A 71,614-nucleotide genomic window follows, 5' to 3' on the forward strand; every position below is an offset into this window, starting at 1 on the left:
TGAGCATGACATCAGTTTGCCATACCCGCGCAGAAGGATGCTTGCAGTCGCAAATGCATTCCTCCCTCTCCCTCCAAGTGTGGACAGCTTGAGGTAGACTTCCAGAAGGTACCAGCTCTTCTCTGGATTCTGTTTCGTTCTTTGCTCATGAAACATCTTAATATTTTTTCAGGTACTCCTTAGGGAGTGTGGCAGGTGCACCTGCCCTGACGAAAGACCGGGGGCATCAGGACCGCAGTGCTCTTACTTTTCGTGCCCTTACGTTCGCACCTTTACGGTGGCAAGTGCCAACCGTCACGTACACACCTTGGGTGTCACATACACACCTCGGGCAAGGAGTAAGAAAGTTAAGGCCCTCAGCCAATTAGAACTGACCACAGATCAGATCTGACTAGAGTATAAATGGAGCCCCGCCAGAGGGCAAGTCGAGTCGGTCCTTCTTGGAGCAGCGGGTCTGCAGTTGGGGACTCTCCGCTTGGGTCGGGACACCGCCTGAGGAAACCCCTCAAGGTTGAGAGCCCCCATCTTATAGGTGAGCAAGTGTGCACATTTTGGATCCTCATTTCTAAAGCCGGCTGTGCAGTATTAATTCCTCGTACACCATCCTGAACTTGTGGTTTACTGATGGTGTCGGAGTGTTGAATGATTTTGATGAGCCTCATTTCTAGTTAGTTTTCTGCTAAACAATTTTGGTTTAAATAAAGTTTATTTTTTGAATCTATCACCTGCCTAATTTGATTTTGTGAGCCTCCGCGACATTAAATTGGCATAGTCGGCAGGATGGTGTCAATAGAGGAATTATTACGGAGGCACGGCTGCAGCCCTTCTTCCCCAGGTATAAAATGGGCAAAGGAGAAGTGGTTCGACCCAGCAGCGGTCGCAGAGAGAGTAGAACAACGCCACGGAAATAATCAAAATGGTAAAGGTAAAGGGACCATGTGTGCCATCCTGGGTGCCTGTTTAATTCAAGCATAAGATCATTATAATTTTTCAGGAATATTAGAAAAGACCAATTTAAAGAAGCAGTTAGAAATTGATTTTTTAAAAGGAGAACTGGAAGGAGAAAGAGAGTGGACGTGTCTTTTAGAACAAAAAATTGAGGTCATGCTAGCACAAGTGAAAAGACCCCCCAGTGTTGTGCAAATCTGAAAACTAATTGCAGGCGCAGATCCCAAGGATTGGGATGGGGATACCTGGGGAGACCCTGATGAAAATAGTTCCGAGGAATCGGAGGAATTGGAGGGAAAAGAAGTGCGACCTCTTATTAAAACAGAGAGGCATACGGGTCTGCAAGGCAGGAACCCCCAAGCCACCGTCCATTCCACCCCCTGGACAGGACCCGAGCTCAGTGAATTACAAGCCAGGTTTTCCCGGAGACTGGGAGAAACGGAAACCGAGTATTTGTGGCATGTCTCTTTGACGGGGGCAATCGGATACTGTTGAGTGATGTCGAGGCTAGGGGATTTTGGGGCCCCGGAGTGTTTCTGAGTGACGCGCCGGCAGGCAACCAGTCAATCACGTCCCAAGTGGCTTATTGGGCTGGGGGTGTGGACCCCAAAGGGCAAGGGGAGCCTATTGCCATCCGAGTAAAAAAATTGTCAGAGTTAGCAGGAGGAGTAAAAAAGGCTGCGTGTATTCAGGTGATGTATGAGAGGGGGCAGCAAGGGGTACCGATGGCTGCACCGGTGGACCCAGCCACCTTAGACCTCTCATTAGAGGGCTACCGGACACCTTAAAAATACATGTTCAGTCTCTCAGAGAAAGGATCCAGAGGGCCATAGAACACAATCAGCAAAACCCTCAGGATCTGCCCACACACGTACTGACTTCGGCGGAGACGTTACGCAATATTGTCACTCATGAGCGCAAAATGGATGGACTGATCCCGGCGGTGGCATGGATGGGAATAGGAGGGTTCGACAAGCCAGCCGAAATACCCACCCCGGATGGCCTCCCTGCAGGGAGCCCGTACCTTCCTGAGATAGACCGGATTGAGCCCATGATCCGGGAAGGAATGACCTTTGGCGAAAAGCGCTAGCGCTTCACAGGCAACCCACCGACCGTATCCAGAAACTGGTGGAATTGCTAGAGGGGAAAACCAAAGATCAAGGGAAAACAACCGGCAACCACCCTTCCTCAAGATAGCACAGACACAATTAACCCTTTTGCGTCTCTGGGAGGGGAACTGAACGACTTGAAAAACTAGAAGCCGTGGTTTGGGATTCAGGCTGCTCATTCCACATGGTGAATTCCTGCCAATGGTCTGCTGATAAGGAACCTTATATACATATCCTTATGGGTCCAAAGCAAATAAGTTTAGAGTTCTTAATTGACACAGAGGCACAAATTAGTGTTCTAAATAAGCAACAAGCCGATCAGTTAGGAATTAAACCATCGAGAAAGACTGTAAACAGAATAGCGGTGGTGGGTGCAGCAGGAAAATGTCCCATAGCTCTGACTCAACTTTGGCTACCTGGAGAAAAGCAGATGACGGCCATGGAGGTGGCTTTAAGCCCTTATAAGAGAAATATCTTGGGATTTGATGTATTAGCGAGCAAGCGGTCTTATTTCCCTAATGGCAAGGTGTGGAGTTTTGGAAATAGAGGAGCAGAGGCCGTTCATGTTAGGACCCTGCAGCTTGCTCCTGTGCTACCACAATCTAAATTAACCTGCGTTTCTCAATATCCACTACCAACCGCAGGTAAACGGGGCATTTCAGAGGTAATTAGCGACCTCGAGAAGAGACAGATCATAAGTCGCACACACTCCCCTTATAATTCTCCAGCCTGGCCAGTTCGTAAGCCAGATGGGCGGTGGCGCCTAACGATTCACTATTGAAGATTAAACAATAACACCCCGCTGCTAACGGCTGCCGTCCCGAGTCTAACCTCAATAGTAACAGCAATACAGGCAGCCACCCACCCGTGGATGGCCGCCAAGGATGTCAAGGATATGTTTTTCATGATCCCATTAAGAGAAGAGGATAAGCCTCAGTTTGCCTTTACTTGGGAAGGGACCCAATACACCTTTAATCGACTCGCACAAGGATACAAACACTCCCCTACTCTTGCCCACAATGCCTTGGCCAGAGTCCTTGGCACAGTGGAGGTGCCATCAGGCGTCCACATATATCAGTACATGGACGACATCCTAGTTGGTGGAGATAATAAAAAACAGGTAGGGCAAGTGGCCGAAACCATCTGGAACCAGTTGACTAAAAACAGGCTAGACATTCCACCTTCCAAATGTCAAGGTCCCGGGCAATAAATTAAAGTCCTAGGAGCCTGGTGGATAGCTGGAGCAGTTGCGGTACCCGATGACACTGTCAGCTATTGAGAAACGGCAAATTCCAGGCAGTAAGACAGAATTACAGCAATTGTTAGGTACAATGGGCTATTGGAGAAAACATACTGGGGTTTTCTTTATATGACTTGCTCCGAAAGACTAAGGAATGGGATTGGACTCCATGACATACAGAGGCTCTTAATGTCCTAAAGGATGGACTTAAGACCTATCAGAGGCTAGGCCCACTACACTTACAAGACCTGTTGAAGGTAGAATTGGGGTTTGCAGAACATGCCTCCTATTGTGCCTAGTTCTTTCTCATTAGTATGGGAGAAGTCTACCTCCATTGACCGGGGAAAAAAAATCTAACCTCAAAGGCAAACTTTCAGACGGCAAAATTTAGGAAAGACAAACCCCACACTGGCTTGCACTCCATTCAGTCCAGAGTTTTCACTGGCAATTAGTGGAGGTCATTGTCTTAAGTCCTGCTATTTTTTGTCACAATATGTCTCCCAAACTTGGTAAGTTCCTGTAAAGGAACTGTTAAATGATGTCAGAAAGCTGCTGCCTCCACCAGATTCGGGCACCCCCGGATTCCTGCTCTGCAGCCCCTGGAGCCCATCCTGGTGCACCCTGAGGACTCTCTGTCCCAGGCCAATGGATGTGGCTGCTGCTTTCCCCTTTGCAGGATCGGCCATAGGACGGCTGAGTGCGTACCCCACAGAGGTGTACACACACACACAGAGGCATACGGGAGACACCAGTATGGCCAGCCCCACAGACTGCCACAACAGAGCATTGCCTTGAACCACACCCATGTGTAAGACTATCAGAACTTGCATAAAAGGTAAGTGGAGAAAGTCAAGTCCCTCCCCTCCTCTCTGGCTAAACAGGACTGAAGCTCACTGGTGAAAACGCACATAGCATCGCACTGGATTCACAAGCCCACCCACCTTCACAGATCCCTCAAATGTCAGCATGGGCCCTCCATTCATCTAACATCCCTGCCCAGATCCTGGGCCCTCTCACTTGCTGTGCACGTCTCCTCCTGCTCGCCAGCTAGTCCAATTTGACGACGTTGCCAGCAAACAGATGCGTGCAGTCACCAGCTCGTCTCACAAGCACCCACACAGTTCTGGATCCGTCGAAGATTAGCCCAGGCTCTCAGCCTGCCTCATACCCATTCCTAGACCCCGGGCTCCCCTACCCACATGGGGCTCAGGCTTTGAGCCTTTCCAGATACAGATTTCCCCCCCTGCTCGCAGGCTAATCCGGTGTGAAATTTGCTAGCGAACTGTGCATACACACACACACACACACACGAGGGTAAATGCACTAGGGAAAAATATAAATGCACCCAGGTTCTTCCCGTGACTGGTCCTTGGACCTGACACACATACACGCACGTGCCAGTCTCTCCAGCTGCTGACACACGGAGCTATGAGCCCTGAGACCTGTGGCCTCTTCTCCGCTTGCTGGTATTTGGACCTAGCAGCACGCACACCTGGGACAGAAAGTACACAGACGGACAGTTAAGAAAGGATATCGTAAGCTAGGATACACTGTGGTGAGCAGACACAGGGCCGTCGGTCAGAAATACTGACTGGCCACTGATGACATGATGACCCTTTCTATTCATCCTCCTTTCCATTTTCCACGCCGTGTTCCTCCCCTCTCCTCTGCTGTCCCCACCTTCAACCCTTCCCCTAACCATGTGTTAATGAATCGTGCATGGTCCCACAGGCCACTCCCAACTGTCCATAGTCCTCATAGAATAGAATAGAATCATTTAGGTTGGAAAATACCTTTAAGATCAGTGAGTCCAACGGTCAACCTAACACTGCCAAGTCCACCACTAAACCATGTCCATAAGTGCCACATCTACACCATGTCTTTTCAATACCTCCAGGGATGGTGACTCAAGCACTTCCCTGGGCAGCCTGTTCCAATGCTTGATAACCCTTTCAGTGCAGAAATTTTTCCAAATATCCAATCCAATATCTCCTCTCGTCCTCTTGTTCCAGCTACAAAGACCAGGCTGACCCTCCTCAAAGGTTAAGAATCTTGAGGTTCTTAACAGCTCATCCGCTAATTAACGGTTGAACAGTTTTGGTCTTTGTTAGTGTTGTGGATTATCCCCAGTCGGCTCAGCCCCACACACTTGCTCACTCCCCTCCCTCCCAGTGGGATGGGGCAGAAAACAGGAAGGGCAAAAGTTGCAAGGTGAGAAAGGTAAAATGCAGAGAGAGGTTGGATTGTTGTAACCCGCATAGTGAGGAACTCAAGACTTCAAGAGGAGAAAATCAACATAAAAAGATGTAAAAATCCTAATGGAAAAAAACAATGAGTTGGCAGACAGTGACTCTGCAAGACTTCAGATCAGCCCAGTGGACGGAGCAGCGGACCCCCATCCTTCACCCCCTGGCTGAAGCCTGCCTGGCCAGCAAAGACTCTGAAGTACCTCCTTCACAGAGCATGCTAACACCTCAGCATCATATCTTGCCACTCGCTCTTGTCTTTTGTGTTTACTGAAAGTGTAAAGCAGTTTGTTTGGTTAAATTGCGTAGATCCTGCTTGCAAAGCCCCTGCATATGGCACAAGATGCAACAAAGGCACCCAGTAAGAGCAAGTGACATCAGGTAGCTAAACTGATTTTTTTCAAGAAGCGAAACTGCCAGTCAGTTTTTTCACACTGAGCCAAACCTCAATGCTCGTGCACAGTTTTTGCTTAGATTCTGTTCAGCCCAAGCTCAGGGAGAGTTCACTCATTCAAGTCTATCATCATTTCTTTGCTAGAATTCTTACTAGTAATAGTACTAGACTGACTACACTGTTTCTCCTCTGCATTTTCTGTATCAAATTGGACTGTTACCTGACACTGTACACTAACAAAGACTAGAAAACCTCCAAAAACCAGCAACAACGACAAAAAAACCATGCCAGTCCCTCTGAAAAACCCAGTGCTCTCCATGGCACTAGATAAAATTGGAGCAGTTTACCTGCTAACAGCTGCCAGTATTTTTGCTTACCCTTTGCTAAGAATTATTTCAAAAGCTTTCCTCATTGCATTTATATTGTAAAAAAAGATCTTCAATCTACAGAGGAAAAGATTACTGGTAAAAAATGATTCTAAGCCCCTGCTCTCACTATATAATTCATCAAAACCCATCTTCTTAATAGACACTATAAGATTTTCTGAGAAGATTTTAGTTTATGAAGGGTCAACGTTCAATATATTCCTTACCTGCTTAGATTCACCTAACAAAATGCAAGCCATTCTTGTCCACCGTTTGTCAACCTTATGCATGGTTTTTTCAATCTTTACTTCCACCAAACAGGATATAAAATATGGTGGCTCGTCTTTGCCAGAGGAAGTACAAAGAGAAGCTACCATGTTGGTAAAAGACGGAGAGACATTGGGACCACTTTAAAAAGCAGTGCCCATAAAGTCTGAGAACACCACTTTAAAGAAAGACCAAGTTAACAAGCAGGTGTGACAGTGTGCTCCCCCTGCCTGCGACTTTTTCCTGTAATCCTGCTCAAGCTATAACCACCCGTGGTGACCGTGATAAATGTGTCTAATGGATGCAGATAACAACACACTCGGCGACGCATTCACCTAACCACAGTGCTGTCACGAATGGGTGGTAATACAGCTCTAGATCTTCTTGCGCGCTTATCTATATAGTTGCTAACAAGTATAACCTGTAGTTAAGTTGTTTTAATCTTTGTAGTATTTGTAGCAACTTGACTAATCCTTGTGCAGCTGTCAAACTGATCAATGTTTAAGCATTGTAAGACTCTCAGTTGCTGCTAAAAAAACCTTAACCCTTTAGTCATAAACCGTTGCCCAGGTCTGAGACTAGGGGTAGATCCAGCCGCACCTAGGCTCCTTTTTGAGAAGGAGTTTAGAAAACAAAGGCGTCTACTCTGAACCTCGTGACCCAACGGGAGGTCCTTCCTATCCCTTTCTGTATTAGACATAAACCATTGTCCAAGTCTGAGACTAAGATTGGGTCCAGTTGGATCTCTTCTGAACCTCGTGACTCAATGGGAGGGCCCCCCTTTTACCATTTAACCCTTTTTACCTTTTTACCTTTATACCCTTTTACCCTTTAACCCTTTTACTCTTAATCTCTGTACAAATCATTCCAACATAATTCTAATACGATTTTCTCCTGTTTAACTTAATCCATGTAATAAGTAATAGAGTGAACCTTGCCATCAAATTCTGTTAAGTCACGTTTCTATAAATTTCTATTAAAATCACCCTTTGCCAATACCTTGCCAGTGATTCTTTACACAGCCTGAAAACCACCCATTCGTGACAAGTGCTGATCAATGTCTCAACCCAGCCAAATTTGGAACAAACTAATGTCTGCAGTCGGTGTGTAAATATGACTATGAGTCAATTATCTTGCCCCCATAAACAGTGGGCAGTCCAAGAGCCCTTTGAGCTCTCCTGCATGGCAATGGGCTGCACGCCAGGATCTCCCCTTGAGTAGGGGTGCCTCTCAAGGTTACTCCTCGAGGTTGAGAGAATCCTTATTGCACAAGATACTCGGTAAGTGACTTGGAAATAAGCATGCTGAAACTTTGAAATCTTAACAAAGTGATATAAAGGATTGATTGCACATATGTAATCCTTTAGACATAAATTATTGACCGAGTTTGGGACCAAGTTTGGATCTAACCACACCTAGACTCCTCTAAGGGAAGGAGTTTAGAAAGCAAGGGAGTCCTTTCTGAACCTCGTGACTCAACAGGAGGGTCTCCTTGACAGTTTTGTCTGACCCTGTCCTCTATGCAGTAAATAATGGAGTGAACCTTGCCATCAGATCTTGTTAACCACTGTCATATTTACCACTGAATTTTGTTAACTCACTGTCTTACATCAATAAGCATATTGCTGCTTCTCTCTTACAAGTGAAGTGCACCTTTCACTCCTTCCTCGACAAGAGGAGAGAGAGCATTTGGAGACAGAGCTTGGGGAAAGGCCGCACAAAAACCTGGAAGAAGTTGTGAGAAAACAGCAGGAATGAGGCCCAGGACGCACAAGAGTTGGAGACCGATGGTGTCCAGGCTGCCCACATCCCCCACCTCCAAAACGAATTGCTGCTGCAGAGGCTACTCTTCCTGAAGTACATCCTGGAGTGGTTCGAGCATCCCCGTTACCCTGCAGTGACCAGAAAGCTGCCATGACCCAGGCAGGGCCATGGGGACCCAGTCCCGGCCAGGCGTTCCACTGGCCCAACCCCAGCTCCTGACGCAGGGCAGCAGCTGGGGCAGGAGAACGTTTTAATGACTGCGGTTTTCTGTCTCTTAGTGACCCAACTCTCTTTCAGTGGAAAGAAATGTGATCCTCTGTGCAGCATGTCGAAATGTATTAAAACGGATGTCTGAAGTCACTGGCATCATACGGAAGAAATCCCATTTCTGCCTACTGGTGAGGAGAGGAAGCAGGTAGTTAACTCAGAGGCAGGTGTTTGCATGGCACCTGTCTAAACAAGGCTTCAGGTCACATCACTCTTTGGTGTAACTGCTCTTCCAAAGAAAAACAATCATCATCTACACATCGCAGATAAGTGCTCACACTAACACAGCCAGCCTCTGCCGGGCTAACTCTTCCTCTCCCCCTCGTGGGGATGTTCCTCCCCTTCCCACGTGCTCCTCCCGTGTCTCCCTGAGCCATCTCTCATCGATGCCAGTGTCCACCCCAGCCATGGCAGGGGCGGTGTGCCCAGGTATGGCCCAGATGGGCGGCTGGACCCACTGCTCTTCCACCCCTCGGCTCACCGGGTCAGGGGTCCTCTCGCCCAGGCCCCCCAGTACTCCCATCACCCCCAACTCCCCCGTTCCGCCTGCCACCCGTGCCCCCATCACCCCTAAGTTTGGTTCCCTCCCATGTCCCTGGTCGGTGCAGGGGTCCTGGCATGGTGGGGGCACTGGGAGAAAGTGCATGGGGGAAAGCACCAGAGGGGTGGTAGGGCTGGAGCTGCCGCGGGCTGGCCCCTGTGCCTGCCCTGGCTGGTCCCCAGAGGGGCCGTGCCGTGGCGGGAGGGGGCAGTAAGGACCCTGTGGGTGGTGGGAGGGCCTGTGGGGATACACTCCCCCCCGTGTCATCCGCATACAAAGACCCTGACCTGGGGCCGCTGGGCCTAACCAATGGGGCTGGGGTCAGCTGGGCCCGGGGCTGAGGCCCACCCCATCACAGCCACCATGTCACGGCCACCAGCACCCCGCGGGCACCGGCACCTGTCCCAGCACCACCGTTCCTGACCCGGGGGCCCCGGGAGGTGACAGGGCCCCAGGGTGATGCAATTTGGCAGTGGACTTTGAGGGTGTGGAGAGGAAAATTGCCAGCTCTTGCAGCTCAGGAGATGTTATTTTCAATTAAAATAACCAAAATGTCTCATGACGTTCAAAGCCAGACTAGTCAAAAGGACACAAAAAGGCTGTCAGAAGAACTGCATATTCACAGGAGACGGCATTAGATGACCCATGATTGTTTTCTTATCCAATTCCTATGTTTAGGAAGGCACTAAACCCCCAACTTTATATTAAAGATGTATTTCATTCATATCCAGCTTCTCATCTGAAGAACTATTGAGGGGTAAAAGGGAAATGAAGCACCATCCAGAAGGAACCTCGTTTTTACAAATGTTTTGTAAATGTGGTCTGCTGAGTGCCAGGACATACCACGTAAGGCCATGTGCCCCCCCTCCTCTGTGTGCTGGGGGCCAGGACACGTGTATAAGGCCACACTCGCCCACCCCCGGCTGACTGCGGGTGCTGTCTCCGCTCCTGCATGGTCAAGGGAGCCAGCAGCTGCTGAGCGGGAGTGACGTGCAACGTTGGTGGCTGTTGGTGGCAGCGTTTGGGTGCCATCCCCGCAGCCCTGAGCCAGCACGTTGCGGGACGGGGGCTCATGGTGCGCAGCCGCCCCTTGCGCTGCCCAGGCCTGGTGCTGAAGGACGAGCACAAGCGGCAGCTGGAGGGAGCGTGGGCTGAGCTGGAGGTCGAGCGGCTCCGCTCCCAAGAGCTGCTCTGCCACCTCACCGCTGAAACTTGCGAGCTGAAGGAGGCGGCAGAGCGGGGCTGCCGGCTCCTGGCCGAACGGCTACGCTCCAAATGGGAGCAGCGGCAGGCATGGGAGCTCCAGCAGCTGCGGGAGCTCAACCAGCGGCAGCGCTCGAAGGAGGCTGAGCTGTGCGAGGTGCAGGGGATGCTGCAGCAGCAGCGCGGCGACGCCATCCGTCAGGCACGGGACCTGCAGCAGCAGCTGGCCAGGGAGCTGGTGAGAGGAGCCTGGAGCAGCAGCAAGACTGGCGGTAAGCTCCAGGACGTCCTCAGCAAGCTGTGTTGGGAGACCAATGGCGAGCAGGCCGCCCACATCCTCCGCCTCCAAGATGAACTGCTGCTGCAGGGGACACTCTTCCTAAAGGACATCTTGGAGCGGTTCGAAGGCGAGCAGCCCGCTTCCTGCAACGAGGCCATGGCCAGGGCCACGGCCTGGCACCGTCTGCAGACCCTCCTGAGTGCTGGGTCCATCGGGCCCTGCTCTTTGGAGAGCCTCATGGCGTCTCACTCCGGCAATGGAGAAGAACAGCAGAAAACCTGTAAGAACTTAAAAGACGCTCGCTTCCAGGAGGAAGGGATCAGTGTGGAGGTTTTGCTAGAGATTGTGGGGCAAGACTTGGTGCTGCACTGCTTGGAACCCCCGCCGCAAGGAAGGACTGGCAGCGGGCGGTCTGTGGCAGAGGTGGGTGTTGCGACCGTAGGGCAGCAGGAGGACTGCCTGCCTGGTAGCACTTACATCAGGCTGCTGGAGCAGAATGCCCACCTCTGGAGTGTCCTGAAGGACCTCGGGAGGCAATGCAGTGTCCTTCAAAAGAACTGTCGTTTGAGGAAGGCAAGCTCTCCTGAAGTGCGGGAGGAAGCGGAGAGGCTCAAGCAGAAGACTGCTAAGCTGGGTCTCATTAGCAAGTAGCTGGGAGAAAGAGCCAGGCGACTGAGAGAGGCCACTTTCCAACCTGAAAACACCATGTTTAAGACAGACCTAGGGACCAGTGTGCCTCCGGAGCTAAGGGATTACTTGCAGGATGCAGATGATGAAATGAGTTCCTGCAGCAGAAATAATAGCACATGGTCTTGACAAAGGACTCTGTGGTCGTGTGTTGGCTGACAGACCCAGGTCAGCTAGAAGCCTTGGCTAGAAGTATTGGAAACAACAAATAAAAGAATAATCTTTAGCTGCTTCATTTCTTCTTTGGGAGAACAAGCCTCTTGGCTTTGGTATGATGCTCATGTCCTGGACGTGCACTTTTTAATCCATTGCAGAGAGAAATGGACCATAGCCCCAGAGCCGCTGGGGGAAGCCTAGCAGGTCTTCTGGGACCTTCTTGGTGACACAGATGTGCTGGCTGGGACCTCTGCTCACCAATATCGTGTGTGTCTTAACCACAGCTGTCAGCACCTTGATGTTGAGGATTGCCTGCTACAGAGCACTTACGCCTCCATCGAGGACCACAAGCCCTGAGGCTGATGATGGCTGTTGGATCAGTTTCCCTCCCCCAGATGGAAACACCTCTCACTACACTGTGCTGAGACCAAGGAAGGAAAAAGCAATACACCCCCGTACATCTAAAGGCATGCCACTCTATTCAAAGGTAAATTTGATTTCTTTAGATAAACTGCCTGGCCAGTTAAAACTGCCTATAGATTATAACTGCCTACAGAGTATACCAACTTCATCCACCCTTACTCACCAAAACTTTTGATGTGCTGAGTAATGTGGGGAGTCAGGTGAACTTAGACACACACTGTGTCCTGGTTCCGGCTGGGACAGAGTTAACTTTCTTCCCAGTAGCTTGGGGCGGGGGGGGCGGGGTGTGTGCGTGCTGTGTTTGGGTTTGGTATGAGAGGAGCGTTGATGGCCCATTGATGCTTCGGTTGTTGCTAAGTGGTACTTGCACTGGGGACTTTTCGGCCTCCCATGCTCTGCCAGATGCAGGGGAAGCTGGGGGCGGGAAGGAGCACAGCCGGGGCGGTTGGGCCGGAAGCTGGCCAATGGGGTATTCTATACCATGTGACGTCATGCTCAGTATAAAAACGAGGGGTGGGGGGGTCTCACCCCACTGTTTGGGACATGCGGTCAGCAGTCAGTGAGCAGCTGCATTGTGCATCACCTGCTTTGTATATTTTGTTATTGTTGTTGCTATCATTGTTATCATTGCTGTTCTACTTTGGTTTATTTCCATTATTAAACTGTTTTTATCTTAACCCACACGTTTTCCTACTTGTGCCCTCCCAATTCTCTCCCCCATCCTACTGGAGGAGGGGGGGTGAGCGAGCAGCTGCGTGGGGTTTAGTTGCTGGCTGGTGTTAAACCACGACACACTGCTACCAGGAGACTGTTTTTTTAACCTATTTACAAGTACCCGTTGCTTTGAAGCTGCCCAAGGGCCAGCATGCTCTCCCTTGCTACTGGAGGTTCTTGCTCTGTGCAGGCACTAAGAAAAACAGTTCTGGCAATAGATTATTTTAAACTGGTAAAGCATAGCAGAACACACCGTTTATGACCTCCCGAGAGTTCTCTCCCAGACAGATCAGGAACAAGGACAAAACTTGTATATTTAACATGCATTTGAGTTACATGACTGTTAAACATACAACACTACCAGACATTTCACTAGACTGAAGGCTGGCAGCAGTGTATCAGGACAGTCCTTTCTGGACACCTCACTCCTGGGTAGAAATTCTAGAGACTTCCTTTATTTTAGTCCATAAAACACTACCTAATTTAATGCCAGAAATCCGAAGAGCCACAGTAAGGGTTTGGTTTTTCATTTGGGGGGGGTTGTTTTTTTTTTAACAGAGCATAGCCGATAAAAAGCAAGCAAACAAACAAAAAACCTGAGGTAAGCCCCTGAGGCTCTAATGAGGAACACAAGGTTGAGCCCAAGCTCAATCCCAGGGGCAAGCAGGCTGGCAGAGGGGAGAGGACGCTGCTGAGTGACCGGGCTGCGGGGCAGGAGGCAGCCAGGGACCAGAGCTCTCCTGACTCTGCGGTGCTGCTCCTGCCTGGCACAGCAGCTCACCCAGCGGGACCTGGCAGCTCTTCTCTCCTGCCGGCAGCACAGCTGCAACTCAAGTTTTCCCTAAAGACCCAGTTCTGCTCCGAACCCAAGCTACAGCTGCGTGTCCACAGCACCCTGCCTCTCAGCAGCACCAGAGGGATGGAAACACCGGCCCGGAGCAGACACCAGACCTGTCCCACCTGCTTCACACAGCATCCCTGCATCACAGGCATCGCCTGAAAAGGCTGGAGCGTGCAAGAACAGTTTTTAAATGTGTTTCCACGATGACCAGGCAATTACAGAAAACAGATTCAATGGAAGAAAACCAGGGCAAAGGAGGAAATCAGTCTGCCTAGCTACGTGAAATTGGTACGAGAAACAAAAAGAGATGCAGGACAAAGCAGAACTGAGCAGGATCTTGAAGGTGAGGTGAAGAAAAAAAATAGGCAAGTTGAACTACATAGGAGTTCTGAAGAGGAGCATTATTTTGTTTAAATCTTGATTAATTCTTCATTATGAATTATTCTGATTATTAATTTTGTTTTCACACAGGCATTTTTTCAACATTTAAGAAGATGCAGCTGTTACAAGTGCACAGCACAGACCAGCCTGTGACAATCCCCATTGTCTCCTTCCGACGAGGAGCAGCCCCAGGAGCTGCCCTTGGGCAGAAAGACGGTGCAGGAGAAGCACGGAGCAGCCGCTGCAAGGAAGGAACCGGGGACTCGCCAAGGCCGCACTGGGGTGTTTGTCACTGGGGCAGGAGGGGTGGGTCAGGGTTTGGACACTGGGAAGGGGCAGCAGCAAGGCTGCCTTAAAAGCCTGGATGCACAGGTGACCCCAGAGAAGCACCACCAAACAGTCATCTAGTAACGAGGTGACAACCTGCAGACTGACAGCAAATCAGGCGGTACAAGTCACACAGAGAAACGATGGCAATTGGTTACATCACATTTATAGCAATCAACAGCCACAATGTTACTGCAGTGAAGAGCAACTATTTCGCGCAGAGCTGTTGAAGAGGAGAGAGGTGGAGATGGAGTATCTGACTTCGGGGGCTACAGCAGTGCCACCCGCGGCATGAGGTCCTCCTGCTATTTTCAGTCTCAGAGCAAGGGCTGCTGCCGTATTTCCCCATCAGGAGCACTCCCGGTTTCCCAGCACTGGGAACAGAAACTTGTACTTCAATTACTTTTCAATTACTTTTTGCACCTTAATTACTTTAGATTTCTGTTCTGCCCGCAGATGTGAGGAGACTATTTGCTGAATGTGGAGCAGGTCATTCAAACCTGAAAAAACAGATTTTCTCTTTTGAAAAATGTGCAAATAAAAAGCTCACCACAGAAACCGAACTCACTTTATCCTTAAAGCCAGAGGAGCAGCAAGGCTCTGCAAAGGCGTTGGGCTCCAGGACAGCTCACCCCCAGCCTCTCCCAGCACCTACGAGCTGCGAAAACCCGCCCAGGGCCAGCTCTCGCCTTCGGGCTTAACACCGGTTTCTGATCGATGCATCTTGGCTCGGGCCACTCAGACCCTCTGAAACACCACTCCGAGACTGCTTAATGACATTAAAACCACCCAACTCAAATCACCACAAATAGCAGAAAACATTAAACGTGTCATTTTTTTCATATTTGAACTAAAAGTAAAGGTCTAAAATTAACTTTCCCTCCGGTGATCTGACAGATAAGCCCTGTGGACACAACGTAGCCTTACGGACAGCAAAAACCCGTCAAATTCACGGTAAAAGGACAAGCACAGTCACACACCAGCGCGTTTGAACAGCCCTAGCTGTGACAATGAACCTTTGTTCTGGAAAAAAAAAAAAAAACAAACAAACCAAACCAAACCAAACCAAAAAACCACCAACCAAACCACAACAATCAGAACCGTGTTAAATTTAGGGTTTCAGATCAAAGTTTTCCCCTTCCCGGGTGCTCCCGCCCCCCGCCAGGGACAGCGGCCCCGGCCCCGCCGCGCTCACCCGCCGCTGGCCCCGGGCCGCTGCCGCCTCCCGGGGTCGGGGCTGGGGCCAGGGCCGCCCCCGCCCCCGCCCTCCACGGACCGCCCACCGCGGCCCCGCCCACGCAGGCCCTGCCCCGCAGTCGTGAATATTCATGAGGCACCGCTCGCGCCGGCTCCCGGCCCCGCCCCCGCCGCGGGGAGCCCCGGCGGGTCGGGTGGGGCCCGGGGAGGAAGAGGGCCGGGGGCTGGGGGCCGGGGCAGAGAGGGGGCGGTGAGCCGCCGTGGCGAGGGTCCCACAGCTGGACACGCTGCACCGGAGCTGCTGCAAACGGCCACGGAGCGAGGCGCCGCCCGGAACGCGTCTGTGCGCTGTTGCCGTAAGTTGGCGAAATAAGAACTCTCTAAGACTCGTCCCTCCTTTCCTTTTGAGGGTATATAGTTAAAGCTATATCCCTCATTAAATTAATTTGTAGCACACATATTGCAATTATGCTTATAACTATTTTTTAATCAAAAATAAATCAAACCCTTTTGAGGCTAAAGAAGGGGAATTCCACTGTAGTTTTTCTTATATTAGTCTCACTCTCTCATAGCTTTGGTTTCCAATTATAGAACAACATTTCCAAAAACACTGTATTATTACATATATACAAACAAAAACCAATATAGCAATCATTAAAATGCCTAATAACTTTTTCACCTATTGACTAAGGTCGGGAATCTAGGAGGTTAACTATTTGAATGTTTACTCAAATCCATACGAAGTGTCATCTTTCTGTATTTCATGGAGCAATTTTGTCTGTTTCCAGATTTTTTCTAAATCAGTAGAAATTTTACCACTGTGATCTACGTATACGCAACAGTTTGTGTTTAACACTGTGCATACTCCTCCTTGAGATGTTAACATCATGTCCAAAGCCATTCTGTCCTGAGGGGTTGTTTCTGCCAATTCAGACACTTCTTCCTGCAAGGCCTTTACAGCGTCATAGGTTTTGTTCCCGATGTTCTCAATTATAGCAGATATGTTTACTACAGCTTTTTCTAGTTCACCAACTCCTAACCATGGGACAAACCATCGTGCAAAAGAATGAAATAGACCTGTGGGTCTATCTATTAATGGATTATTTCTAATTCCCTTGCTTCTTCGAAGGTATGTTCTTAGCCACATTTTAGATTCTAATTTCTCAACCGCAGTAATGTTTGGTACTACTGCTCCCAAGGTACATATTCCTGACCAATTTGGTGGCAAGATCTTACGGGCCGTGTTTCCACAAACCCAATACCAACGTCTTCCTTCGGGTACCGGCCATTCAAAAGGGCTTAGACTTCCGATATTTATAGTCTTATTACAATCCAACAAGGTTGGTTTCTGTTAGGCACCTGATTTTGTCCATTCCTTTCGGGGGGCTACACCGTTGTACACATGTACAATGTTTTTGTCTTGGAGCTGGAGGCTCAATTATCATCCATAAAGTACTAGCTGGTATAGGGCTGCCAATTAAGGGAACTCCCTTTGACTGCTCTGGAAAATGGGTGCAGGCCCAACAATCCGATTTATTAGCAATTTGGACTGTTCTTTGTAACAAGTCTATATGTAAGTTTCTTTCCCATGGATTCCATGATCCCTCATGGAGTAGTCCTATCTGAAAACAACAAAGGAATATCACCCCCCTTAGTTCCTTCATTTCTTATTCTAAAAAAATCAGTATATTTACACAAATATATCAATAAAGGATAAAAGCAGTAGTTGAAACACAATGCAAAAATACTAAGCCTTGCATATAATCTAATTCAATGTCAAAGTTCCAAGTGCAATTCATTAGATTCGAGAGAGCTTCAGCCTCAATGGTCCTGTCTCTTCAGAAGTCCATTCTCCTTGCGGAGCTTTCTTTACACAAGTATAATGTATCCAGGAGTCCATACCCTTCACCTTCTCAGCAGTGTAAGTGTAACACCAAATAGGGTCTTTACCACTTCTCCTTTTAAATGCATTTGGTCTCCTTTTTCTACAACTAAAGTAGTAGGGTATGGTTTCTCATATAATATTTCAAAAGGGCTTACCCCTTCCCTAACTCTAGGAATAATTCGAATTCTCATTAATGCTATGGGCAGCACATCTACCCACCTCATCTGCATTTCTTGACACAGCTTTGAAATCTGTCTCTTTAGAGTCTGGTTCATCCTTTCTACTTTTTCATTTGACCGGGGTCTCCAAGGTGTATGTAAATCCTATTGTATTTGTAAAAATTTAGTTACTCCTTGGACTATTTCTGCTATAAAATGAGGCTTATTATTTGAAGATATCCCTTCCAGTATAGCAAATTTAGGAATTACTTCTTTGAGTAAAACTTTAACCACTTCTCTAGCCTTGTTGGTGCGACATGGGAAAGCTTCAGGCCATCCAGAGAAAGTATCTACCAAAACTAAGAAATACTTAAACTGGTGACATTTTGGCAACTCAGAAAAATCTATTTGCCAGTGTTCCCCGGGGGAATAACCTTCCTTCACTTTTCCAACTGGAGGTTTCTTTTGAAATTTTGGATTGTTCACACAACACCGTTGACATTGTCCTGCAGTTATATCAGCTAATTTTTGCATTTTTGGTCCTATAGCATCTCTTTTAACACTTGCTACTAAAGCATCTGCTCCCATGTGTGACTCATTATGAGTTTTCTTCATTATCTCTTGTACCATTGAAGTGGTAATTAAAACCTGCCCATCACTAGTTACCCACCAACCTTCCTTTGACTTTGTGCTTTCTAAATATTTAGCGAGGAAATATTCCTCCTCAGAATATTTTGGGGGTTCCCACTGAGTTTTTCTTGGAGGGCTTAATGCTCCTAGTAGTTGTCTTCTCATTGCAATCTTTTTAGCTGTTTCATCTGCTTTCCGATTTCTTTTAACTACTTCTGTTTGTCCTTTTTGGTGGGCTTTGCGATGTATAATTCCAACTTCTTTTGGCTTTTGGACAGCTTGTAACAATTTCAAAATTTCTGATCCATATTTAATAGGAGTCCCTTGTGAAGACAATAGTCCATGTTCTTTCCAAATGGCTTCATGCACATGGACTACTCCAAATGCCTATTTAGAATCTGTATATATATGTACTTCCTTGTCTTTAGATAGCTCTAATTGCTTGGGTTAGAGCAATGATTTCTGCTTTCTGGGCAGAAGTATTTGGAGGTAATATTCAGGCTTCAATTTCGTCCCGCAGGGTTACCACAGCGTACCCAGCTTTTCACTCTCCATTAACCATAAAACTACTCCCATTTGTAAAGAATTCAATTTCTGGATCCATTAGTGGCACATCCTTTAAATTAGGTCAGCTAGAATATACTTGTTCCAGTTCTCCTCTTTCATCTATTGGTATTAAAATGGTGGGATTCAAAGTTGAAGACATTTTCAAAGTTACATCATCCTGTTCAATCAGCACCACTCGATATTGAACCAATCGACCAGGAGAAATCAGTGATACCCCTTTTGTTCGAGGACGGCAACCACTGCAGGTGGTACAAAAAGTGTAATAGGTTGTCTCAAAGTTAATTTCCGAGCTTCTTTAAGTAATAGCACCACCACAGCTACTGCTCTCAGGCATGCTGGCTATCCTTTACTTACTTCATCCAGCTGTTCGGAAAAATAGGCTACTGGCCTTTTCCGATTTCCCAAAGTCTGGGTCAGGACTCTCAGTGCCACATGTTGTCTTTCATGGACGTAGAGTTTAAGTCAAGTCCGGTAAACCCAGGGCAGGGGCTCTCATCAACTCAGTTTTAACAGAGTCGAACGCCTTTCTGCATTCTGCTGTCCGCTCCAGAGTTTCTCCAGGTTCTTTAATAGCAGCATATCAATCAAACTGAAATTGGGTGTCCACAGCCTGCACCATCTGGCCATTCCTAAAAACCCTCGCAATTCTTTTTTTTGATCGAGGGGGAGCTATTTGACAAACAGCTGCTTTTCATTCTGCTCCCAATTCTCTTTTTCCTTAAGAATTAAAAACCCCAAGTACGTTCAGTCCTTGCTCCGAGCAAGATGTCATCCACATATTGCAACAAAGTGGTGGAAGGATTCTTACCTTGCCCATCTTCCAGTTCTTTAGCAAGTACATTACAGTGTCGGGCTGTTCTTGAATCCTTGTGGTAACACAGTCCAGCAAAGCTGTATTTTCCTCCTGGTGCTAGGGCTCTCCCATTCAAAGGCAAATATTTTCTGACTTTCTTCTTCTAAGGGAATGCAAAAGAATGCGTCTTTTAAATCCAATACAGTAAAATATACCTTATTCTCAGGAATAGCAGAGAGTAAGGTATATGGATTAGGTACCACAGGATGCATGTCAACCGTAATCTTATTAATTTCTCCCAAATCTTGTACCAGTCGATATTCTTGGGTTCAGGGCTTCTTAACTGGTAAGATGGGAGTATTATCATAGCATATTGTCTTTTCCTTACCATCTGAGCTCCCAGATTCAACTCTATTTTTACCGGAATGGCGTTCTTGGCTCGTCCTGGTTTCTTAGAAGCCCATACCAGGGGTATCAACAGCGTCCAGCGTTTCTTCTGGGATCCCGGTCTTTTTCCCTCCTTAGTCAGCAGACACAATTGGGCCTTCCATGCAGTCTCCTCAGGCACATGTAGCTGAGCAGACTTATCAGAGAACGTTAGTTGAGCCTTTAATTTACACAATAAGTTGCATCCCAATAATGGCAGAGGGCATTCTGGCATTCATGAATAGAAATTCATGAGTCAATGTAGTTTTTCCAATTGTGCATTCCATAGGTTTTAAAAATGGCCTAAGGGCTTGTTTTCCCATGACCCCAACAATTGGCATGTAAGTTTTACTTTAGGGGTCCTTTTACAACTAGTTACTACTGAGTGTGTTGCTCCACTACCTACTAAGAAATCTATAACTTCATTCCCCAGCTTTACTGGAACCAGGGGATCAGCTGGGGAGATCTTAATACTCTCCCCCGGTCCTCTTCATTCAGAGTCAGAGGTTCCCAACACAATCAGGTTAGCAACTTTCTCTTGCCTTCCTTTCTCCGTAGATTCAACAAACAGTTTTTCCCTCCGGGACATTCATTTTTCCAATGTCTCTGCTTTTTACAAAAGGCACACTGGTTAGGGCGCGAAGGGGCACGGTTTGAGGGATTCTGTCCTCGCCCTACCCTGTTCCATCCGCTTCCTCCTCTCTCTGACTGAATTTTCAGTGATTGCAGCTGCTAGCAATGCGGCTTGTAATTTTATTCCTTTCTGTTTTTTTTTAAGTTTTTATCGTTTTTCTTTTTTTTTTAATCATCTCTATTATTGTATACTTTGTACTCTATTTCAATTAATTGTGATGCAGATATTTCCCCAGCTCCTTCTACTCGCTGCAGTTTCTTTCTAATATCAGAGGCCGATTGTCTCATACATCTACTAGCCTCATCCTCCGGATCTAAATCCATCCATCTAAGAGCAGTTTTACAGCATCTTTCATAAAAGGCCGAGGGGTTCTCCTCTGACCCCTGCCTGATTTCATGTTTACACATCTTCAGCCTCCCCACAGTCCTTAACACATTCCTTTCCTTTTTCACATCTCTCACAACAATTCTGTTTCCTTCTTTTCCCATTAGCACTTCCTGCTAACGTACACATTCCATTTGCATCATTCATCATCAGTTTACATTTCTTTTGCCACTCAGGATGTTGCCTCAGAGTAAGGAACATGTCACCATACAATACCTCATCTCATTTTCCTTCCCTCCTTAGAAACAGCATTAATTGCAATAAAGTATTATAGTTCAAAGTTCCATTCATTGGTCACTTCTCTCCGTCTTCTAGTTTATATAATGGCCACCATTGATTACAATACTTAATCAAATCATACCTTTTTGTGGTCTCTCCAGGGGATCCTGCAATTTGTTTCCAATGTGTTAAAATGCAACCCAAAGGTGATTTTCTTAAAATTCCCCCACCCGTAGATGATCTGCCACCCATTTTACATACAGCAAACCACACAAACAAACAAACTTTTTACACAAACCACCACCACAAATATTCAATCACTATGACAACAGACAATACCTTTACACAAAACAATCCAAGGGGACTCGAACCCCTGTGTCACTCTCAGCAAACAGACAAATATTTATAATAGTTACCGCGGGCTTATTCAGATTTTACCTTAAGCGCGGACTCTAACCCCTTCCAAACCAAGTGGGGACTCGAACCCCTTTTGAACCAAGTGGGGACTCGAACCCCTACCAAATGGGGACTCGAACCCCTTCCCAGGTTCCCAACCCAACCCTGCGGAGCTTTCGCTGCGACTTACAGGCAGGTAACCAAATTCCTGAAAGAATGCCGTAATACTCACAATTAGTGGTCTTTGCTCAGGGGCTCTTTGGTCCGGGGATCGGGAGAAATCCTCTCCAAGAATCCCTCTGTGCCGGCTGAGGTTACGCGATCCCAGGATCCATCGAGGCTCAAGAGCGATGTCCTATCTGGGTCGCCAAAACTGTTACCGTAAGTCGGTGAAATAAGAACTCTCCAAGACTCAATTTTGGAGTTTTAGAAAACAGGCATTCTTTAATGCGGCGCCGGGCGCACAGGGTATCACTCCTCTAGTGTGCGCACCAAATCACTCAACCATAGAAGTTACACACAATTAGAATATACATATTCATTACATTTCTGATAAATAATCCAAATATTCATGTTATTTTCCGGAATTCATTAACATATGCAAAAGTCTTTGATGTATGCGCCTTTATATCCATAGGTGGTCTTCCAGGGTCCTCTGGTAGTCATCGATAGTCTTCCTCCTTTAGTTGAACTCAGTCTTCACGCATGCTCAGTTTTAATCCTTGGCTTAATTAGCACAATTCTCATTAGCACAAACTAGCTTAGGCTAGCACAACCCCCTTATCTATTCTACTCAAGATACAAGGTTGGCTTCCTCATCTATTTTACGCAGAATACGAAGTTTCAAGGCCTTTTTATCTACTGAATGTCCGGCCTGTCTATTCATAAAGCATTCCTACCCCATGTACATCGTTTCAACCACGGAATCATATGTCTCTTCGCTGTTCCTTTGCAATTGGTATCAGTGCCACAGCGGGATTTAAACGCCGAGAAACTGCCCCTGCCTGCGGGTTTCTTAGCATTACGCGTTATTAGATAATTATTAAATAACAATTACATTATCAATAATGCTTAGCAAAATACTAATAATGCTTAAATTGTTGAATTATTAAAATCAGCAGGCTTATTTCCAGCGGCTGTGGCAGCGAGCGCAGCTCAGGCGGTCAGTGCCTGGCCCAGCCAGCCTGGACCCTCCAGGGCTGCTCTGGGCACGCGGGTCCCCCCCTTGCTCGGTGGCCACCCCCATGACATGGGACCGATGGAGCTGATCCACGGGGTCAGCTGTGATAAAGCCTCCCCCTCCTGCTGAAGAGAGCTGAGCAATGCGAATCTGCTCTGGGTAGCAATTAGACCCGTTACGTTTCTCCTTCCAGGGTTCATCTGGCTTAATTTTGTAACTCCTCAGTAAAATGAGGAATGTGCTGTTCCCACCACAGTTAGCAGCTCTGCGCCCCCATTAAACCCCAGCACAGATGATCCATCAGCAGAAGACTCTTCATTCTGACAACAGGAGGATGGCAGCAAGCTACAGCACACCCTGCACGTCACTGCTCTTCCCGAGAGCCCACCAGCACGGGAGCCCATGATGCTCAGAAACCGAAAAACAGAAACACAAACTCTCATGTTTCTGTTTTGAAGGAAAATATGGGGAAGGAGGGAGGGGTAGGGCTGCCGCTGTGGATGTGCTTTCTCCTCCTCAGGAGTCCTTCTCCTCCTTAGGATGCCTCCTCCCCTTTCTCCTCCTCCTTAGGAGTTCTCCTCCTCAGGAGTCCTCCTCCTCCTCCTCCTCCTCCTCCTTTATAGGAGTCCTGCTCCTTCTCCTCCTCCTCCTTTATAGGAGTCCTTCTCAGAAGTTTTCTTCCTATTCAGGAGTTCCCCTCCTCCCCGGACAACTCTTTCTACAGAGTTCTCCTCCTCAGGAGTCCTGCTCCTCTTCAGGAGTCCTCCTCCTCTTCCTCTTCAGAAGTCATCCTATTTTTCTTCCTCTTCCTCCTAAGGAGTCCTCTTCTTCCTCCTCCTTCTTCTCCTATTCAGGAGTCTTCCTTCTCCACCTCCTTCTCCTCCTCAGGAGTCCATCTCTTCCTCCTCAGGATTCCTCCTTCACCTCCTCAGGAGTCCTCCTCTGTGGAAGAATTTTTATTAAATAATAGATATTCTATGAACATTCCAAGCACTGAAGATTTGTTGGTAATAGTATAAGGCAAGCTAAAGAGCAATTGTAGTTTCCGAGTCCCTGAAGTGATAGTAGAATAGGGAAAACAGATTGAGGAATGTAATTATCAGCAGATTATGTAACGGAATGCAGGTGCAGGAAGCGTTCGCGTGGACACCTGCTCTTGACCAATCTGCGTATATTGGGATTCGTATGCTTGTTGATGGTAACCAATAGAGGATTTGTAAGTGTGCATGTTAATGTACCTGGCTTATAGAAGTAGTGTAATATTTTGAAATAAACGGGGAATGATCATACCCATATTGGGATTCATCATTACTCCGGGAACGCACTCCCACTCCGACCCGTGGTCACTCCGACATCTGGTAGCAGAGGATGCGGAAACATGCTGGGAAACATGCTCATAGCCTAGGGGTCTGGTAGCAGAGACTACAATTCTTCGAGACTGCGGTAAGCGCGGCGAGAGAAGGGGAGTGGGAAACAAGCGACTGGGAGTTGTACTATTCTATTGCTCAAACGAGATAGAATAGATAACGGTGCGGTCTGGCCAACTGCCTCCCAGAGGGTGCGCTGCTATCATGGAACGTGAGGCAGCTGCTACGTTGCTCACTGGTTTACTCTCTAAGAGAGGGATCGAGACAACGGTGAAACAGCTTATTAAGCTAATTGAGTTAGGACAATGTTTGGGACTTTTTAAGGACACTCACACGTTGTTTTCTGTGCCTGAATGGCGGGAGCTGGGTGAACTAATGTTGCAGAAGCTTATTGAACGTGATGAAAAATTGCAGAAGGAGATTGACTCTCAGAAACTGGAGAAGGAGATTGAGTCTGTGATAGACTTGTGGGGAGACGTACTAGAAACTTTAAAAGCTATGAAAGCTGAACGGGAGGTGGCGTGTGCGGCTGTTCAGATACTGGCTCCGGACCCCATACCGGAAAAGTCTCAGAGCATGAAATCCAAGGAGGGATCGATCGCGCAATTTTTTGGGCTGCCTGCTGTGAAGGGTATGACGGGGTCCACCTGTAAGACTGTCGCCGAATTGCGCGATAGAGTTGAACAGGATTTAAAGGCGCCCGACACTCTATGTTCGCCATCTTGCCCAACAATATCATCTGCGCCACAGCAGCCGGAAGTTGCCGGGGCTAAAGCACAGCAGCAGTGTGAGGCGAAAGCGGAAGAGCAGCCGCTGGGCATGAAGGGGGAGGAGTGGCCAGCTCCACCCACCCCCCCAATTCCAGGCGGGGAAACGTGCCGCCCTGCTCCCACCGCCCCTCCTCTCCACCCCCCCTTGCCACTCTCCGATGATTCCTCCGGTGCTGCCACACCGCCATCCAGCAGAAAAGAGAAAAATTCAACAGAAAGTATTAATCAGCTGTTAAAAGAGGTTGTGCAACAACTAAAGGACTTGACTACACAGACTCAGCAAAAAGGAGAACCTTGGTCAACCGCCGGTTCGAGAGACAACTTGCCACCCTGTTTCTCTGGACCTACTGCAGCTACCCATCCCGACCGATGGAGTGGAGTTGTTCGGGATGCTATTTTGGATGGACAGTGGGGGGTTGTATCCAACATTGGCCCCATGGCTTTTCCGGTGGTACAGTACAACGGTCAAGGAAAATGGGAACCGCATGATTGGAAGATTCTACAACAAGCTAAAAATACTATATCGCAGTATGGTGTTAAATCGGAAGCCTCGCGACAAATCGTTATTTGGATTTTTTCTGCTGATTTGATGTGTCCTTATGATTGTCAAAGTCTGATGAGGCTTCTGTTGACACCTACACAGTTTTGTGTATGGGGATCGTCATGGTCTCAGAGGGCAGTGAATGCTGCTGCCCAACATCAACAGCAAGGAGATCCATTATATGGGGTCACAGCTGAAATGCTCATTGGTGGGGGACATTATGCGGATATAAATGTCCAACTAACTTTTCCTGTCAATATGTTACAGTTATCTTCTAAGCTTGCTTTAGATGCGTTTCTTTCCTTACCAGGATCGGAAGGCCCTTCTTTCAGCTCGGTGACGCAAGATGCAACTGAGAAGTATAGCAACTTTATTGATAGGCTTTGGGATGCAGTAATGAACCACCCGGATTTGGGAGAGGACAATAAACAACAAATGTTTAGAATTTTGGCCTTTGATAACGCCAATAAAACTACCAAGGCCATTCTAGCCAGTCTGCCCAAAGGGGCAGGAGTGGAAGAAATGCTTTCTCGGGTGGAAAGAGCAGGGGCTCAAAAACAAAATGAGTTGATGGCAGCTGTGCTGCAAAGTGCTGTCAAAGAAGTAGTGCAACCATTGGCAGCTGTTGTTAGGCAAAAACATTCTCCAGGAATAGTTCAGCCCTTTAAAGGCATCTGCTTTCGTTGCGGGGAACAGGGGCATAGCAGGCGAAATTGTTGTGCTCCTGTATGGTGTGATAGGTGTCAGAGAAGTACTCGTACTACTAAGGTCTGTTCGGGAAACTTCAAATTGAGCGCAGGGAGAGGCCGCGTGCAGACACAAATGCCCCCTCAAAACGACAGCAGCAATCAGGGTTTTTACAAAAACACTCGGCTGCCACCAAAGGAAGTTTGGGGGTCGACCTGGAAACAACAATAGATTCACTTTAACCAATACAGAAGTGTGCAAAATCCCTAGCAATGCAGTAGGGCCTTTAGTAGCTGATAGTAATAGGATAGGTGGAATCCTTTTAGGTCGATCTTCCGCAGGAATAAAAGGATTGATCGTAATTCCTGAAGTCATTGATGCAGACTATACTGGTCAAATTCATATTATGGCCTATATAATAAGTCCTCCTCTCTTCATCCCAAAAGGCAGTCGGATAGCCCAGATATTAGCTTTTAAAAATCCTTTAAATCGATCAAACCAAGATTGGGAAGAATGTGGGTGTAAAGGATTTGGTTCTACTGGGCCTGCTGTATGTTTCACTACAAAATTAGACCATCTCCCACTCGAAACTGTGTCTTTGAGTCAGGAGAACCTTTCAATAAGAATAAATGCAATGTTAGACACTGGGGCCGACATAACTATTATAAATCGAGCAAATTGGCCGTTGCAGTGGGAAATAGAAACCCCAAAGGCATTAATTGCAGGAGTGGGAGGGAACTCGGCCCCATATATAAGTAGTAAACCGGTTCAAGTGAGTTTCCCAGAAGGCCAGAGGGCAACACTGAAGGTCCATGTTTTGTCACTCCCTGGAAATTTGGAGGCATTAATTGGACGTGATGTTCTCAGTCAGATCGGGGCAATGCTGACTACAAAGCATTTTTAGTCATGGGCACTGGGGAGCAATCGCCCAACCCACCGTTAACATGGATCTCCAATGACCCTGTTTGGGTTGACCAGTGGCCCATGACTAAAGAGCGATTGCAAATAACTAAACAACTGGTATCCGAACAACTTATAGAGGGACATATCAAACCATCTGTCAGTCCATGGAATACTCCTATTTTTGTTATCCCTAAGAAAAGTGGGAAGTGGCGTTTACTACATGATTTGAGGAAAATAAATGACCAAATGTTGCCTATGGGAGCCTTACAACCTGGAATGCCATCACCTAATATGTTACCTGAAAATTGGCACATACTTATAGTTGATTTAAAGGACTGCTTTTTCACAATCCCACTGCACCCTCAGGACACTCAGAGATTTGCCTTTTCCATACCCTCGATAAATAAAGCAGCACCAGCAGAGCGGTATGAGTGGGTGGTACTTCCACAAGGGATGAAAAACTCTCCTACATTGTGTCAATTATATGTCGCCTGGGCACTGCAACCGGTAAGAGAAAAATGGCCTGACACTATCATCTATCATTATATGGATGATATTTTGTGTTGTCAACAAATTCCTTTTGAAGTGCATCATATACAACAATTAACAACCATGCTAGCAGACAAGGGACTTGTAATTGCACCAGAAAAGATCCAGAGGTCTCCACCTTGGAAATACCTAGGGTGGATCATTGAACAGGCAAAAATTCGTCCTCAAAAAATAGCATTAAAAACTCCACTTAAAACATTGGCTGGTGTGCAAACGGTCTTAGGCGACATCCAATGGGTTCGCAATTGCGCTGGCATTACCAATGCAGACATTAAACCACTAACTGAATTACTGCGTGGCACTCAGCCTGCAGCTGAAATTCATATGACGGACAAACATCACGTAGCCTTACAGCACATTATAAACAAACTTACTATAGCCTGGACCGCAAGAAGAATCCTTAAATTGCCACTTTCTTTGCTTATCTGTAACACCGAAGAATCACCTTTTGCCGTTATATGTCAATGGCAAAACAAGAAGGGGGAGATGAAGGGACAACAGGGAATGAACTCTGTGATTGCCATTGACAACAAGGATAACGATAACTTGACAAATTCCTCCTTTTTTCAAATTTTGGAATGGGTTTTCTTACGGGTACAACCACGTTTCAGTATACAAACTCGTCCTGAAGCCGTAGAGGAATTAATCCGAAAAGGGAGAACGCGAATTACAGAGTTGACAGGACAGGAACCAGCAGACATTAGTATTCCTGTTAACGCTGTAGATTTAGAGTGGTGGATACGCCACATGTTGGCTATTCAAGAATCTTTGTTAGGATTTAGCGGAAAGGTGCACTCTCAGCAACCTCAAGGGAAATTGTGGCAGATTCTAAAACGAAATCAGTGGCTAGAAAAACCTAAGGTGGTTGATAGCCCAATACTCGAGGGGTTGACGGTATACACAGATGCGGGAAAACGTTCTAGACAAGCTGCATGCGTATGGTGGGAAACAGATCAATGGTGCAAAAAGATTTTGCAAGGGCAAGCTGGAGATACCTTACAGACTTTAGAATTAATGGTGGTGGTATGGGCATTAGGGAACTGGCTTGATCATCCTTTGAATGTGGTGACTGATTCTCTATATGTAGCTGGGCTTATACCAAGAATTCAAGACGCACTGATTGGGGAAACAAATAATCCTCAGCTAGGGAAATTATTTATTCAATTAAGATCGACCATCTCCCAGCGAGTGGCTCCGTGTTGTGTTATTCATATCCGTAGCCATCAATGGGAGTTGGGTTTAGGACAAGGCAATCAGATAGCGGACAATCTTGTCCAGCGTGTCATGTACCACCTGTAGATAAATTTTTACAAGGCAGGGTCATGAAATATTTCATCAAAACTCAAAGGGTTTAAGAAGGCAATATGGGTTATCAGAAAACGAAGCTCGCTCTATCATACAGGCCTGTCCCAAGTGTGGAAATCATGGACCTGGAATAGGGCTGGGTGTTAATCCAAAAGGTCTCAAGGCTTTAGAGCTCTGGCAGACTGATGTAACTCATATCGCTGAATTTGGGCAGCTCAAATATGTGCATGTCACCATAGATACCTTCTCTAAAGTAATATGGGCCACGGCTTTATCGGGTGAGAAGGCTCATCATGTGTCTAAGCACCTCCTTGCTTGCTTCGCGGTGTTGGGTGTGCCAGAACAACTGAAAACAGACAATGGCCCTGCTTACACCAGTCAGAAGTTGAGAACCTTTCTGATGAGATGGGGGGTCAAGCATATTACAGGCATCCCAAACTCACCGACGGGGCAGAGCCTTGTAGAATGTACGGATCAGGTATTGAAGGACTATCTAGCAAAGCAAAAGGAGGGAGAAAAGGACCCGCAGATGAGACTGCATAAAGTCCTATTTACTCTAAATTATTTGTGTCTGATGGGAGACAGAGAAGAGCCATCGATTATAATACATCACCAAAACCTTAAGTTTAACTCTCATACAACGCTTCCGAAACTAAAAGTAATGTATCGAGACCCAATCACTGGCATGTGGCTGGGCCCAGTTTCGGTAATATTTAATGGGAGGGGATACATGTGTGTTTCCACAGATAAGGGACCAATATGGGTGCCTAGCCGAGCGGTGAAGCCTGTGCTCTCACAAGAAGAGGTAGATGTATCAAAGGCATTGTAGGTGGATTTGGCTTAATCACGCTAATCGATGGTGTGATCACTGTTATCAAAAGAAATTGATTTGACTAAAATATTGTTGATTACTGGGCATGAGATAACTAACACACTTTCATATCAGATCACCTGTAACCAGTGGACTAGATTAACTGCTGAAAGAGCTTGCTTGCCTATTATTTTAGGTGTTGAGTGTAAACGACATAACCTGGCGCCAGAGATCTGGAAAGTACCTTTTAACCAATGGGTTGCAACAATCTATAAAAGAAAATAGGTTTAGAGAAAATAGGTTTAGTAAGTTAAGTTTTATATTAGAAGTGTTAAGTTTGTCTTTATATTAGAAGTGTTAAATTAAGATTAATATTTGTAAGTTTATACATTGTTGAAAAACTGTTGTTTTGAAGATGATTCTATTTAATTTTCTGAATGTTACCAAACTTTCTGTTTCTTTTTTGTGGAAAGTATTCAGGCTTAGATTGTTCAAAAACAAAAAGGGGAATTTGTGGAAGGATTTTTATTAAATAATAGATATTCTATGAACATTCCAAGCACTGAAGATTTGTTGGTAATAGTATAAGGCAAGCTAAAGAGCAATTGTAGTTTCCGAGTCCCTGAAGTGATAGTAGAATAGGGAAAACAGATTGAGGAATGTAATTATCAGCAGATTATGTAACGGAATGCAGGTGCAGGAAGCGTTCGCGTGGACACCTGCTCTTGACCAATCTGCGTATATTGGGATTCGTATGCTTGTTGATGGTAACCAATAGAGGATTTGTAAGTGTGCATGTTAATGTACCTGGCTTATAAAAGTCGTGTAATATTTTGAAATAAACGGGGAATGATCATACCCATATTGGGATTCATCATTACTCCGGGAACGCACTCCCACTCCGACCCATGGTCACTCCGACACTCCTCCTTCTCTTCCTCCTCAGGAGTCCTCCTCTTTCTCCTCCTCCTCCTCTTCCTTCTCAGGAGTCCTCCTCTTTCTCCTCCTCCTTCTCTTCCTCCTCAGGAGTCCTCCTCCTTCTCTTCCTCCTCAGGAGTCCTCCTCTTTCTCCTCCTCCTTCTCTTCCTCCTCAGGAGTCCTCCTCCTCCTCCTTCTCTTCCTTCTCAGGAATCCTCCTCCTCCTCCTTCTCCTCCTCCTCAGGAATCCTCCTTCTCCTGCTCCTCACGATGTCTCCTTCTACAGAGTTTTCCTCCTCAGGACTCCTGCTCCTCCTCAGAAATCCTCCTTTTCTTCCTCCTCCTCAGGAGTCCTTTTCCTCCTTCACCTCCTCCTCAGGAGTCTACCTCTTCCTGCTAAGGAATTCTCCTCCTCCTCAGGAGTCCTCCTCCTCGTTCTCATGAGTGTTCCTTCTACTCTACAGGAATCCTCCTCCTTAGGAGTCTTCCTCTTCCTCCTACTCAGGATTCCTCCTTGTCGAGATTGTCCTCTTCTTCCTCCTCCTTCTCCTAAAGAGTCATCTTCTTCTTCCTCCTCCTCCTCCTCAGGAGTCCTCCTCCTCCTTCTCTTCCTCAGGAATCCTCCTCCTTCTACTCAGGACTCCTTCTTCTACAGACTTCTCCTCCTCAGGAGTCCTCCTCCTCCTCCTCTGTCTCTTCCTACTCAGAGTCCTCTTCCTGCTAAGGAAACCTCCTCCTCGAGAGGAGGACTCCTCCTCTTTGGGAGTCTTTCTCCTCTTCCTCGTACAGAGTTCTCCTCTTCAGGAGTCCTGCTCCTCCTTAGGAGTACTCCTTAGGAGTCCTCCTTCTCTTCCTCCTCCTCAGAAGTCCTTTTCCTCCTCCTTCACCTCCTCCTCAGGAGTCCACCTCCTTTTCCTCCTCAGGAGTCTTGCTCTTGCTCGTGAGTCCTCCTCCTCCTCTTCCCCTTAAGGAGTCCTCCCATCCTCCTCCTCAGCAACCCTCCTCCTCAGCAACCCTCCTCCTCAGCAACCCTCCTCTAGAGTCCTCTTTCTCTTCCTCATGAGTCCCTCTCCTCCTATGGAGTCCTCCTCCTCCTCTTAAGGAGTCTTCCCCATCCTCCTCCTCCTCCTTCTCTATAGGAGTCCCTTTCCTCAGGTGTCCTTCTCCTCCTCTTCAGTGATCCTCCTTCTCAGAAATCCTCCTCTTCCTCCTCAGGAGTTCTCCTCTTCCTCCCCCTCCTCCTTCTCCTCAGGAATCATCATCATCTTTCTCCTCCTCCTTCTCTATAGGAGTCCCTTTCCTCAGGTGTCCTTCTCCTCCTCTTCAGTGATCCTCCTTCTCAGAAATCCTCCTCTTCCTCCTCAGGAGTTCTCCTCTTCCTCCCCCTCCTCCTTCTCCTCAGGAATCATCATCATCTTTCTCCTCCTCCTCCACCTCCTCCTCAGAACTCCTTATCTTCTTACTCTTCAGGAGTCCTCCTCCTCCTCCTCCTCAGGAGTCCTCCACCTTCTCACGTGGTCTCCTCCTCCTCCTCTTTAGGAATATTCCTCCTTCTCTTCCTCCTCTTCAAGAGTCCTCCTCCTCTTCCTCAGGAATCCTCCTCTTCCTCTTCAGGAATCCTCCTCTTCTTCCTCTCAAGAGTCCTCCTCCTCTTCCTCCTCTCCTCAAGAGTCCTCCTCCCCTTCCTCCTCTTCAGGAGTCCTCCTTCTCCTTCTCCTCCTCCTCCTTACCACCAGACAAAAGGACATCTGCGAATGTTCCTTTGCCTTGGGAGACTTTGGTTTAACCACAGAAAAGAGGTATCCATTCTTCAAGATAATGTAGAACCTGAACTGCCAGAATCAGGCACAGTCTCTGACACAGGCTGGGCCATAGCCAGAACTGCATCTGCTCACAACTGCAGTATTAGTACCTTCTCCAGAACTTTGAGAGACCTCTTCCTTCTGACTCCATGTTTCCTTTGTTGTCCATTTGGTCCATTTGCTGCAGTAGCTGCATTGCACCCTCAGCCTGACTGGTTGCTGTTCTTTGTTCAAGGTTATATCCCACAGGTCCCCCTGTAAGAAACAGCAGCAAGAACAGAAACACAAGCTCGCTCTCTCCACACTCCCTGCATACCCAATGGCAGACCCTGAAACGGAGAGATGGGTCCAGACTCTGACTGACATGACACGTGGGAGCTTTCAAAGAATCAGTCCAGACTGATTTGGAGGCTCCCATCTCATAATCTAGCTCTGAAAGAGCTACGCAGCCTAGCTCTGTGGGTGGGAAGTCGTTATGCAGGAAAAGAGTCTCGGACAAAATCATCGGTGACCTAACCTCACATGCTGGGAAATACCAAACACGATTTTTAAAGGAAAACTAATACCAATGTAATCCTTGCAGCTTTTGATTTAATATGACCAATTGGAATGAAACGATCCAGGAATTCCTTCCTTACAGAAACTCACTTGGTTACAGCCCATAGTAAGGGATGCTGGACTAAACTCACACTTACTTTCTTTGGAGGAATTCTGTGTAGGAGACCAGCTGGAAGCTAACACCAAGTTAGCTCACTTGTAACCCCTGGAACAAAGAACTGTTTTCTCAGAGGGTGCAGACAAGGACAGGAGACAAAACCTGATAAGGGAGCAGGGGGTGGAAATTCCCTGAGCCTGTCTGAGGAACTTCTCAGACACTTGCAGGAACGGGGGATGAATCCCAGGAAGGCTCTGGTGAGATAAAAGAATGCAACAAAAGACATTATTCACCCTCTGTAGAGAGTTAACTGGGCCTGGCCTTGGGGGAAGAAACATGCTAAGTAAGATAAGCACCAAGAGAACAAAGACTGCCAGAAAGTACTTGAACTATGGGTGAACTATCCTAATTAGCATGTTAAGAAAACCACCCACCAGCAGGAAAAGCCCCCTACCCAACAAAGCCCCTTCCTCACTGAATATGCGCAGTAAAAAGAAAGGACACTGCAACTTTAAGTGAAGAGGAGGCACACAAGAACCAATGGAAGCAAACTACGAAACTGCCACCACAGCAGAGGGGCGGTTTGTAGTGAACAGCGGACATAAAAGGGGAAGGCAAAGTGCCAGGGGGTGGGGGAACTTCTGGACGAGTGCTCCTACAGACCAGTGACCTCCCGTTGGCTGGACCAACGCTGGAACCTGGACCGGTGATCGATCTCTCTCCGTCTCTCTCTCTCCCCCACCTCTTGCTCTCCTCTTCTCTCCTTCTTTTATTCTTCTACCTTTTCTAGTAAGTAACGCAAGGCATAAACCCCTTCAGCTGTGGCGAGCAATAAGTTTTTCTGCTACCCAATTATTTACCAATGAGCCTAGCTATACGGTGATGTAGTGGATACAGTTTGTTAAGATTTGTTGCTTAAAAGTTAGGTAACTAGCAGGTGTTGTGTCTGTAGGTATGCAGATAAACTGTGTACCTTGGAAGCATTGTTAAGAAAGGAACAGGGAAGAGACATGAGATTCTTTGGTTGAAATGATGTAGATGGGTTAGGAATGCTTTATGAGTAGATAGGCCGCACATTCGGTAAATAAAAGAACCTTGAAACTTGGTACTCTACGTAAATTATACAGAGAAGCTAACCTTGTAGGGTAGATAGGGAAGGTAGACTGGAATAAGCCAGCTTGTTACAAGTGAAAAACACGTAAACCAAGCCAAGGCATAGACGGAGCATGCGTAAAGACTGAGTTCAACCAGAGGGCACTGTGATGAAGACTATCGAGAACCACCAGAGGACCCGAAAGACCACCGAAGGGCGCATGCATCAGAGACTTTTGCATATGTTAATGAATTCCGGGAAATGACATGAATATTTAGATTATTCCTCGGAAATGTAATGAATATGTATATTCTAACTGTATTTAACCCCTATGGTTACGTGATTTGGCACACACGCTAGGTGGAGCGACCCCCTGTGCGTCCAGCGCTGCAATAAAGAATACTGCTTTCTAAAACTCCAAATTGAGTCTTAGAGAGTTTGTTAGGAACGTCTTCGTTTCAATGGAATAAAAGTCTTTGTTTATGTATAGACCTGGAGTGTCGTTTCACCTTAATCCACACCGAGGGAATTTACGAATCTGAGTCACCTCTCCCTCCGCACAGGCGGGACGTGACATTCTGAAAGGAAAAGTTTTGGGCTTACAAGATGAGGGCCGTTTCACTACAGCAGTTTATCTGTGCAGGCTGAAGGTAACCATGCAGCTAGGAGCACCTGAAATTGCAGGCCATTGTATATGCAGGGAATCCCTGCAGAGCAAATATGCTGGGATTGGCCCTTTGAAACCAGTTCTACAGGAGCAAGAAGTATGCCCTGGCCATCTGAGATTGCAAGCAAGCCCACAGACCACATTTGTGTAAAGGCTCAGCCAGTTGCGGAGAGGTCCAAAAGGTTCCTGAAATGGGGGCAGCATGTCATCATGCAGAAACAGGCAGAAATCCAGGTATGATGCAACTGTTCACCTCCCAAGGAACAGGGGGAGAAGAAGCTGTTCCTTTTATACTACCAGGCAACTTCTTCTGTGGACAATCCCAAGAGGAATGAGTTTGCCTCCTTGGAAAATACTCTCTCCTAAGAGTTGGAGAGGGAAAAAGGCCAGGAAGGCGCTAGGGTGGCAGGGATTTGAACTAAACTTAGAACGGGTATCAGTATCCAGAAAATGGATGAAATGCACTGGGACATTTGGGAGGATGGGCAACAGCTGGGAGGAGGAGAACAGGGGCGTTAGGGAAGAACCTGTGAGCTAAAAGGTCTGCCGAACAGCAGCTCTGTCAGAGCAGCCTTTTAGCCTGTGGGCTAAAAGAGAAAGAATCTTCCACTCCTGCAAGGTCTTTGGAGAACAGTGGGTTTAGAAAGCAACTGCCAATCCCTCTGGAATGATCCTGTCATAAATCTGCCTCCCGATGCCATAGTGAGAAAAGTCATGACGCTGTTCAAAGAAGAGAGAGGTGCCTGCAAGGCCATCTGCACAGAGGAAGGACACTGGTGGGGGGTGGCAGGTACTCACACCGAAGCCAGTGTCAAGGTGTCAGCACCCACTGTTGGCCCTCCATGGAGTTCTGCACGAAGGGGCATCTGAGGTAAAAGAGGACTGGAGTCTTGAAGACAAGGCAGGGCATCCTTCAGGCTCATCTCTGAGAGGCCACGCTCACCCCTAGAGTTTGTAGCTTGACAGTCAGAAAAGCTTGTGTCGTCTCCCTCTAAAGCTCATCCCTTGGCTAAGTTTGATGAGCAGGAATCAAAAATGTCTCCATGCAGGTGATGCAGGTGAAAAGGGAAAAAAAATACCTGAAGGCATTTTTATGCTTGCCACTTTAAGAATCCAGGACTAAACAGATGCTCTCGTCTCCTTCTGAATATTCTGTAGCTTACCGTTTCAAATCCATGCTTTGCTTTACTCATATGGTGAACACATTCAGCTCCAGTTCTAAAAATAAGTGAAATAAGCAAGAACTGAGCTTACAAAAAGTCACAAAAAGGAAGCAACCTCGTAAATGGCTACTCCAAGTATTTCATTAGAAATCAGGATTTTAGTACCTCTAGCCAACAAGATCTATACCCTTAATCTATATTCAGACTCATGTTTCAAAGTATCACTTAAAAAACAAAAATATGCACTCATTCCAGTATTAGGCTTTCTGCTTTTCTAGAAAAATCAACAAGCAGTTAAAGAGAAAAAAAAGCGTTACATGACACGGAAAGGGGGATGAGCAGCAAGCTGAGCGAGCTTGCAAATCCTACATGGTTACTGACATAAAGAGACGGGCAGGTAGCAAAGAACCATAGCAAGATCTTACAAGAGTGGGTCATTGTCACAAAATAGTAGTTTTGAGGCCGCTTAAAGAATCACTGGCAAAGGTATCAGCAAAAGTGATTTTAATAGGAATTTGTAAAAGCGCAAGTTAACAGAATTCGATGGCAAGGTTCACTCTATTACTCATTACGTGGATTAAGTGTACACAGGGAAAATCGTGTCAGAATTGTATTGGAATGATTTATAGAAAGACCGAGGACAAAAGGGTAAGGGAGACCCTCCTGTTGAGTGACAAGGTTCAGAGAAGACCCGGCTGGATCCAATCTTAATCTCAGACTTGGACAATGGCTGGTGTCTAATAAAAAAAGGGTAAGGAGACCCTCCCGTTGAGTCACGAGGTTCAGAAGAGATCCAACTGGACCCAGTCTTAGTCTCAGACTTGGACAACCGTTTATGTCTAATACAGAAAGGGATAGGAAGGACCTCCCGTTGGGTCACGAGGTTCAGAGTAGGCGCCTTTGCTTTCTAAACTCCTTCTCAGAGAGGAGCCTAGGTGCGGCTGGATCTACCCCTAGTCTCAGACCTGGGCAACGGATTTATACCTAGGGGTTACGTGTGTTTAGCAGCAATTTAAAGTTTTGAGGTAAATCATAAGATTCTAACAATATTTAATCATTAATCAATTTGGCAGCTACAGAGTAAGGTAGTCAAGTTTACTACAAATACTAAAACAACTTAACTACAGATTATACTTATCATTGATTATACACATAAACACAGAAAAGATCTAGATCTATATCTATATATATATATATATGAATATGGTACCAAAGCTAGATAAGTTTACAAGGGTATACCTGTTAAAAATCGTGAAATAGTCACGTTAAATGCCTTGGCATTTCTCAACAGGCGAAGGGTTGAGCCCCGAGGAGTGTCTTGGCCGAGGAGTGTTTCAGCCCAGGTCTCAGTGATCCTCCGAATCGCACAAACTCAAGAGTTTGCGAACTCTGAGAGGCGTCCCACTCAGAGGGAGGTTCTGGGTGCAGCCCGTGCGGTCCAGGAGAGCTGAGATGGTCTCACTAAGGACCACTGTTTATAGTTCGTCAGATGACTGGCTTTAGTCATCCGTGACAATTCCCAAGATCTTATCAACAATGGTGCCATTCCCCTCAAATTACAACTCAGAGAAGTGTGTCAGGGAAGTGATGGATTATCCCCAACCTTGTCCCCCACCTGGGTTAGGTAACGGAAGTGCTGGGACGGCCAGTGCTGTTCCTCACTCCTGCCATGCAGGAGTTCTTGGAGCAGTCAAGGGACACTTCACTGCCCAACTCGTTACAGGGGGGCCAAAGTTTATCAGGAGTTCCTGAGGTCATAGAGTGACACTGGAAAAAAAAAAGGGGGGGCGGGAAGGAACGCACCACCACAGTCACGGAGCAATAAAATGGCAGAGGAAACTCTGTACAGAGAGGTACAGAGTGGGGATGCACGTGGGGAAAAACAATCCTGGCTTCACACACAAAATAGTGCTCTTTGAGCTGACCAGTACCACTGGGCAGTGACACCTGGAGATTCTGATAGCTCAACACTCAACAGCACCCCAAGAAAACCCAAATCCAAATCCTCCATGAGGAATTATGAGCAAAAGAGCTTGTCCAAAAAGAAAAAAAGATCAAGAGGTGGTCTGATTACAGTAGACAAACTCCTTCCTGGGGGCGGGAGGCGGGGAATGCTCAGACTGAATGAGGTCTTCAGTCTAACAGAGTACTCGGAAAAAAAGGACAGAAGGCTTGAAGTTGATGCCTCACCAATTTAATTTTGAAATCAAGAATACACTTTAAAATGATTAACTGTTTTAATCTTTTCTGGAATAGCGTAACTGCTGGGGCAAGATACAGGACTAAGAGAGAACTGCCAGATTGCATCATGAAATAGCCCTTTCTGGCCTTGTATTTTATGAATCTACAACTCATGTCTTGGCTAAAAGAGATTAGAAAGCATTTGAGATCCTGGTCTCATTCTTCACTCATTTCCAGCAGTTTTAGACTGGAAACTGATGGGGGGCGGGTGGCAGGGTGAAAGGACTACATTTGTATGAGCAGGAAAAGAACGGGCTTCAGCCTTCTCCTGTTACAATCTCTGCATGAAATACATTTGGGAATTGGGTAGAATATAAGGCAACAAGGGAGATGAATTGACATGGTCTGTACATTGCCGTAGGAGGGGAAAGGTGAGCATAAACACTTCCGATCACAACGCTGCATCTGGGACTGGCTGCCACGGACTTGTGAATATTAAGTACAGCACAAATTTTCTTTTTTTAAAAGCTACACTCTATGAAAGAAAGACTCCTGCTAGACTGTAACTAATATTGGGCCTGCCTCTGAAAGGCAGTCAAGAATGAAGCTTGAAGTTCGCCATCACGAGCCAGCGTTGCACCCTCGTGCTGAAGGCGGCCAACAAAATCCTGAGCTGCATTAGGAAGAGTTTTGCCAGCAGCTCGAGGGAGGTGATCCTTCCCCTCTGCTTCAGGGCTGCTGAGGCCAGTCTGCGAGCTCTGTCCAGACTGGGCTCCCCAGGACAAGACTGGGGTGAGCCCAGCAAAGGGCCACAAAGATGATGAAGGGACTGGAGCACTTTTCGTATGCAGAGAGGCTTTGAGAGCTGGGACTGTTCAGCCTGGAGAAGGCTCAGGGGGGATCTTATCAATGTACACCTGATGGGAGGGAATGAAGAAGAGGGAGCCGGGTTCTCCTCAGCAGTGCCTTCTGGCGGGACAAGAGTCAAAGGGCACAAATTGCAAGACACGAAATTATATCTGAACATAAGAAGAAACTTTTTGACTACAGCTGTGGTCAAGCACAACAACCAGTTGCCCACTGAAGTTGTGGCGTCTCCACCCTTGGAGTCCACTCAAAACCTGAGGGGACACATCCTGGGCAACCTGCTCTGGGTGAGCCTGCTTGAGCAGGAGGGGTTGGCCTTGATGATATCAAAGGTCCCGTCCAACCTCAATGATTCTGTGAAATCCAGAGATAGAGATCTACTTTGGAATCACCGCGAGAAGTTTAGTTAGCAAACAAACTGACGGGAAAGATGCGTGATAATCCTCATGTGCACACACAACATGTGCAATTCCATGAGACTTAAAAGCACTTTGAAAACAGCAAGCTCAAATGTGTTTTGCTGTCAGCCTCAAGCTGAGAGGCAGCATTCATCAGCCGACTCAGAGGAACAGGCTGGGAGGCAGCTAGAAAACTGTTCCCAGTTCTTCCCTTGTCATCCCCGGCTCAGGTGTGCAAGTCAGTGCACTGCTTTGTCTAGTTGCCGAGTTCTCACCCTGCTGTGATTCAACAGATAATGTTAACACGAAGGCGTTAAACAGGAAGACCTCTAGTTAATGGCATGGGAACCTGAAAGTATATGACTTTTCTCCAAATATGGGCAATGCTGCTTAGATTCTGTCACCTACGGAAGAGAAGGAAGAAGAAAAATGGGGCAAAGGATCACTCAGGAATGAAATATGAGGAAGGTACAAGAGACATTAAAAATATTGGTATGTGCCCTGGAAGACTATTTTGTCGTCAACTGACCTGTCCACACCCGACTGTGGGCATGAGGTCCCTGGTCCGACTTCCACTCTTCTCCTCTTCACTGTCTCTTCCACTGCAGCACCTTCTGACGCTTCAGTTCTTCTCTTGAGCTTCGAAACATTGCAAGCTTGGCATTGATAAAGTTTGATTTTAACTCTTCTATTTTAGAATAAAATTCAGAGTTAATATACATTCATAAAAAAATATACACTCATACTTCGCAAAATTGTTCATGTTTATACAATGAAAACCAAAAAATGATTCGGGAATAAAAGATTAGCTTCCTTATTCAAACTGAGAGGCCACCTAGAGAATTATGCTCAACAGTTTTAAACAAAAACCACTGCTTTCCAGCACATCCTATTTGCTCCATCTTCAGAGGAGAGCCTCTGAATGTAACTAGCAGGAATGTAATGCTAGCAGAGATAGAAAAATTCTTTTGGGGAATTTGGACAGGACATCTTCACTAATTCACTCCATCTTCAGACACTTACCGTATTGAAAACAAACCTATCCTGAGCTCTCATTAAACAAAAACTTTCCTAAGAAGCTTAACTTTGTTGTTTATCACATATACAGCACCTAGGAAACTACTTAATTATTCAGAAATATCAATCTCATACAGACTTTCACAGTGAAGAAACCATTGGACAGCTCAGCTCAGACTTGTAGAAAATAGATCTAACTGAAGCCAGCGGGGCTCGCAGGTCCTGAGGCAGGGCTTCCTTCAAAGTCTGCTGGAATTGACAGGAAGATTTCTCTCAACTTGGATGGTTCTAGGTGAGAATTTCGTGCCACTTTACACTGCCTGACTGACACCTAGAAATAGCAGAACTGTAGCATTGCCCATATATATATCCTGCTTCTCCAGATTATTTAGAATTAAAAAAAAAACAAAACCAACAACAAAACAAAAACACACACACACACCTTTCAAGCTCATAACTGGCCTTTTTTACATCTTTACCTGTAACAGAGGTATTATAAAGTTTGGTGAATCTTTAGTCTGGACTTTCTTTAACCAACTTAAAAGTACATTTTTGCATTGCATCTCACTTTTTGAGGACAAGATAAACTACTTAGAAACAATGCTGGACTTGCAAATGATATGTTGGAACTGAAAAACAGCAAATACAGCTCTTTCAGAACTAGAATTCCTGGCTACGAATACCACGTCGATGGGATGGGGACAATTGCTTTTCTTGAGGAAGTTGAAGGAGTCTTCAGAAGATAAGAAGGAAGTGACGAACTGTTAGCATCACTCTGTTTTGGGCACCAAGTGGAAGATGCAAGGACATCTGGAGCATAGCCTCCAGAGAATATTGGCCAGCTAACCTCTGATCCATACGTATTTTCCTGAAGAAAAATCCCTGCCAACGGAAACTGGAAACATCAGTGCCTGAAAGCAACAGCATGTTATGCTGCGCATAATTTTAGAATAGAAACGCTGTACAACTATCTGGGGAGGGTAATTAAATACTGGAGCAAGGTGTACAGGGCAGTGAGTGAATTCTCCACATTTAGAAGTTTTTACATCCAAACATGGTATGTTTGATAGAGGATGCTACACGCAAACAAACGGGTGAGACTAAGAAACGACTAGTTGTCTATTTTATAAAGAAGACCAGATTATCTACTAAGCAGTCTTAAGAAAAACAGCAACTTTTCTCAGGGACCAATAATCAGAACAGGAAATAGTAAGAATAAACACGCGGTTTTCACAACAGAGGAGGTTAAATGTAGAGTTCCACAGAGGTCTCAGCTGGGGCCTGAGGCTGTTAGGGAATTCACAGAAAACCCAGAAAATGACACACTAGTGAGGTGACAACATTTGCTAATTACACAGAAGACATTATTACCATTATTACTATCATTATTTAGAAAAACAAATGCATTCTTTCATTAGGAAAATAGAAACAAAGAGTGTGAAGTTGAATGTCAACAAACGTAGTCAAGCACAAGGAAGAAAAACATGCGTTCCATATACATGTGCTGGCTCCAGCCTAGCTACTGACATTAAAGAATGAAGGTTGGGAGCCACTGGGCATTGCTTCATAAAAATACTAGCTGAAGAATCAGCAATGGTTGAAAAGGCAAAGAGAGATTCAGGAAATTTTAGAAAAGCAATACAGGACAAAAGAGAACACCTTGTTGTGCCCTATTTCAAATCCACAGCCATACTGTACGCAGTTTTGCTCCCTCTAATTCAAAGACACAGCAGGTGAAGGGAAAGGGAAAAGCAAGACATAGATCATAGATGTTTCCAGAAATTATCCAAACATAACCATAGCGACTTACCACAAGATACGTTTTGCTGAAAGGAGTGGAGTTCTAGATACACAGTGCAAATGAAGGGATAAGGCACAAGATGGACATTCTCATGTTTGAATCCCATCTTTGATACTCTCTCCCATTTACTCAAACCTGAGAACAGCGATAGGACTCAAGAACACAGCATTAACATTTCAAAGGAGCAGCAGTCCTGACAATGTCTTCTTGTAAGGCTTCAGCAGTCATACCAACTGAACATACGGATAAGGGAGCAATCTGTCAATACGAACTTTGTGAAAAACCACTAGTAACATATGACAAGAAACATTCAGCCAGGTGACTCCCACAGCGGGTGATGAACTAAGAGTTATGCTACAGCCCGACACACAGATTGCAGGACAACTCATCACGCCAGGCCTCTGAACTTGCAGTTCGCATCAAGGCCCAGTGCTGGCTGAGCATGTGGATGGACTTCCAAGTCCTAGAAATAGACCTTCGTGAATCAAACACTCCTCAAGCACACAGGCAAAACTGGCAAACCAAGCAGAGGCTTCGTTTGTTTGGGTGCTTCCTGTCTGACGATGCTCTTGGCTACTTTCTCTTCCTGGCAGGAACAGGAGAAAGTTGCTATCGTACATATCAGCCTCTGACAGAGAAAGAGGATGACCTCCTTCTCGCCTGTTATTACGAGCTGTGGCAATAATGCAGCCTTCCAAGACTGGAAGGGAATGCCTTGGAGGCGGAAACACGTGGGTGTTCATTACTCCTGGGCACCCAGAACCACAGGAGGTGATGCCAGAGGGCCTGATCTGATTCACAAATTGACACACCTTACGACAGAAAAGGCTTCTCATTCAACTAACTTACTTTTCTCTTCAACAAGAGCCTCAGGAGAGTTACTTCTTAACCCTTTACACTACAGCAACTACAATAGGAACAATAATTAACGGTTACCATTTCTTTAATTTAATGATTGTCAATTCAAACCAATAAGCTGCAGAATATGCAGCAGACACGGCTAAGTTCTGTCCAGTTGCGCAAGCAAGAAGAAAGAGATGAAGGCTAGCCGGGCCCTTGATGCACTCTGATGAAAAAACATCTAGAGGGAGGAGGAGCCTGTAGTAAAGCTGCTGGCCAGAATAATCCAACCTCAAATGTCTCAGCACGTACATACCAAAAGTGAAATCCCCAGGAAACTACACTCAACAAAGCCTGTGCATGCCAATATTCGAATATTAGCTCCATATGCCTATGCTGTGCAATGGCACAAAGCTTTTACAGCGCTGCCTTTTGACAGCAGGCCAGACTGACGGCAGCTAAACGCCCCTGTAAACTCTAGGGAAGAAGGAAAAACTCTGGTGATTGGTCCCAAAGGAGTAAGGGGATGAGCAAAATAAGGCGAACATTGTGTGGAGGACATTTGCTTCACTTTTATTTCCAGACTTCAAAGACTACATTGAAGAGGGGACCAGGATAACTGGGTGACAGTCCTGCAGGCTTTGTGTGTCCAAAAGCCTGTCTGGTCTTCCAACTATCTCAGCTCAACTACTTCTCCCCATAAAACTCACTCTGTGAGGTGCTTTTTGCTCCTCTCAGCCATCTATGTTGGTGCGTAAGCATATACTCACATTTGCTCCCACCCAAGAAACAATTCTTATACTCAACATCCCTCCAGGCAACGTAAGATTTCATGGGAACACTATCCTGTTCTCTCAAGTTCAAGCTCAAACTTCTTCCTGTACAGACTGAAAACGGCTTTGCAGGTACAATCCATCCCCAGAGGCTCATGGATATGACTTAATCCTAATGTACCTTAGAAGAAAACTCCTGCAGTCTTCTCTACTACTGGGCCACTGTTGCTGAGCCTGTAAGGAGCGTTTTATGTTGTATTAACCTTTTTAAGCAGTGCACTAGCTTTGCTTGCAATCGCATTAGGTGGGCTTCCTGTGATTTTATATATACACGTTCATTTTCTCTGGCTAAATCTGATTTGGAATGCAGGGGTGTTCATCTGAAAACACTGCAAAACACTCTTTTCACATCAGTTCTCTCTCTGGTGAAAGCAACAACTGAGGAGGATCTTCAGCTAAAGTAAAACTGCAAAGCTTACAGGTGTCATACTCCAGCTAAAGACCTGCACGCTACTAGACATGCATGTTGAATTAAGCCATGCCCAACAGACACAAGTCATTGAATCTTTTCTTTTATGAGTAGGAAAGAAAGGATACACGGAAAGATAGTGAAGCAGTCTGTAGAAAATGAATGTAAATCATCAAGATTTCCAAGGATTACTTGAACGCTTCCTGGAGAGGCCAAAAAAAGAAATGAAGGAAGAATATTAACACTATAGCCACAATTCCACTGTCAAGGACAGTTTCAAGGCTTTGGAAAAAATTAAAATTACTTTACAGTTTGCTTGAATCATGGAAGAGCAGGTTGGTCACAAAGTAATGGCATCATTAAAAGAACATCCACTGGTTCCACTAGCTCCACAGCTATAAGGAAAGCATGTGCAATTTAGCATTAGATTAGCCTCTGTCAAGCTAGCTCACCAGTACTGCCATGGCTCCTGAAAAAATAAGAGGGTTTGACAGCTGGTCAAGCCTGAGAAGTTAAAAGCAGTGGTCAGGCCTGGGGCTGAAAGAGAAACCATGGGATTCAGAATGAATCTGAACAGGAATCAGAAAGGAACGGGGTGCAACTAGCTTGACAAAGAGGGGTTTTCATTTGTCCAATTTTAACAGTCAATAGCTTCTTGGAAATATTTCAAATAAAGGCGTTACTCGTCTACGCTAATTCTGCCTGTTGATGACATCTTTCATTTACGTCTTTTTTTTCACCCTCATACTCTCCAGAGAAGTTCCCCATTTCTCACACTTGAAATGTTGCATTTGACAAAATGTCCTCAGTCCCGTAACAAACAAAAGATTTGCTCAGCCTAAAATTCAGCTAAGGTCCCGTGGAGCTGCTTCATCTCCTGCCTCTAACTCCTTGACAGCACTTTCAGTGTGGTCGAGATCAGGAGTGCTGTGAAACAGAGTTAGCCCCACACCAATCAAAAAGCAATGGAGGTACATTCATTGCAAGAGTTTAAACAGCAACAGAACATCATTCCCATTGCACAGACAAAATACTTAGCAGGCAGGTGAATTCCTAATTTATTAAAAATTAGTAAAAAACATCCATTATTCCACAAGGACTGTTTCTTGTGAATTTTCTGCCCATTTATATTTTGTGTGTCTGAGGATACAATGGATGAGAGATCAGATGTTTTCAGTCGATCCTCAGTAACACCTAGGATTGTTTTTTTGACAAGGTGCCCGCAAACCAGCACCTTTGTCTTCCAACCTATCGCGATTCTGCTCAAGGGCCTAGAAGAAGGAACCGGCAGGACACGTCTCTTAATGCCCCCCACGGTGCAAACCTGCAGAGGAATGGGCCTTCGCAGCACTGGAGTCAGGCCCTGTGGTGCTGGGAGTTGTGTACTGCCCGCATCAAACTTTGTTCCCAAATATTAACTACATCTTTTGTAAGCCACCTTCTTAAAAGTTGTTTGCTGCTAGGTATCGGCCAACAATAAAATGCACAGGGAGAGAGAACATCTTAAAGAAAAAGACATCTGGTATATGGTCTGGTAGGCAGCCATTCTCATATCCTCCACATTCCAGGTCCCCAGCTAGAACCTGGTTAGAGATGAGGACCCTCCTTCCTCTTTAGAAAGGCGCTCTCCTTGCCTGATACAGAACAAGTTAATGAAAGGAATTACACAGCACGCCGCAGCAGCAGGACAGGTATCACCCACTCAAGACTTATGCTGTGGTCATGAAGTCTTCATGAAGCAGCAGGGAAACTAAAGGACGATTCAGGAAGGGACTTTGCCGTGGTGACGAGGAAACAAGGGTGGAAAGAATGGAAGAAAGCAAGGCACCATCCAGGGTTTCATGACAAGGATGTCAGACCTGCTATCTGACTGTGGGGGCTTCACCGGTTGGGTTGGGGAGGGCTTGGGGAGGGGGGGTGATTATTTTCTTTTAAGCCTGGAGTGTAGCGATGCAAAAACGGAGTCATCTTTGAATCGTTAAAGAAGGGAAAAACCTTCATTGTTACCTGGTTTTCCCTGGGGATTCCAGAGACCTTCAGTGAAGATGACCTCACTCTAGCAAAAGCCTGCACACATGTGTAGATCATCAGCTCTATGATCAGCTGGGATCAGCTCTTGCAACTCTTTCAATGTTCTTTTGGGAACCTGTCCTCAGATCAGTCACCACCTTATTGTGGGGCAGGGAACAGGATTTTCACTTCCCAAATCCGCAGGCTGACTGATAGCACTGCTTTGGGCATAAGGCTATGTAAGCACTTAGGACTTACTCCTTTACTCTCTCTTACGAATTGGGAGTGGATCCACATGCTTTGAATAAGTACTCCCTATTCACCACAACCATGACACAACGGGGAAGAGTTTCACGAGTTGCGCTGTAAAAGGAGTTGCTTTTGCTATGTTTGACCATGTTGATGTGAAGACTGACTTGATGAGCTCACTACCAATTCCAGAAGTTATTATGAAACACAAAACGTGCTGCAAAAGTCTCACGTCCTCTTCCCTCAAGTGTAACAATGAATTGCAAGAACTGATGTTGCAATGCACACAAACCGTGAGACACGCGGGGGCAATGACAGACTGCCAAACTCAAACAAATGTAGTGCTCTCTTTACCATCAGGGGATCACACACCTGCAGGCTGTTCAGAAACGTGTGCACACTACTGGCAGTGCCTTCCAAAGGGATTACGCTGAGGGAAAGAGCTTAGTCACAGACAAGAGCAGCATTTCAAGGATCTTCTGAACGCTACACAGCACCACAAGACAGAAAACACAGCTTCCTCTCCAAAATCAACACAGAGAACAAAACAAGGAGGAGGGTTAATCCTCCTGGATCTGACACTATTCCAGCAAAATGCTAATAAGCAAAGCTAAAGAAACAATTGCATTTCAATTCACCCCAAAATAAAGTCATGCAACAGAATTTCAAAGAGCCAGCCTACTTCTACAAAGGAAAAGGGAGAGCAGCGTTGCACGAGATTTAACGTAGCTTCACGTCTGGAGACTGCCTAATTGGCATGATGTTCATAGCACACTCCCTTCAATTCTTCTGCAGCTAACAACAGTCACTTCCAGAGTAAACCCAGGCTCTGGCAATGTCTGTGCACATCTGATTGCAAAAGGAAATCCACTCACACTCATGAAACCACTCTACTGGCAGATGCTTGAGTCATTCTCTATGGCATTTTAGCTCTGCTGCAACCTCACTGGCATGAAAACAGTGTTTTTGGGATGGCACAATGCTGTCCTGTTTCTCTGATGCAGGGATACTTGCTGACTCAAAAGGATCTCAGTCTTGGTTTCAGCACGGTCACCACCATCTGAAAAGAGATTTAACCTCAACAGCTTATAAGGCTTTCCAAAAGCCTTTCAGGGCATCAACCCTGAACTGCTGTCTGCTGATGATCACAGCCTTGAAGGATGTACACAGGGAGCCAGATTATGCGGAGCCACTGCTTTGGTTTTTTTTAATTAATATTTATGAATACTGTCATTATTAATTATTTATCACAGGCTGAGACAGCTCAGACCAAGTCTGAGCTCTACAGAACACTCCTTCAGCAGGACACAATCTATAAGCACCTGGTCTGGACTACTACCCTTAAACCTGAGCAGCTCCATCTCCTTTTCCCAGAGTAGCACAAACTTCTGTGATTACTACAGCCCACAGCCTCCAGGATTCGAGTCCTCTCTCAAATTAAAAGCTCCAGAGCTCCTTGAGTGAGCTGGTCAAGGTTCTGCCCACTCGCAAAAGCACTTGCCCATCATCTCTGCGTGTCTGACCAGCAGACACAAGCAGATTCTTCCAGGACAATACCCTCAGGGAAAGTCTTTTTTTCACCTCTAGAAGATCATCCTCCTTTCTTGTTTGGCATCTTCCCCACCTGACTAGACTACTCAGGACCCTGTGCTTCAGTTACTTTGCTGGCTACTAACTAGAACTTCCTATTTGAGGCTTACCACACAACCATTACCTCCCACAACCCTCCTACTCATTGTCCCCTGCACACCCAAAGGCTCTTTTCCTTTCTCTTCCTTGCATGCCTGCGGGACCACAGACTAAAATACTCTCCCTTCACACTCATTTCTCAGGCTTGACACTACAGTGCCTTCTAGAAACTGAGAGAAGCAGTCATCCTGAAAGTCCTGCTCAGCCCCTCCGCCTGCAGGAGAGGCACGCTGTTGTTTCAAAACAACAGGACAGGTTTGTCACAAACACATCTGAAATAGGAGTGGCAGCGGAAAGGGAACCTTGAGAGAAAAAATCCCGAGAGCACAACAAACATCTACTGCCAGCAGCCAGTGGGAGCTTCCAAAGCCTCTTCCTACACCCACACTTGAGCGCCAGATTGCAAGGCCAGCGAAAGGCACATTGCTAACAGCAGACAGCCCAAGAAATAAGTACATATGTTGAGTACAGAGCTCCAAGGCTGTACTGGTTTTGGCTGGGATAGTCAATTTTCTCCATAGTAGCTAGTATGGGGCTATGTTTTGGATTTGTGCTGGAAACAGTGTTGGTAACACAGGGATGTTTTCGTTCCTGCTGAGCAGGGCTTACACAGAGCCAAGGACTTTTCTGCTCCTCACCGCATCCCACCAGCGAGCAGGCTGGGGGTGCACAAGGAGTTGGGAGGGGACACAGCTGGGGCAGCTGACCCCAACTGACCAAAGGGATATTCCATGCCATATGATGTCATGCTCAGCAATAAAACCGGGGGAAGAAGAATCATAGAACCATTAAGGTTAAACCACTACGAAGGGTCTAGAGCTTCACAGTTAAACACTTACAAAATTTGAAAATGCTGTCAGTAAAAACAGCTTCTTTTTCCACTGAAGCACAAAATCCACACGTGGCAGTGAAACAGGGTCATTTTTTACAGCTCAAATTACTCTCTTACGCCAATGCTCGGCCTGTGCAAGTCCAATAGCAACTTTTAAGTGGCCACTTTCACAGCCAGTGAAAGAAGGCAAGAAACGAGGAGCCCCCGAGATCTGAATTTAGGGTCTCGTATTAACCCTCTGCTACCTGCAGTCATCAAACTGCAGGTTGACTTTTCAGCTTTAACGTGCTTACCTGTTGAAGTTGCCATACCGGCTTTTAAATTTGTACACCAGCCTGCCTGCATGAAGAAACCTCGTTTCAAGCAACGGACAGGTAAATGGTTTCAACAACATCTTTCTTTCTCCCTGAATGCCAGCCTAGGGAAGCAGGAGAGTCAAAGGTAAATTACTAAACCCCTTCACCACATCTCATTCTGTCATACGAGAAGAAAGGCTTACGTGCAGTTTTTGCTCTAGAGGACATCTGCAGAGAGAAGAGATTTCCTACCAGCATCTCCTACCATCAGAGAATCGCTGATTCAAGTGCCCATTCCAAGACAGCAGGGTATTTTGGGGCAGGATCAGAGGACAGGCTCCGGGCTGATGGCGGCCCCGCCTTCAGCTGCCCTGCTCCGGAAATGTCACTACCCACGCCCCTGAAGCTCTGCAGGCCTCTCGTCCCGGGGCTGGCAGGAGAGCCCGGGCAGGACCTGCCGCAGCCCCTGACCGACACAGGCTGTGAGGGTCACCCCGGTGCTGTGGGTCCCGGCAGCCCCTGCGGGCGCAGCACTCGGTTCTCTCCGCACCCGCACGTCTCCCCGGTGCCCCCGCCGCCGCCCGACAGCCACCAGTGGCAGGCAGTCCCCTGCTGCCCCGCAGCCCCGGGGGCGGCCGGGAGGGGCCGGGGCTGGCCGGGCCTGCCGGGGGAAGGCCGTGCCCCGCCGCGGACGCCGGCCCAGCGCCCCGGCCTGCCGAGAGGGGAGAAGCCGCCGCCTCCTCAGCCCCGCTGCCGGCCTGCGAGGCCTCCGGGCAGCCCCGGCGCTGGCGACCACCGGGCAGCCCACCGCCCCACTGGAGGGGAGGCGCCCCCGCCACGGCCCCCGGCCCCGCCGCCCGCCCTTGCCTCAGGCGGGGCCGGGCCGGGGCTGCGGCCGCAGCGGAGCCGAGCCCAGCCGAGCCGAGCAGCACGAGCGGCGCCGGCAGAGGGCCGCGCCCCCCAGCGGCGCGGAGGTCCGCGCCCCGCCGCTGGGCGAGGGGCCGGTGCCCGCCCGGGGCGGGGGGTCCCAGCGGCGGTGCCCGAGCGGGGGCGGCTGCAGGCGAGGCCGGGCTCTCCTCGGGCTGCTGGCGGTGACGAGGGGCTGGCGGGCAGGACTGCGCTGCCAGGGTGGGCTGGCAGCCCTGCGTGCCCGCGTCCTCCCACTGGGCACAGCCCTGCCGCTGGTTTGGGGGAAAGCCCCCGACTGGCATGTTCGTGCCTTGAGCTGATCGGGTGGGCCCGAGCGCGACCGGCTCCTGGCTGTGTGCACCGGGACGTGGCCAGGCTCTGACCACCAGGGACAGGGGATGGCCTCTGCGGTGTCTCTGACGAAAGCTGCCCGGGGGGATGCGGGGGGTCTCCTGGTCCAGCCAGAGATGGCTCCGTGCGGACGCCTGTGGAGGGGACCCCCGCCCGCACACCTCAGGTGGGGACAGGACAGCTTGTTGGTGAGCTTTCTGAGCAAGGGGGGCCCCACCTCAGAGACCCTGGCGACGCTCGCTCAGCAGCCCATGGCTGCACCATTCGCACAGCAGGACTCTGGGCAGGTCCCTGGGGACGCTGGCGACTGGCCCCAGCTGCAGAGGGGAAGGGTGGACGTGGCATGGCATGACATGCCGTGACATGGCACAAAGTGCCCTGTGTGCCGCAGCTCGGCAGCCCCTTTCCAGCCCTGGTGCAGGCGTAGGAGGGGGCAGAGGGGCAGGACATGCTGGTGGCGGGTGCTGGAGGTGGCCAGCGCTGTGCTGCAGAGGGGGCATCACAGGTGTGGGGGGGGATCCAGGAGACATCTTACTTGCCGCGAGGGAGGCTGGGGGTCGATCCTCAGCTGCTGCAACAGCTCCTTTTATTCCCTTTCTGCACCACAGAGCTCCCTGCTGCACCTCTGCTCGGGGTCACCGGGGCTGCCACCTCCCTCTGCTCCAGGTCCCCACGGCCGCGTGCTGCTCTGCACTGGCTGCTGCTGCTGCTGCACTTCAGAGGCAGCTGCATTTTGGGGCTTGGAGTGCCTTGGGTTCCAGTGTGAGCCCAAAGTATCAGAGGAGTTGGCCTTTACCTTGTGGCAGGTCTTGCTACTGGTTTCAAAGGGTCGTCAATGTTAACTCTGGTGCCTAATGACAGTCCCTTGACAGTGGCCCTGGTAGCTCATCCCTTTCTCTCCCAAATTGCAATGATGTCATGTTTGCCTTTTCTTGGTTTAGGCACCTTTCATGCAAAGATGCCCAGAGATTTTCTCATTCCTCTGCCACACACACAGAGCGGGATTCCTGGAGGGCCACAGAAATGCAACAGCAGCAGCGTTAGTCTCATCTGGGTTTTTTGAGAGGAAACTCCCTCTTAGAGAGCTGTCTTGAGCCTTTCTGGCAGCCACGTTTTACTTCTAAAACAGACACAGCTGAAAAGCCCCGATGATCAGTGACCTAGGTGAGCAATGATCAAACAAAAGCCACTTTTTATCCCATGAAAGCCTAACAGTGACGTTTGTAGGGAGAACAATGTCCCAATTAGTTCTCTTGTGCCAACCACAGAAACAGATTTTGGTACAAAAGAAGAGGCTTCTAATTAACTAAATAAAAACCTAAACAAACCACAAAAGCAGACACTGATCTGCCTTCTTGGGGCACGACAGTCAGAATGTCACTTTGCTCTGTAAAGGACACCCTTTCCATTAAAATGAAGGGTTCCTCCTTGATGAACCATGAGGCAGTCAGTGCTCACTGGCTTCTGACGGCAGCCCAGCCTGGGGAACCCAGCTCAGACAAGCGCTTGCACCACTTTGGTGCTTCTAGGGTGCGCCTGGACTCCTCCTGACTCTCAGGAAATGTCTATAGATCCCAAACATCGTTCTTGTAAAACAAAAAGATGGTGTTCATGTCAATCTACAGGGAATGAGAAGGTCTTAAGCTTCTGGAATAACAATTTGCATTTTATTATCCAAAAAACCAGTAGAGTGTAAGCAGAGTCAGGAGACAAACAAAGTTGACATGGAGCCTCGCAAAAACTGCTCCGGCCTGGCGAGACCCCATCTGCAGTACTGTGTCCAGTTTGGGGCTCCCAAACAAATACATTAACAAAAAGCCACTGACCCACACAAGCAAACCAAGTGGAGGCCACCAAGGTGACCAGGGGCTGGGAGTATAGGATGCATGAGGAGAGGTGGGGGGAGCTGGGTTTATTCAGCCTGGAGTAGCAAAGGCTTGTGGGGATCCCAATTGCTGCCTTCAACTACCTAATAGGAGGGTGCAGAGAGGACAATGCTGGGTTCTTCTTAGAGGTGCATGGTGATAGGACAAGAGGCAATGGGCACACCAACTAGGTACATGAGGGAGAAAAACTACCATGAGACGGGTCATGTACTGGAACAGAGCCCAGAGAGGCTGTGGGATCTCCATCCCTGGAGATACTGGAAGCTTAACTGGAGGAGGACCTGAGCAACCTCTTCTAACTGAACCTTGGAGCGGGAGGCTGGTCTAGAGGCCTCCAAAGGTCTCTTCCCACCTACATCATTCTGTGATACACTTACCAGAGGTTAACAGAGTTATCAAGAAAACTTCAGATAGATTTCAATGAAACGAAGTGGGCGAACACACACTACTGCACACAGCTAATATCGTGTGAAAGGAAAACCCTGTTAGAAAAGGAGGAGAAGACAAAGGGTCAGCATACTAGAAGGTAACCGATGATATACCCAGGCCCACAGTCCCAGGACATGCACCTTTACTTCACCCTCCAGCTTCCTCATTGCACTCCACATCTTTGTGTAGGAGAAGAGAAGGCCGGACACACTCCCAAAGGGATGAGTCTGTCTGGAGGATAACTTCTGAGGGTCTGCTCAATGCACAGAGCAGACATTTGCTCTTCACCTCACCCTGAGCAGTTCTAGCAGTGCACAGACGGGCTGCCAGCTCTCCCCAGGCTGCTGGTGGTGACCGTGGACCTCCCTCCCTCTGCAGCATGTCCTGCGAGTGCCTTTCTGACTGCTGAGCTGGGGGAGTACACGCTGGGGGACAAGGCACCTGGTGAGGGTGGTAGAGGACAAAGGCCAAGTGGGAAGTGTCCTGCTGGAGTATTCAAAGCAGTGGCAGCAGGTGACAAACCTGTGTGGAAAGAAAAACGGTGTCCACCTTACAGAGATTTTGGTGCATGTAGGGGCAGATTTCCAAGTCTCTGCAATTCTGACAATCCGCCAGGTAGGGTCAGTGTTTCCAAAGAGCTCATCTTCCCAAGAAAGAGAATTAGGTTGGAAGGGACCTCTGGAGGTCGTCTGCTCCAACCCCCTTGTCTCAAAGCAGGGCCTTTTAGCTTCAACATGAAACCGTGGATGAATGCCGCTACCTTACACACACAGAGGGCTATTCTTTACGATTACACCGGCTCTGGGCTCCCACACAGGGACTACAGAAATGCAAACCCAAAGGACAGCCCCTGTTGCCAAGAGCTCACTCATCACGCAAGGACAGGCACCCAGCTCTCCCTCCAGTTCCAGTGTCCCTGGACACATGGCTCCTCTCCTCGCTCAGTCCGTGTCCAGCATCAGGTACAGCAGCAGCATAGCCTGCCCAGGAAAACAACTGCAGATCAAGTGGGCATTATGCAAGAAAATCACGCCAACGTATTTGTCCAGAAATAGGAATGAATACCCTCCCTGAGAGTAATGTCCCGACCGTGCTCCACGAAATCTATAGCCCCCTTGGATGCTGGCGGGAGCAAGCTAGGAAAATCTGAATGCCGACACTCAGGAGGTTTTTGTGTTCAGCTCTAGAAAAGATTCCTCTTCGTCCTGTTTTCCTGTTACAGGACAGCCAGTGTTACCTTTGCAGGGCAGGAAACAAAGCTTATCCGATATACATGTAAGTGCGACATGAAGTCAGAGCACAAATCGTTACAAAAACGGGGGTGGGGGGGAAGCCCGGCCCAGCCCCGTGGGAGCCCCGAGTGTCCCCAGGGAGCACAAAGCCCGGCAGCTGCCCTTCCTCACACTCCTGTCCAGCTCCTTCTGCCAGCTCCTCCCTGGAAAAGCAGGCACCGGCATCCTCAAACATCCCGGGGGCCGGGCCGGGAAGACCCCCGCCAGGGACAGCCCCGGGCGGTGCTGCCCAGAGCCCACCCAGCCCCGCTGTCCTCCCGCGGCACCCACCCTCACCCCAGCCCACGCCTTCTCCCCCGTGGGTTTGTCCCCGCGGCAGCTGCAGCAGGACCGCGCTGCTCTCCAGCCCCAGCGTGCGGGGCCGGGCTGCCCGAATGGAGCCCAAGGGTTCTCGTCCTGCGGGCCGAGACCAGCGGAGACCTGCGAGGGAAACCGCCGCGTACATCGCACGGACGGGAGCAGCTGCAGCAGGAAAACGCTCCAGAGTTGTTGCACTCGCAGGGCAACGCTGCACGAGTGGGATGTACCGTCCCGAGAGCGGGGCTAGCCCAGACGCGGCTGGCTAACGAGCCCGGCGGCAGGGACAGGCTGGCCAGCAGCGCTGAGCACAAGGCAAAGGCTGCAGGTGCAGCCAGAGGCGGGCGCAGGCTTAGCCCTGGCAGGCTCCGTATGCCTCTAGGGAGTGCCGGCATCGGAGGATCGGCTCAGTCCCTTTGCGGCCGTGGCTTTGCCATCAGGCGATCGCTGCCAGAGACACCGGGACCCAGCCCCCCACTCCCCGGCCCCTGGCAGCGTCCCCCTCCATCTGCCCACCTACCCCTGCTGCGGGCAGGAGGTCTCCGAGCCCGCGCTCCCCCGCCGGAGCACAGCGGAACGAGGAGCTGCAGCGCCCAGTGCGCGGTGCCGAGGGGCCGGTTCCTGCCCACCCTCCCTGCGGCTGGAGGAGCCGCACCGCGCCCGCAGGCAGCGCTGCCCGCCCTGCCCGCCCATGCCGCTGCGCCCCAGCCGGCTCGGCTCGGCTGGGCTCGGCGGGACTCCGCTCGGCTGGGCTGGGCTCGGCTCGGCTCATCTCGGTTGGGCACGGCTGAGCTCGGCTCGGCTGGGCACAGCTCGGCTCGGCTCGGCTGGGCACGGCTCGGCTCGGCGCTCGGCTCTCGGCTCGGCTCGGCTCGGCTCTCGGCTCGGCTCGGCTGGTTTTGGCTCGGCTAGGCTCTGCTCGGCTGGGCTGGGCACGGCTCGGCTGGGCTCGGCTCAGCTGGGCACGGCTCGGCTCGGCTCCGCTCGGCTCGGCCGGGCTGGGCTGGGCTCGGCTTGGCTCGGCTCGGCTCTCGGCTCGGCTTGGCGTCTCCCAGAGGACGGAGCCGGGGCAGGAGGACGGGTACAGCCGTGCACCCCTGCCGGGGCTCCCACCGCCTCAGCCGGGCTGTGCGCGGGGCCTGGCTGGGCACGGCCATCGGGTCCTCTGCCCTTGGAGACGGGGCAGGGGTGGATGGGGCTGATCTGCTCCCGGGGAAGGAGCGGCTGCCCTGGGAGCGGAGGCGGGACGGCTGGGACCCCCCCTGCGTCTGGTGGGGAGGAGGAAGGGGGAGCCGGGGTGCAGGACAAGCTGAGCGCAGAGCTCGTGTTGGCCAAGTCCCGCAGCGAGAACTGGGCTCCCGCGGGGCAGCGGGAGGAGAGCGGGTCACAGCAGAAGCGGAGAGCTCCGGGGTGCCTGGAGGCAGGGAGCGTGTGGGACTTGCTCCGTGGGCAGCTGCGGAGGCACCGGCAGGGGCAGAAACGCCTGGCCAACAGGTCCGTGGGCCAGTCCCGGTGGGAGCAGGCAGCGGCGCAGCCCTCGGGCATGCTCAGGCCGAGCCGGCGGGTGCCCCTGGGACGGGGTGCAGGGGGCCAGGCTCGAGCGCTCCTCTGGAGAGCAGCTCGTCCTGCTGCTGTCAGCACTGACCAACCCTCCGGCTGGATGTCAGCAGGGCCATGGCAGACCCTGCCGCTCCCTGGAGGAAAGGGCTGGATGCTGGCTGGGCTGGGGGGGACAGGGGTGCTCCCCGCCCTCCCCGCAGCCCCTCCGGAGCCCCTGGGCACGGCCCTGCCCTGACCCGCTGCTGCTGGGGACGGAGGTCTGGCAGGGCGGCAGACACTGGGCTGCCCGCTGGGAAGTGGGGATCCGGAGAGGGGCCGGGCTCTGGCAACAGGCTCCTGTGCCATCCCGGCCCGCGGGGACAGGCCCAGGGAAACCCAGGCTGCCGGCAGGGCAGAGGCTGCCAGACTGGGCAGCCCTGGGCCCAAGGAACAGGATCAGGCCCGGGCCGGTGGAGGTGCCCTCAGGGTGCGATCAGGACAAATGAGACACAAACAGCAACTCTGGCAGACGAGACCAATGCTCTGCTTTTATTGCATGTACGGCCGGGCGGCAAGTGGCAGCTCCTTCCTGATGGAGCATCACGCCTGCAGCCGTTCCAAGCAGCCCATGTTTTCACAGGGCAGAAGACCCCAGGTGACCTAATGCATGGAAGTCCTTGAGGTTCCCCTGCCAACCTGGCACAGGGAAGAGAGGAGGAGGGACAGAGGGCACAGCTGGGTTCCTGGTCCTGCAACAGCAGGGAATCCCTGGCCAGAAAGGGCCCCAAGGAGTCCTGGCACGGGGCCATGCTCAATGCTGCAGAGGAAGGCGAAAAACCCCCGGGGACCTGCGCCAATCTGCCCCGGGGGAAAATTCCTTCCTGACCCCAGAACTGGCGATCGGCTGTTCCCTGAGCATGTGAGCAGGACCGGCTGCCTGGCCCCCTGGGGCTGCCATGGCTGCAGGGGACACCAGAACTGCCCATTCCGTTCCTTTCCTCCACCAGAGGCAACTCAGGGGCTTCCTAGCATGGACACATGAGATGGTTTTCTTCCTCTGTCAGGTCCCAGTCATCCCATACCCAAGATTTTTTTTCTCTTTGGGAGGAAACTGTTTCCTCCAGGATCCACCTAAGACTCCTCCCAGGTCTCTCTCACAGACTTTTGACATCTGATTTAGGGACCAGAGATCCCGGGTAGCAGCCCCAGACTCCTCCAAGGAAGATACCAAGGATGTTTTTCTCTTTTCATAGAAGCTCCCTTCTCTGGGATCCACCCGAGACTCCTCCCAGGAATGTCCCGGACTTTTTTGACCTGAGCTTTAGGGACCCGAGATCTGCGGTAGGAGCCTCAGAGTACTGCAAGGAAGATACCCAAGATGGTTTTTCTCTATGGGTAGATGCTGCCTCCTCCGGGATCCACACGAGACTCCTCCCAGGCATCTCCTGGAGTCTTTTGACTTCTAATTCAGGGACCTGAGGTCCCGGTTGCAGCCCCAGACTCCTCCACGGAAGCTACCTGGGATGTTTTTTCTTTTTGGAGGAAACTCTCTCCTCTGGAATCCACCTGAGACTCCTCACAGGCATCTCCCGGAGTCTTTTGACCTCTACTTTAGGGACCTTAGATCCGAAGTAGCAGCCCCAGACTCATCCAAGGAAGCTGCCCAAGATGATTTTTCTCTGTTGGTAGAAGGTCCCTCCTCCAGGATCCACCTGAGACTCCTCCCAGGCATCTCCCGGAGTTTTTTGACCCCCCACTTACAGGGACCTGAGATCCTGGGTTCCAGCCCCAGATCCTCCAAGGAAGCTACCTAAGATGATTTTTCTCTATTGGTAGATGCTCCCTCCTCCAGGATCCACCTGAGACTCTTCCCAGGCATCCCCTAGAATCTTTTGACCCCCTCTTATAGGGAGTTGTGATCCTGGGTAGCAGCCCCAGACTCCTCCAAGGAAGCTGCCCAAGATGATCTTTCTCTTTTGGTAGAAGCTCCCTTCTCTGGGATCCACACGAGACTCCTCCCAGGAATGTCCCGGACTCTTTTGACCTGAGCTTTAGGGACCTGACATCTGGGGTAGGAGCCCCAGACTTCTGCAAGGAAGATACCCAAGATGATTTTTCCCCATTGGTAGATGCTCCCTCCTCCAGGATCCACCCGAGACTCTTCCCAGGTGTCTCCCAGTGTCTTTTGAACCTCTCGAATTGGGAACTGTGATCTCAGGTAGCAGCCCCAGACTCCTCCAAGGAAGCTACCCGACATGGTTTTTCTCTATTGGTAGGTGCTCCCTCCTCCCGGATCTACCCGAGACTCCTCCGAGGCATCTCCCAGAGTTCTTTGTCCTGTGCTTTAGGGACTTGAGATCCCCGGTTGCAGCCCCAGACTCCTCCAAGGAAGCTGCCCAAGAAGATTTTTCTCTGCTGGTAGAAGCTCCCTTCTCCAGAATTTTCTTTTGGTAGAATCTCCCTCTGTTCGGATCCACCCGAGACTCCTCCCAGGCATCTCCCAGAGTTTTTTGAACCCCACTTACAGGGACCGGAGATCCCAGGTAGCAGCCCCAGACTCCTCCACGGAAGCTACCCAAGGTGATTTTTCTCTTTTGGTAGAAACTCCATCCTCCATGATCCACCTGAGACTCCTTCCAGGCATCTCCCGGGGTTTTTTAACTTCTGCTTTAGGGACCTGAGATCCTGGGTTCCAGCCCCGGAGCCCGCCAAGGAAGCTACCCGAGATGATTTTTCTCTCTTAGTAGATGGTCCCTCCTCCGGGATCCACCCGAGACTCCTCGCAGGCATCTCCCTGAGTCTTTTGACTTCTGCTTTAGGGACCTGACATCCCGGGCTGCAGCCCCAGACTCCTCCAAGGAAGGTGCCTGAGATGATCTTTCTCAGCTCGTAGAAGCTCCCTTCTCCGGGATCCACCCGGAACTCCTCCCAGGAATGTCCCGGACTCTTTTGACCTGAGCTTTAGGGACCTGACATCTGGGGTAGGAGCCCCAGACTCCAAGCAATATACCCAAGATGATTTTTCTCTTTAGGTGGAAGGTTCCTCCTCCAGGATACATCTGAGACTCCTCCCAGGCACCTCCCGATGTATTTTGATCTCTTCTTTAGGGATCTTAGATTCCGGGTAGCAGCCCCAGACTCCTCCAGGGAAGCTACCCAAGATGATTTTTCTCTATTAATAGAAGCTCCCTCCTCTGGGATACACCCGAGACTCCCCCCAGGCATCTCGCAGTGTCTGTTGACTTCTGCTTTAGGGACAGGAGATCCCGGGTAGCAGTCCCAGACTCCTACAAGTAAGTATGATTTTTCTTTTCTGGTAGAAGTTCCCTTCTCCGGGATTTAGCCAAGACTCCTCCCAGGAATGCCCCGGACTCTTTTGACCTGAGCTTTAGGGACCTGACATCTGGGGTTGCAACCCCAGACTTCTCCAAGGAAGCTACCCGAGATGATTTTTCTCTTTTGGTAGAAGGTCCCTCCTCCACGATCCACCCAAGACTCCACCCAGGCATCCCCTAGATGCTTTTGACCCCCTCTTATAGGGAGTTGTGATCCTGGGTAGCAGCCCCAGACTCCTCTAAGGAAGCTACCCAAGATGATTTTTCTGTATTGGTAGATGGTCCCTCCTCCGGGATCCACCCGAGACTCCTCGCAGGCATCTCCCTGAGTCTTTTGACTTCTGCTTTAGGGACCTGACATCCCGGGCTGCAGCCCCAGACTCCTCCAAGGAAGCTGCCCGAGATGATCTTTCTCTGCTGGTAGAAGCTCCCTTCTCCGGGATCCACCCGAAACTCCTCCCAGGAATGTCCCAGGCTCTTTTGACCTGAGCTTTAGGGACCTGACATCTGGGGTAGGAGCTCCAGACTCCTCCAAGCAATATACCCAAGATGATTTTTCTCTTTAGGTAGAAGGTTCCTCCTCCAGGATACGTCTGAGAGTCCTCCCAGGCATCTCCCGATGTATTTTGATCTCTTTTTAGGGATCTTGGATTCCGGGTAGCAGCCCCAGACTCCTCCAAGGAAGCTACCCAAGATGACTTTTCTCTATTAATAGAAGCTCCCTCCTCCGGGACCCACCTGAGACTCCCCCCAGGCATCTCCCAGTGTTTTTTGTCCTGTGCTTTAGGGACCTGAGATCACCGGTTGCAGGCCCAGACTCCTCCAATGAAGCTGCCCGAGAAGATTTTTCTCTGCTGGTAGAAGCTCCCTTCTCCGGAATTTAGCCAAGACTCCTCCCAGGGATGCCCCGGACTCTTTTGACCTGAGCTTTAGGGACCTGACATCTGGGGTAGGAGCCCCAGACTTCTGCAAGGAAGCTACCCGAGATGATTTTTCTCTTTTGGTAGAAGGTCCCTCCTCCAGGATCCATCCGAGACTCCTCTCAGGCATCTCCCAGAGTTTTTTGACCTCTCCTTCAGGGACCTGAGATCCTGGGTTGTAGCTCCAGACTCCTCCAAGGAAGCTACTCGAGATATTTTTCTCTATTGTTAGATGCTCCCTCCTCCAGGATCCACCCGAGATTCTTCCCAGGTGTCTCCCAGTGTCTTTTGAACCTCTCTTATTGGGAACTGTGATCCCAGATAGCAGCCCCAGACTTCTCCAAGGAAGATACCCGAGATGATTTTTCTCTTTTGGTAGAAGCTCCATCCTCCATGATCCACACGAGACTCCTCCCAGGCATCTCCTGGAGTCTTTTGACTTCTAATTCAGGGACCTGAGGTCCCGGTTGCAGCCCCAGACTCCTCCACGGAAGCTACCTGGGATGTTTTTTCTTTTTGGAGGAAACTCTCTCCTCTGGAATCCACCTGAGACTCCTCACAGGCATCTCCCGGAGTCTTTTGACCTCTACTTTAGGGACCTTAGATCCGAAGTAGCAGCCCCAGACTCATCCAAGGAAGCTGCCCAAGATGATTTTTCTCTGTTGGTAGAAGGTCCCTCCTCCAGGATCCACCTGAGACTCCTCCCAGGCATCTCCCGGAGTTTTTTGACCCCCCACTTACAGGGACCTGAGATCCTGGGTTCCAGCCCCAGATCCTCCAAGGAAGCTACCTAAGATGATTTTTCTCTATTGGTAGATGCTCCCTCCTCCAGGATCCACCTGAGACTCTTCCCAGGCATCCCCTAGAATCTTTTGACCCCCTCTTATAGGGAGTTGTGATCCTGGGTAGCAGCCCCAGACTCCTCCAAGGAAGCTGCCCAAGATGATCTTTCTCTTTTGGTAGAAGCTCCCTTCTCTGGGATCCACACGAGACTCCTCCCAGGAATGTCCCGGACTCTTTTGACCTGAGCTTTAGGGACCTGACATCTGGGGTAGGAGCCCCAGACTTCTGCAAGGAAGATACCCAAGATGATTTTTCCCCATTGGTAGATGCTCCCTCCTCCAGGATCCACCCGAGACTCTTCCCAGGTGTCTCCCAGTGTCTTTTGAACCTCTCGAATTGGGAACTGTGATCTCAGGTAGCAGCCCCAGACTCCTCCAAGGAAGCTACCCGACATGGTTTTTCTCTATTGGTAGGTGCTCCCTCCTCCCGGATCTACCCGAGACTCCTCCGAGGCATCTCCCAGAGTTCTTTGTCCTGTGCTTTAGGGACTTGAGATCCCCGGTTGCAGCCCCAGACTCCTCCAAGGAAGCTGCCCAAGAAGATTTTTCTCTGCTGGTAGAAGCTCCCTTCTCCAGAATTTTCTTTTGGTAGAATCTCCCTCTGTTCGGATCCACCCGAGACTCCTCCCAGGCATCTCCCAGAGTTTTTTGAACCCCACTTACAGGGACCGGAGATCCCAGGTAGCAGCCCCAGACTCCTCCACGGAAGCTACCCAAGGTGATTTTTCTCTTTTGGTAGAAACTCCATCCTCCATGATCCACCTGAGACTCCTTCCAGGCATCTCCCGGGGTTTTTTAACTTCTGCTTTAGGGACCTGAGATCCTGGGTTCCAGCCCCGGAGCCCGCCAAGGAAGCTACCCGAGATGATTTTTCTCTCTTAGTAGATGGTCCCTCCTCCGGGATCCACCCGAGACTCCTCGCAGGCATCTCCCTGAGTCTTTTGACTTCTGCTTTAGGGACCTGACATCCCGGGCTGCAGCCCCAGACTCCTCCAAGGAAGGTGCCTGAGATGATCTTTCTCAGCTCGTAGAAGCTCCCTTCTCCGGGATCCACCCGGAACTCCTCCCAGGAATGTCCCGGACTCTTTTGACCTGAGCTTTAGGGACCTGACATCTGGGGTAGGAGCCCCAGACTCCAAGCAATATACCCAAGATGATTTTTCTCTTTAGGTGGAAGGTTCCTCCTCCAGGATACATCTGAGACTCCTCCCAGGCACCTCCCGATGTATTTTGATCTCTTCTTTAGGGATCTTAGATTCCGGGTAGCAGCCCCAGACTCCTCCAGGGAAGCTACCCAAGATGATTTTTCTCTATTAATAGAAGCTCCCTCCTCTGGGATACACCCGAGACTCCCCCCAGGCATCTCGCAGTGTCTGTTGACTTCTGCTTTAGGGACAGGAGATCCCGGGTAGCAGTCCCAGACTCCTACAAGTAAGTATGATTTTTCTTTTCTGGTAGAAGTTCCCTTCTCCGGGATTTAGCCAAGACTCCTCCCAGGAATGCCCCGGACTCTTTCGACCTGAGCTTTAGGGACCTGACATCTGGGGTTGCAACCCCAGACTTCTCCAAGGAAGCTACCCGAGATGATTTTTCTCTTTTGGTAGAAGGTCCCTCCTCCACGATCCACCCAAGACTCCACCCAGGCATCCCCTAGATGCTTTTGACCCCCTCTTATAGGGAGTTGTGATCCTGGGTAGCAGCCCCAGACTCCTCTAAGGAAGCTACCCAAGATGATTTTTCTGTATTGGTAGATGGTCCCTCCTCCAGGATCCACCCGAGACTCCTCGCAGGCATCTCCCTGAGTCTTTTGACTTCTGCTTTAGGGACCTGACATCCCGGGCTGCAGCCCCAGACTCCTCCAAGGAAGCTGCCCGAGATGATCTTTCTCTGCTGGTAGAAGCTCCCTTCTCTGGGATCCACCCGAAACTCCTCCCAGGAATGTCCCAGGCTCTTTTGACCTGAGCTTTAGGGACCTGGCATCTGGGGTAGGAGCTCCAGACTCCTCCAAGCAATATACCCAAGATGATTTTTCTCTTTAGGTAGAAGGTTCTTCCTCCAGGATACGTCTGAGAGTCCTCCCAGGCATCTCCCGATGTATTTTGATCTCTTTTTAGGGATCTTGGATTCCGGGTAGCAGCCCCAGACTCCTCCAAGGAAGCTACCCAAGATGACTTTTCTCTATTAATAGAAGCTCCCTCCTCCGGGACCCACCTGAGACTCCCCCCAGGCATCTCCCAGAGTTTTTTGTCCTGTGCTTTAGGGACCTGAGATCCCCGGTTGCAGGCCCAGACTCCTCCAATGAAGCTGCCCGAGAAGATTTTTCTCTGCTGGTAGAAGCTCCCTTCTCCGGAATTTAGCCAAGACTCCTCCCAGGGATGCCCCGGACTCTTTTGACCTGAGCTTTAGGGACCTGACATCTGGGGTAGGAGCCCCAGACTTCTGCAAGGAAGCTACCCGAGATGATTTTTCTCTTTTGGTAGAAGGTCCCTCCTCCAGGATCCATCCGAGACTCCTCTCAGGCATCTCCCAGAGTTTTTTGACCTCTCCTTCAGGGACCTGAGATCCTGGGTTGTAGCTCCAGACTCCTCCAAGGAAGCTACTCGAGATATTTTTCTCTATTGTTAGATGCTCCCTCCTCCAGGATCCACCCGAGATTCTTCCCAGGTGTCTCCCAGTGTCTTTTGAACCTCTCTTATTGGGAACTGTGATCCCAGGTAGCAGCCCCAGACTTCTCCAAGGAAGATACCCGAGATGATTTTTCTCTTTTGGTAGAAGCTCCATCCTCCATGATCCACACGAGACTCCTCCCAGGCATCTCCTGGAGTCTTTTGACTTCTGCTTTAGGGACCTGAGATCCTGGGTTCCAGCCCCGGAGCCCGCCAAGGAAGCTACCCGAGATGATTCTTCTCTACTGGTAGATGGTCCCTCCTCTGGGATCCACCTGAGACTCCTCTCAGGCATCTCCCGGAGTTTTTTGACCCCCACTTACAGGGACTGGAGATCCCGGGTAGCAGCTCCAGATACCTCCAAGAAAACTCCCGACATGATTTTTCTGTATTGGTAGATGGTCCCTCCTCTGCGATCCACCTGAGACTCCTCGCAGGCATCTCCCTGAGTCTTTTGACTTCTGCTTTAGGGACCTGACATCCCGGGCTGCAGCCCCAGACTCCTCCAAGGAAGCTGCCCGAGATGATCTTTCTCTGCTGGCAGAAGCTCCCTTCTCCGGGATCCACCCGAGACTCCTCCCAGGAATCTCCCGGGCTCTTTTGACCTGAGCTTTAGGGACCTGACATCTGGGGTAGGAGCCCCAGACTCCAAGCAATATACCCAAGATGATTTTTCTCTTTAGGTGGAAGGTTCCTCCTCCAGGACACATCTGAGACTCCTCCCAGGCATCTCCCAATGTATTTTGATCTCTTCTTTAGGGATCTTAGATTCCGGGTAGCAGCCCCAGACTCCTCCAAGTAAGCTACCCAAGATGATTTTTCTCTCTTGGTAGAAGCTCCCTTCTCTGGGATTTAGCCAAGACTCCTCCCAGGCATGTCCTGGAGTCTTTTGTCCTGTGGTTTAGGGACCTGACATCTGAGGTAGCAGCCCCAGACTACTGCAAGGACAATACCCGAGACGATTTTCTCTATTGGTAGAAGCTCCCGCTGCCGGGTTCCACCCGAGACTCCTCCCAGGCATCTCCAGGACTCTTTTGACCTCCTCTTATAGGGACCTGAGGGCTACATAAAAGATAGAAAGGAATTATTTGCAAAATGTTAGGCACCTGCCTAGAAGCTGCTTTGCAGTATAGAAAGAATAACAACAGAAGGGAGTAGGACCTGAAAGAAAACAGAAGGCAGAAAGGCAGCTGAGTTAATACTTTCCTTGAAAATCAAGCAGCTGCAAAACCAGTTACAGGAAGAGAAGGAGAAAACACAAAATTTGGAAGAAAAGATTGATATGTTGCTTATGCAGGCTCCCAATCTCCCTGACATTGTACAGATTAGGAAATTAATTGTATCCCCTGAGGAATGGGATGGTGATATTCGGGGTGATCCTGATAATATGATGAGGGAAATGGTAACCCCTTGTTCTTCTCAAATTCCTCTGAGTATAATGCTACACCCATCATTAAAGCAAAATATATTTTAATTCCAGTTGGTCCTCGACAACAATTGGTAAAATTTCTAATAGATACGGGAGCACAAATCTCAATACTAACACAACAAGATGCCGAGAAGCTGGGTGTACGACCTGGACGGCAACGAGTTAAAATCACTGGAGTTATCAGAGCAAGTCTTATGTGCCAAACTGCAAAAGTTAATTTATGGCTGCCAGGCGAGAAGCGCATGTTTTCTGCTCTATTTGCAATTAAAGATCCTAATGAAAATATTTTAGGCTTCGATGTTTTGAACAGCCGAACCCGGTGTCTGCTGGATGGCAGCATGTGGTCCTTTGGTTCAAATGTCAACCCTAACCCTGATAAAAATCGGAAAGCTATAGTGCGTCTCCTCCACACAGCCCCTGCACTCCCTGATTCAAAAATTACCAACGTCCCACAGTATCTGATTTCTGCTGCGGCACGAGCTGGAATCGCTCAAGTAATAGTAGATTTGGAAAAACGGCACATTCTCTCCAGAACCCACTCCCCATGTAATCCACCGGTTTGGCCAGTCTGAAACCTGGATGGGAGGTGGCGACTAACTATTGATTATCGGCACTTAAATGCTAATACAGCTCCGCTAATGGCTGCAGTACCCAATACTGCAACTTTAACAGCCACACTACAAGCAGCCACTTGATATAAAAGATATGTTCTTTATGGTCCCCTCGCAGGAAAAAAAGAATAAAGAGAAACTTGCTTTTACTTGGGAAGGTATACGATACAACTTTAACAGACTCCCACAGGGGTATAAGCATTCACCCACAATTGCTCATGCTGCGCTTGCTGAGCTTTTACAAGCAGTCTCACTTCCCCAGAATGTGAAACTGTACCAATATATAGATGATATTCTAATCAGAGGAGATTCCCCTGAAGAGGTAGGGGAAGCAGCAACTGCAGTGTGGCAAGCGCTACATAAAGCAGAAACTGAAATCCCACCTGAGAAATGTCCTGAGGGACCAAGGAGAGCAGTAAAAATTTTTAGGTACTCGGTGGATTGCAGGTGGTGCAACAATTCCACTGGACACCCTAAGTAAAATAGCAGATGCCCCAGTCGAGGAAAGAATTACAACAGCTTATGGGTACTTTAGGATGTTGGAGAAAACACGTACCTGGATTTTCTATCATTGCTCATCCACTATACTCACTTTTACAAAAGGGAAAACGGTGGGAATGGAATTCAGAGCATGAAGAGGCAGTCAAAACTCTAATACAGGAATTAAAAGCATATAAATCACTAGGACCAGTACAGCCCCACGACCCTATTACAGCAGAATGGGGTTTTGCTGAACACAGTACTTATTGGAACCTGTTCCAAACTGGCCCTGACGGAGCGAAAAGACCTTTGATGTTCTGCTCGACTGCATTTAAAGAGACACAACAGAGATATTCCGAGTGGGAAAAGGAACTTTTGTCTTTAGTCCGAGCAGTAAAACAAGCTGAGAAAATACAGCAGGAACAACCCATACAAACCAGAGGTCCATTTAATTTACTAGAAGCAATTCTGAAGGGGACTGCTCCCCCAGAAGGAGTTGCACAAAAGCTTACAGTTAGAAAATGGTATGCCTATTTGACAGGAATTGCAGAGGAAATAAAATTAACTGAAGGACATACTAAAGTTTCCAAATTACAGATGCCTATAAATGCAGACTCATTAGCATTACAACAACCTTTTTTTTTTAAATGCACCTCCCCTCACTGAGGGAACATAGAATCATAGAATCATTAAGGCTGGAAAAGACCTCTAAGATCGAGTCCAACCGTCAACCCAACACCACCATGCCCACTACACCATGTCCCTAAGCACCTCATCTACACGTCTTTTAAATACTTCCAGGGCTGGTGACTCCACCACTTCCCTGGGCAGCCTGTTCCAAGGCCTGACCACTCTTTCGGTAAAGAAACAGAAGACATTTGGTTTACTGATGCCTCAGCAAAAAGGATAGATGGCAAATAGCAATACAAAGCTGCTGCATTAAATATCAATACTGGCAAACAAATTCTAGAAGAAGGTGAAGGTAATGCACAAGTAGGAGAATTAAGGGCAGTCGTTCTAGCAGCACAAATAGAGCAAAAGTTATCTATGTCGACTCCTGTGCCATGTGGGTGGTGCATTCCAGGGGGGCAACACACTGGAAGCCCTGTGAGCCGAGCATTCTTTGTAAAAGCTGAGTCTAATATTCCCCCCTACTGATGAAAGAAAATGTCCGCTAACGTTACAGCCAGGACAATCCGTTATGGTAAATTTACCACAAATTGGAACTGTGCCTATGACTTTAACTAAACCCCGTGGCCCACTTGCTTGGGAAGCTACTGATAGCAGTGGTGCAAAACATAGAATCAGGACTAGATGGATTTTTCCTTCTTTCTAAAAGAGGTAACCCCTTCGGCCTTCCCCACCGCAACGTCTTCTTCCTTTTGCTTTAACAGAAGATGACTCTGTATCAATGGCAACAACAGCAGCAGTATGCTCCCAAACCAATTTTGTTTTTCCTTTTAATCGGGACAAGTATAATCCTTCTAGTTCAGACACAAGATCCTTGGGACCATGCACTACTAAATTATACTCAAAGCGTTGGAATCCTACCAACAGATAAGACAAACCTGAACCTCGCTATTTTGATTATACATGGAAACGAGGCATATCTAAAAGATGAATGGAGATGGGAGACACTATACCAAAAGGGAGTTAAGATATCTCACAGTAATAATAACATTCATCGAATATTATCACTTCAAACCACACCAGGGGAAAACATAAAAATAGGGTGCCGAGTAATCGACCGATCTACCCACAAAAAACCCACCAAAGTTAAAATATACTACACCGATTTTTTCTAAACCCAAAACCAACAAGAAATCTTGCTATAAGATACCAGAACCCAATTTCAACCTGAAATTGAAAGTACAATTTCACTTTTACACAACCTGTACTCACATTTTGCTCCTGGGGTAATCGTGATGTAGAACTATTATTTGATTTTATGCTTATCGAGCGCAAAATGTGGAATTTGTGTACAACAGGGTGGCCATGGGTTGATGCATACGTACTTCTTAACGTACCTCCATCTAATCTAAATTTATCTGTAAGAGCACTACACAATAACATCACTTTTCATAGGCAGGAATGGATTATTAAAGATGAAAATGAAAATCAACAAATTCCATCTTTAAAGGGAACCAAAGGAGACACCACTTCGATAGGATGCCAAATTGAAAATCACACTAAATGTATGACAGCAACCTCACCCACAATGTCGAAGGAAAAGACAACATACATACCTGTCCTTTTAAAGACGAATGCTGGTATACTTGTACTACATCGCATTCAGCACTCGTAACGTGTCTTTGGACAAACCCTAACTCTCATTCCAGCCTAGGTTTTCAGTTCAGGACTGATACCGAACAAACATATTCACCACCTCAGCCTCCTCTCAAACTGTCTCCTCACATTTATAACATTGGTCTCTGTGTAATGAAAAACAGGACAACAGCAAGTGCTATTTAATCCACCGTGGTCTCTCAAACAAGTGAAGCTATCAATGCAAATTAATATCTCTGCAATTAAACCTGCCTGCTCACCATTCCCGAACACATCGTATTCAGCGTGGTTAGCGTGGCTGCATGGACAAACCCTCACCTCTCCAAAACGATCAAGGAGAGATGTGACTGGCATCCTGGGAATGGGACTAGGAATATTGAACAGCATAGACGCTGAAGTTTTGGCACACAAAATAAGTGCAGCAACAAGTGATTTACATAAATTAGAACATCCATTACGACCTTCTTTGATGGCACTAGGAACTAGTCAATGGCTTTTAGCTAATATATTGCCTAAATGGGAAAGAATTAGTGAAGAAGACCACCGACTAATTATAGATGCATGTGGCGTAACCCAAAATAACGTTTCTCTAGTTCTTAGCTGCATCCAAGCTCAATTATGGATACAATCTACTGTGGCAGCAATTATAAGGGAAGGTGATGAGGGCACTTTGCCCACTGAAACCCAAAAGGTAATTTGGGATAATGCAACTAAATTTAAAAGGCAATTCCCATCTTGGTGGCATCTAGTCAATTTTACTTATGACCCTACTGACAGCAAAGTCACAGCTTTTGTTTTGACAATACACAATGCTTCGGTATACACCATGTACCCAATCATTGCGCTGGGATTAAATCATAATGGAACTGTCCTTTATCTCTTAGAACATAGAGTATGGGCCCAACAAAATGGGAACAAATGGCAAACTATTGATGTTGATGCAGTGTTTTGTATGGGAACAACAGGGATTTATTTGTGAAAGTAATACCATTAAGGCCCAATGACAAAGTGTTTGTCCTTTTGAAATACATCCTGGTGAAACCCCTGAAACTGTACTTATATATGTTGGGAATGGATGTGTTTGTACGAGAACTCTGTGATTCTGTATTTACAGACAACACCACTGTGGAAATATATAATCACTCCAATACATGTATTTGTAATTTTACCAAGATCATGGCATGCAACTTGAACTATTCAGCTACTGTTACAACATGACCTGACTCAATTGCTAAATAGGTTCGAAACAACGGACAAAGAACTCTGATTACTGTCCATCATGATGCAGAGAAGATACACCATGTCCTAGAAAAGGTGAAGAAGGATGGAGGACACCACTGGTGGGAGGCCTTATTTGGATGGTCGCCAACAGCAAGAGGAACTTTGAATCGAGTGCAACATGCCACTGCAATTTTACTAATTTCTATTGTACTATGCTTGTTGTTGAACATTGTTCTGTGTGTTAGAGTGTGGACCATAACTAAAAAAAGGCACTATTACGAAACCTCCTCGCTTAATTGCATTTAACAAAACCTTAATAATTAAGTATACCAACAAAAAATTTCCCTCAAATTGCAATTGGAATATGGCATTGATCTGTTTATAGGCACAGAGGCAAGCGGCGACCACACTGCTACTCTGTGATCAAGGTTGATTGACTTTAGTCACGGGGTGGGTTGTGGTGGTGCATTTTCCCCCCTACCCTAGGCCGTTTGTTGATCTCAGAAATTCCCGTGAAACCTTGGCGTTGGTGCACTGAATCTGGCGGTTGAGCGCTCCTTGACCATATCAGAAACTCTGCATGGCTGAGGCTGGGAACGTATTCCTACTGCCTGGCCCAGGTGTCATCTTATCTGGGTTGTAGCTCAAGTGGAACACCACTGAAACCGTGAGAATTTTTTAGTAATTACCACCTGGGAGTGTGGCCAGGGTGGAAATTTACGGATGACTAGAGCCAATCATCTTGCGAACCTATAAACGGTGGTCCTAAGTGAGACCCTTTGAGCTCTCTGGACTGCAGCGGGCTGCATCCAGCATCTCCCTCTGGGTGGGACGCCTCTCGGAGCTTGCGACCTCTCGGGTCTGCGATATTCGGAGGACCGTCGTACGACAGGACCTGGGCTGAAACTCTTCACTCCTCGAGGTTCAACGCTCGCCCATTGGGAAACGCTGAGACATTTTACGTGAATATTTCTCCACCGAACTTGAGGGGGATTTTTAACAAGTATACCTTTTGTACATTTATATATATTTCTGTCTGTCTGTATGTGTGGACTAACAGTAAGCACGATCTGTAATTAAGTCACTGTCATGATTGTAGTAGACTCTACTAACTTACTTTGCAAATGTTAAATTAGTTAATGATTAAATGCTGCTAAAATCCTATGATCTATACTTCATCTGTGTAGTAAGTAATGGAGTGAACCTTGCCATCAAACTCTGCTAAGTCACACCTTTATAAATCTCTATTAAAATCACTTTCTGCTAATACCTTTGACGGTGATTCTTTAAGCGGCCTCTAAACCACTCATTCGCGACAAGCTCGCTGTGCTACTTTTCCAGCAGACATCGGGGTGGTTGAAGTCCCCCAGCAGGACAAGAGCCTGCGAGCGCGATGGCTCCTGTAGCTGGAGTGAGAAGGCTTCGTCAAGAGGTTCCCCTTGATCGGGTGGCCTGTAGTAAAGACCAGCCACAAGGTTCCCTTTGTTGCCTCGGTCCTATTCTTACCCATAAGCTTTCAACCTGCTTGTGGCTATTCTTCAGAGACAGCTCTTCACAATCTATCCATTTCTTGAGGTAGAGGGCAACCCCTCCGCCCCTCCTTCCTCGCCTGTCCCTTCTGAACAGCCTGTAGCCGCACCAGTCACGGGATTCGTCCCACCAAGTTTCAGTAACGGCAACTAGGTCATAGCTTTCTAGCAACACGGCGGCTTCCAACTCCTCCAGTTTGTTGCTGCATGCACTGGTGTAGAGGCACTTCAGCCAGGAGCCCCTGGCTCATCTCCGTAAGACTTCACGTGTGCCGCAGTGCACCCAGCACATCGCAGAGCAACAGGCTGAGGGCCCT

General features: G+C 48.4%; 1 protein-coding gene across 2 annotated transcripts; it reads right to left on the reverse strand.

The window, feature by feature from the left end:
• Positions 1 to 31,963: 31,963 nt before the first annotated feature.
• LOC142088542 (membrane-anchored junction protein-like) lies at positions 31,964 to 49,468 on the reverse strand. Of its 2 annotated transcripts, XM_075163930.1 has the most exons (10): positions 49,273 to 49,468; positions 45,088 to 45,126; positions 44,692 to 44,703; positions 44,328 to 44,398; positions 42,127 to 42,252; positions 40,755 to 40,795; positions 39,829 to 39,938; positions 35,854 to 35,908; positions 32,914 to 32,986; positions 31,964 to 32,530 (listed from the first exon to the last, which is right to left on the reverse strand). In XM_075163930.1, the coding sequence occupies exons 1-10, from the start codon at positions 49,371 to 49,373 to the stop codon at positions 32,379 to 32,381; spliced, it is 780 nt and encodes a 259-aa protein (XP_075020031.1). In that variant the 5' UTR covers positions 49,374 to 49,468; the 3' UTR covers positions 31,964 to 32,378. The 2 variants fall into 2 exon arrangements, 1 of the variants encoding a protein (XP_075020031.1); XR_012675866.1 differs by lacking the exons at positions 31,964 to 32,530; positions 32,914 to 32,986; positions 35,854 to 35,908; ... (4 more) ...; positions 45,088 to 45,126; positions 49,273 to 49,468 and adding an exon at positions 39,119 to 39,703 and having other exon boundaries at positions 39,829 to 39,902.
• Positions 49,469 to 71,614: the final 22,146 nt, after the last annotated feature.

Source organism: Calonectris borealis, chromosome 15 (assembly GCF_964195595.1).
Source record: "Calonectris borealis chromosome 15, bCalBor7.hap1.2, whole genome shotgun sequence".
Classification (NCBI taxonomy): Eukaryota; Metazoa; Chordata; class Aves; order Procellariiformes; family Procellariidae; genus Calonectris; species Calonectris borealis.

Coding starts and splice junctions, on each gene's coding strand:
- LOC142088542 (XM_075163930.1), bottom strand. CDS start 49,373: ATGTTGTTGAAACCATTTACCTGTCCGTTGCTTGAAACGAGGTTTCTT. Junction 45,127..49,272: donor CGGTATGGCAACTTCAACAG/GTAAGCACGTTA, acceptor TCTGTTTCACAG/CACTCCTGATCTCGACCACA. Junction 39,939..40,754: donor GTTATGAGCTTGAAAGGTGT/GTGTGTGTGTTT, acceptor AATGTTTCGAAG/CTCAAGAGAAGAACTGAAGC.